The sequence below is a fragment of the Balearica regulorum genome, chromosome 2, assembly GCF_011004875.1.
Source record: "Balearica regulorum gibbericeps isolate bBalReg1 chromosome 2, bBalReg1.pri, whole genome shotgun sequence".
Classification (NCBI taxonomy): Eukaryota; Metazoa; Chordata; class Aves; order Gruiformes; family Gruidae; genus Balearica; species Balearica regulorum.
In genome coordinates this window covers 133,683,779-133,755,867 of record NC_046185.1, presented here as the reverse complement: position 1 = coordinate 133,755,867, position 72,089 = coordinate 133,683,779, and the positions used below count along the sequence as shown (strand labels likewise).

At 41.2% G+C, this 72,089-nt stretch overlaps 1 protein-coding gene across 2 annotated transcripts; it reads left to right on the top strand.

Moving 5' to 3' along the window:
* The first annotated feature begins 21,652 nt into the window (after positions 1-21,652).
* Positions 21,653-55,683, top strand: SP4 (Sp4 transcription factor). Of its 2 annotated transcripts, none has more exons than XM_075746034.1 (6): positions 21,653-22,286; positions 22,964-23,064; positions 23,544-25,101; positions 50,428-50,656; positions 50,886-51,085; positions 52,126-55,683. In XM_075746034.1, the coding sequence occupies exons 1-6, from the start codon at positions 22,280-22,282 to the stop codon at positions 52,371-52,373; spliced, it is 2,343 nt and encodes a 780-aa protein (XP_075602149.1). In that variant the 5' UTR covers positions 21,653-22,279; the 3' UTR covers positions 52,374-55,683. The 2 variants fall into 2 exon arrangements, with proteins under 2 accessions (XP_075602149.1, XP_075602150.1); XM_075746035.1 differs by lacking the exon at positions 21,653-22,286 and adding an exon at positions 22,714-22,860.
* Positions 55,684-72,089: the final 16,406 nt, after the last annotated feature.

Below are 72,089 nucleotides of genomic sequence, written 5' to 3'. Positions count from 1 at the left end.
AGAATAATTCAGATGACTCAACTGAAGCTAATACATATGGGCTGTTAATCAGTAACGTGACCTCTAAGACTATGAGGGACGGTTGTTGGAAGGAGCTGTCATTCTCTCCTGCTAGAACCTGAAGGAAGCCAGCTCCTTTATTTGCCTTCAGAGCTTGATAATGACTGGTAGGTAGCAGGAAAAGAAAAGAGTATGAGATTCAACAAAGAAACCAATGGCTTTTATTTGCTTCCTACAACCTGGAGCACTTAATTAAATATCCGTGTACTAAACATCCCAGTATTACCAGTCTTTCTGCATGCACAGTTGAACTGCTTCATGATCTCACCATGCTAATTCTGACCCAGAACTAGTTAGTTTGCTTAATGCAGTTTCAGAAAAGGCCAGTCTCCAAAATCTGAGAAAATAAATGGTTAAAAAGTGTTCATGTCGTCACCACAGATACAGCATAATCACTTCACATACTTGTAGCTCTCTCACTAGAATAGCAATTCAAACATCGAGAACCACAGAAAATGTAAATGTGTTTAATAGACAATTGGGGGATTTTACCCAAGATGGGTATGACATATCCTTCTTGGTATTTGCACTGGAATGGTGATCTGCTCTGCCTGCCTTCCGTAGGTGGGATGGCTGCTGGTGGGTACGTGTTCAGAGCAGGTACAAGCTATTTCCAGAGCCAAGGTCAGGAGGAAAGTCCAGAAGCCATAAGAGATGGTTACTGCTCATTCTCTTCTACTGAGTCACTGCTACAGATGTGCTAGAAAATGATTTCTAGAGACTAAAATGTCATCTTTTTGCAGAACTGCCTGCCTTTCTCCCTAACTTTCCCTCTCCAGACTGACTCACTCTCCGCACTTAGTGTCTGTACAGAGAAGATATTTTCACCCGAGCTTTAGGCTGCTCTCCATTTTTGCAATTTTTTGCCGAGATCTATTTTTGCCAGAAGACACATGTATGTGGGATTCTGCCACAAAACCAACCTATTTAAAACCACTAGTACCAATAATAAACTCTAAAATTAAAATGGGGAGGAGAACTGAATCTAAAAATGTGGTCTATTTTAGGTAATGGATCGATGTTTCTATTTTGAAGTAAATTATCTTCCAAATGTGATTCTGTTTGTCAGCAAAAGAGCATAATAGCCAATTGAGTAGGTTACTTTTCAGCCAAGGAAAGGATACGCACATGAGTTTTGGTGACTGCCTGTCCCAAATGTACACTCAGATGTAGAAATCTTGATCCAGGTTACTAGAAGATTGTAACTCTTTGAAGATGACATTAGAAATTTATAATGTGTCTCACAGATTTGGTCTCAAACAACAGATAACATTTATGCAGCAACTTTAAGACAAAAAATTCTTTAATTTCCTTACAAAATTCCTACAGAAATTAATTCCATTGCTATTAATTTTTTTGAAGTATGTTTGAATAGCTTTTGTAAGTTCAATCAATCACAGCTGTATAGTCAACCTCTTTGTGTATCAATCTTTTCACATGCTAGTCAGGATCTTATCCCAAATATTTTTCACATAGTAAATACTAGCTATAAAAGGCCCAAGTATCTAAATCTATTTGCTTTATATACAATTGGGCTGTGTAAAGATAGGTACAGACCTGAGGTTGATAGAAAACATAAGCTTTATATTTTTTTATCAGCCAAGTTTGCTCTCCTTGGACGAAAACAGTGATGGCAACTGTTCTACTTCTTAAAAAGAAAAAAAAAATCTTTCTCTTACCTGAATAAATTGAAAAATTATTTTGCATAGAGGGGTAAAAATAGCAAAAATCGAGATAAAATCTAGAGAAGTTTATTCAGAGGTACCTGTGGTGGACTGTCAAGCATAAGACAGCATGCAAACCGAGATGCTTAATAACAATAATTCTACTAACTTCAGAACAAAACACTTGCGATGTTTATGCTGCTGACATACATGAAAAATATAGAAAATGACAAGATGGCTTCTGCAGAGGCAACAAATGTTTGCAGTAGCATTATCCATCATCTGTGATACATACATCATCTGTTTGTGACATACAGTTTTCCAGGGTGCACCCATGCTAAAGTGATATATTTATGTAGACCAAATGATTCCTGTTTTGCCATCAGCTTATTAGCTCCTTTTTCAGCTGAGACAACGTTGCTGCAAAATTTGGTTGGACAGGAGTTATTTTCATCTGTGGCCACGTGGTGCCTGTGACCATGGAAATTCCAAATAGTTTCTGGTATTTCTATGCTACCACACAGTTAAAGGAGAATAATCCATTGTTTACCTGTCTTCAATCTCTTTTCCTCATCTGCCTGGAAGTTCCTGCAGGAAATACCTGGGTTTGCTCTGAAATAGATGGAAATGTTAGGGTACATCCTCCCAAGGGTGTGTCTGTCCTGGTTCTGGGTACTTAAAGTGGTAGTTTTAGGTTTCCTTTCCTTACAGCAGTAACAAACACAGAGCTGTGGCTAAGGAAACACTGGAGAGCCCACCTTGCCGAGGGAAAGCTGGAGAGCCCAAGGGCAGAATGTGGTTACCGAGAGTCCTCTGGTGAGTTTGCAACAGTGAGTCTCCCAGGGCCATATCACCGCAGCACTTCTGAGCCTCATTCTCTCCTCATCACATCCTCGTCCTTCAGCTTCTGCCACCTCCACGTCCCCACTGAAGCCTCCCGTTGACTATGACTTCCGTTGCTGCTTTGCATTTGGCCTGACTGGTACAGACAGGTTACAAGAGGAAGCCACAAGAAAGCTGTACGCTCCTACTGACTCTGAACAGATTTTTACTTATGTGGCAAACCAGAGCCTATCCCAATATCTGGGCTGTGATCAGAACTTAGGACTAGTCTAAACCTAGGCTCCTTTGGAGAGTATGTACTAGCTTGAGTAAAGCAGAGAAGCACTAACAAAATTACAACGGTAAGAATTACTTTAAATTAAGTAAAAATTTTTGTGTTTGCCTTACTCAAATAGCGCAGTCTGAGCTGCCAAGTCTGAATTCCTTGGCAGCTCAAGGAATTGGGGCTTGTGTTTTTTTAACATGGTTAGGTCAATCTGTCTATGATTAGATGTTGGGTTTATAGCCACCGAAGAAATAACTGGAAGTGTTTATGATACTCACTGGAAGCATCTGCCTCACAAAATGAAAATACAATGTTTCCAGAAAACATTCGTAAGTTGGCTTTGCTATGTGTCATTAGAAAATCATCTTTTGTTTTGTTTGCAATCTGATATACTTGCAACTTATCTCTTCATAATAATTGTTGTTCTTTTTTCCACCTCAATAAGCTAACAAAAGGATCTGGGTTCTGAGCTCATCATTCCCTCTTCATTCACTCTTCCTTTCAGCCAGGCACACAGAAAAATTACTCCCGTTAAATCCAAAGTACTGGATCCTATCTTTTGAGTGCTGACAAGAAAAGCCATTGGCTTTTTTAATTTAAGAAGTCACACTTGCTACTCTTCCCCTTCAAGCCTAATCACACATATTTAAGATGTCTGACAGCCACAAGTGACATTGCTTACTCTTGAAACTTGCACTTCTTGACAGTTTTAATATCCTTTAAAATAACTGTTACTTGTTACTTTCCTTTAAAAGAGAAAAGTGCCCTTTTTTTTAACAGTACTTCATTAGTGCAAAATTAATTTTTCTGGATCTGAAAAAGTTGTCAATCTATAAACCTAGCCTTTTCTTGCAGCTTCTCTGAAGTTGACAGAGGAGCTACACAGCCCGTTGTGCAAGAGTGTCCCCTGCGGGCCCGACCTGCCTTGGATGATCAGCCGCTCTAAACTAGCGTGTTGTTTTATTTATTTTCTATTTATTTGTTCATTTGGAAGGAACCTACAACAATCACCTAGTCCAACTGCCTGATCACTTCAAGGCTGACCAAAAGTTAAAGCAGGTTATTAAGGGCATTGTCCAAATGCCTCTTTAACACCGACAGGCTTGGGGCATCAACCATCGCTCTAGGAAGCCTTTGGCTCTGCTTTAACTTGTTTTCATGCCTTCACTGACATATGCCAGACCTTTATCACTGCCTGCAGTTACACAGGCCTTCACCCTGAGCAGTGATGACAGCCTAGTTTGGGAGGAGATGTAGGAGCTGCAGTTTCTAGCAGTCTTGGTGGAAGGAAAAAGCCATGTCAGTCTATGTGGAATAGAAGTTAGAGAAACTGAAAAATAGCTGTTCTTTCTTGTAGTTTCACTTTACCAACTGTGTAATTAACTCAGTAATATCCAGAGAGTAGATACAGCCTGGTAGGTGCTCACTGTGCTTTGAATTGTACCCTCAATAGGTAGTGAGATTGCTGGGAGAAGACTTGCTTAGTCCTCAAAACCTTATTCGGCTTCTGTGAAGAGCTGATGCTGCTAGTGTTCACAGTGACAGAATCTCAGAGAACTAAAAACCACCTGTGTCAGGAAATGTGTGAAAGCCTCATTAAAGATAAATAAATAAATAAATAAATTCAATAAAAAGGACATTGCTGCTTGTAAAAAGTCTTCTTTACAGTATTTCCAGCTAAGTCATTTCAGGACAAAACTTATCAAACAAGTTCTGTAACTTCTTATTGGTTAATTCAGTACCGTATTAAATGTCATATCAACACAATACATTCATGCTTGTCTAATCGTGGTCAGTATTATGCTGGGACTTACCCAGGCTACAGTCGCACCAGCAGCTCCCCAATCTGTCTTCACCCTAATTGACTTAGCGAAAAAAGCCCTTTGTTTTTTCACTAAACCTACTTGGAGGGTGAAGTTACTTTAAGCAGGGTTAGCTGATGAAACCACTCCTCACCACTGAAAAGGAAAAGGAAAACCACTCCTCGTCTTTCCCTTCCTCTGCGTTCCCCAGCACCTACCTGCTCCCACCACCTAGGTAGCACCGGGGGACCTCGCTGTGGCCTGTTCGGCTCAGTAACTCAGCACACAAGCCCAGAAAAAAGGAAAACAAAAAAAAAAACCAAAACAAAAAAGCCATATTCTGCTGGAATAGAGAGTTCAGTTGGCTCGGGGAGGGGACTGACAAGTGTTAGAGCAAGAAGAGAAAGAGAAAGGACCGTGTGGTTGCCAACAGTGCTTATAGAGGAGAGACTTGCAAGGAGGTCCTCTGAGCATGGGAGGAGCAAGACCTCCCCTTCTCGGGGGGCAGTGAGGTGTTAGAAAAGCCGAGAGGCTTATGGAAACACACCCTGGAAAAATTAATCTTCTGGTTTTTCCAAATGTGTCAGTGTTTACTCGCACAAGCATTGCCAGGAATAATACTGATGAGAGGGAAGAAAGACGAAATACAGTGAAAACAGATTGTCTTTGTAAAATCACTGGAATGGTATTAACCTGGACAAGGATAAGAACAAAAAAAACCCCACTGCATATGTTCAGCACATGTTTTTCTCTTTTTTTAATATACTGCTGCTTTCTGACAAGTTTCATGTATTTAATATTTTTTTGTTGTTTCAAGGCTACTAATACTATCTGTCTTAAATTCTGGCATTTAAATCTAGTTTTCACTTATTAAATCAAATACTCTGAACATCCTGAAAAGTATAATTTATTATTATAGCACCAAATAAACCCAAAATATTTTGAATAGGAAATACATTACCCATAGGATTGGTAAAAAAACAGCACTTAAATACTGATCTTCTATATGCTCTGCATTTCATAGAACCAGTTTTATTAATAAAAATTAATAAAAAATAAAACAAAATAAAAAACAATTATTGCATTATGAAAATGTAAGCAGATTTACTGAGCTAAAACTACATTCTGTAAAGTAAGACTAGTGTGTGTGTTCTCTATTTTGTCCAGTTTTAATAACCTTAATGCTTAGATAAAAATAGCAACAAATAATTACATGATTTTGAAGATCCACAGGGCAAAACCCCAATATACCAGTCTGAAAGTAGCTTCCCACAGGCCTTAACGGTGACATTCTTCATCTCTTTCTACCTTGCTCTGCATGAAGCTGGGTCACGCAAAGCATGATGACTTCTGTGGGCACCAATGGACAGAACTTCTGAGCATCCTGAGAGTGGACCCTGAGGTCAACCTTAGGACCATTCTCAAGAAGCAATGTCGACACATCCATGCATGTATCCACACACCACATATAGGCCTGGGGAAGATCATGCACAGATCCAAAGTCCCATTCTGTTACCAGTGATACTTGAAAGTCCCAGAAGGCAGCATGTCAAAATAAAGCATATTCTATCATCTACTATGTTTTTTGTATGTATGGATGTCACCTGTTCGTTAGAAATTCAACTTCTTTGTTCCTTTAGGTTGGTATTCTACAGCCAGCATAGGAAATTAGAAGTCCCATCAACAATTCCTTTCATGTCAGGGAAAATTCCTTTGGAAAATATTTGTTCCACTCTTTATGCACTTCCATTTTAAATTTCCTTTCTTAGCCATAAAAAAGGCACACAAACCCCCTCTAAATACCTCCACTAAATTGATTTCATATAAAATAAAGCTACAAAATTTATATCCATGATTATGTTAATAAATGATCTGAAACACTGAGAAGTATTTTAACATTAATAGAGCAAAGCAAGCCCATAACAAAAAGACAACAACATCCTATTTTTTCACAGTTTAGATTTAACTTTAAAACTGATTCATTTTGGTTGTGGGTTTTTGTTTTTGGGTTTTTTTTTACATGCTGTACATTCCAAATAGCTGCACAGGCTGTCACCACATCAGCTTTCTGAGTAACAACAACAACTTGTTTTAAAGCAATGCTAAATTAATCTATGGAGTCTCTTTTTTTTTTTTTTTTTTTTTTTTCCAGGGGCATACCTCCATTCTCCTGACTTCAGTCCCCCACGGCTTCAGCATAAACCAGTAGTCCTTAATTTAAGGCTGGTTTAGATGTCATGGATATTATTTTTTTCAAAACTTTACAGCTTTCATTTTCCTTAGCCATAAAATGCATCATACGCACCAGCAGCTATTTTACATCCTTTCTGCCCTCCCATGACCCATACCTAAAACTCCCTTTTCATGAAAATCTTTCTACACACTCAACAAAGTACGCTAAAACCAGCTTTAAATGAACTCCTTGTTGCAATCTTAATGAGACAACAAAGTCCAGTAGTAAGGAAGACCCTCTTAGATTTGGCAGGTTTAAGTTCAGCACCTGTTCTGCAAAGGCTTTTCTTACCACCTTAGGCAAGTCAGCTTAACTTAACTTAACAACTTAAGTATCTTTTTTAGAATACAGACTTTAATATCTCTGTGCTTTGATATCCCAGCTGTACTCAGGGTAATAAAACTCCCCAATTTTACCAGTGTTTTGAGCATAAAAATGTCAAAAATTAGAGGTGTCTCACACATCCTGGAATAAGCATTCAGGGATAAGATCCCCTTTATGAGTCTTGCGGGGTTCTGATTACAATGTGTAGAGCCTCAAGCAATTGTTCAGAATGTATGTATGTAGGTATGTATGTATTTTTTATGAACAACAGAAAGATCTTGATTAAATTCTGATGCAAAATGGGAATTATGAAAATAGGTGCTATACAAAAATAAGCTATTGCATTATTAATTAAGAAATAGAAGTAATAATTAAATAGGAAAATTAATACTACAATCAGTCCACTTTTTGCTATTAAATTATTTATTAAATACTATAAATAGTTTAAGATTTCCTCAGTGTTCCAATTATGTTTCAACTGCATATTACTCTATTATCAGTGGTGCATCTGCAGTGAATGAAGACTTGAATAATATTACTCACCATTTTTTGCCTACATTAGTAATTGTAGCAACACCTTTAACCACAGTTTATAGAACCTTACTGATCGGTGTTTTTATTGCCTTTGCTTGCAAGACAGACCGTGCAGCTTCAAGGGATGGTTTCACAGCTGCAGTAAGCTGAATTAACACCCCACCATGGTGATGTACCCACTGCTCCCTGCCCTTCCCACCCTTCCTTTCTGCCCCAGCGCTAACCACTCGTTCCCGCTGTTTATGGCATGCCAGCTCCAGCGCTAATGAGGCACTTCTGGGAGCCAGCTTCAGTCACTAAACCAGCAGAAATCAAACCCAGCAACCCAGCAGTGAGTTAGAGCAACTTCCAGCAAAGCCTGGCTACTGTCAGAGCTGGAAGAAAGAAGGAAGGAGGCTTGAGGGGACAGGAACTCATGGATGAAGAAGAGTGGGAGCAAGGGGCTGGGGAGTAAGGCTTTCTTGGCCACTGAGATCACTTTCACTCACTGCTGGCTCTTGACTTTCGTGTGTTCCTTCACTAATCGGAAATATAGACTAAAAAGATCAGAAGGCGGGGGGGGGGGGGGTGGTGTTCATGCTAAGTGATATTTTTGGTGGTTCTTTTCTGGAGTGTGCTCAGTATCTGCTGATGGGCCACATCCCAGACACACTGGGGTCTTCTGGTGAACTAGAAGACCAGACACTTGGCTAACAGCGACATTCACAGGTTCTCCCCAAACTGCAGGCACAACTAATGGCACAAATATTCCCTCCCCAGAAGCCAAATACCAGGATGTAGCAACAATGGTCCTTAACTTGTGTGTGTGGCTGGGAGGTACTGGGCTGATCAAGAACTGTTTTTTCTTGAAAACAAATAATAGTATCTGTAATTAAAAAAAAAAGCAAAAAAGAAAAAAAGAAAAAAAGAAAAAAAAAAAAAGCTGCCAGACTTTAGATCTACAGTTCTTAAATAATATGAAATGTCCAGCCAAGCAGCTTCTCCAAATTACAGAATACCTTGAGACTTGTAAAACCAGTGGAATAGCAGTGCCAGATCACTCAGTTCAGCTTCTGGCATACGAGAAACGGCTGGGAGCAAGGCCAACAAGCGTACTGGGCCAGATATTCTCACATGCCACAGTAGCTCTCCAGGGAACGTTACTGTGCTGTATTGGTTAAAGCAGCATTATTCTCTCCTTGTAAATATCCATATCAGCAACATCGTAGACAGGGGATCAACGTTCAAAAATGTTTTGAGAAGTAACGGTAATTTTTTCACCCCTGTTATTTATTTGTAGGTTCATCCACATATTGTATGAAATCCAAATTATATCCTTTAAGATCCCCAGGAGGCCATCACATGTCCTGGTATACCACGTCTCATGCAGATTCCTTGTGAGGCATCCCTCACTCTGGGCCCAATTCTTTATTATGTATAACTGAAGCTAACTCTGCCCCATGTGGCCTAGGAAGGTCAGACTAATTTCTCCTGTCTGACTTCCAACCTGAGTTTCTCCTCCTAGCACATCAGTCAACTTGTCCTTATATACAAGTTGAAGTGAAAACCAGCGTGGATAAATGTGCAGTTTGCGCTTGAAACTTTAGCTGAAGCAACAGCCCTGAGGTAGTTACGTGGGCCATGCTGCCAGCAAAGGCAGCTCAAGGGTCCAAACACACCGTGCATCTTTTCGGCTATGCTACAAGCACAGTCTCACAGCATGGCTGGGCCTGTTACAAAGGAGGGAGAGAAGAAAAGACCTCACAACAGCAAGGAAAATTGGTGCAGAGGTATTCTGCTAACCCCACAGTGAAGGAATGGTTTCGTGTCCCTTGTAGCCGATCTCCACTGCTGCTGAAAGGTGCGATTCCAGTCTCTGCCTGGCCACATCTTCTCACCTTCCCTTTGTGCTGGGGCAGTGCTGCTTTGTCAGCACAGGCAGCTGAAACAGCTTGCTGACCTAGCTGAAAAAATACCTTTTTTGTGATTGTTTTTTTCCAGCTGGGTTAAGTGAGCTTCTCTGAGTCACTGCATGGCCACACAAGCGCCGGTACTACCACAAGGAAGTCAACGCTGACGCACACTGGGGCGAGGAGAATCATTCTTTTTGGAAGAGCATCTTCTCAAATGGGCTGAAGATAGTTGTGAAACTGCACAGCTGAAGATAAACCTGGTGCAGGTAAGTATTTAGATGTGAATCAGCACATACAACTAAATGACAAACGCGGAAGACTTTAATTAAACTATTCTTAATGCAGCACTGCAGTTGCTAATGACTAGCGCTGCAATGACCAGTGAGATTGGTGCAGAGGGCTGGGATTTGCAATATCCTGGCTTTTCTGACTATAGGACGAGTATTGTCAAGAACAAGCAAACTGAGAGAAAGCATAAATGTTAAATGTTTCTGAAGTCTTTCTGTTACTAACAAAGGGAGATTATAAACTCTGGCAAAACAGAATAATTTTTAAATAAGAGTGCAAACTAAGGAATCCCAAATACGTCCTCTGATACAGGATCGAACTGGCATAAGCTCCCCTGTGCTGGTTTTCTGCTTCTAGAGATTCTTCCTACGTTGTTGTGTTCAAGTCTGGCCATCTCAACTTTACAGAGAGACTCTGCAGGAACTTTACACAAAGCATATGCTGGTCACATGAAACAGAAGGTGTCAGGTTTGACTTTGGTTATCCCCATCTTCTCACTCTCTGTTTGAAGCAGGAAAAATAGGTAGTGTCAGTGTAGGCATGAGGACCAGGGAATTCTACCTACGGTATAATTTGTTGCCAAACTGACACAACAGTTGAGCCACTCAGAGCCAAATCTTCCATCTGCACCATGGTGTGATTACAGCAGCCACTGGCCAGCTGTTTTCTGCCCTTACCTCTCCCTGGTAATTAAATGCATGCATTCCCACAGAGGGAGACGTAATGGCACCCAAAGAGTTTGGCTCTCCATGTGTGTCCTTTAGCCATCTCAGCTAGGCAGCAGAGCAGTGCTTACTCCAGAGCTGTGAGGTGCCTTGTGAAGTCTGGAGGCAGACTTTACCCCAGTGAGAACATCATCCATTTTTTAATATGTAAAAAATACATAGTAAAACAGAAAGCTTATATCTCTCTCAGTTATCTTTTAATTAGTATTTTTCAAGCAGGTAGAGAAACAATTTCCATATTATATTTCATGTTGAGGTTGGTCACCTGTTTGGCAAGCTAAATGTTTCATTGTAAAAAAAAATATCAAAATACGAAAGATATCTTTCACTATCTAGTAACTGAATTTTGCAGTGCTCATACATTTGTCATTGCAAATATGTATTTCAGCAGGAAACCACATGAGATGAATTAGATTTCCTGTTCAGCTTAGAGAGCAGCAGCAGGCTATTGATGCATCTAGCTAGTTCAGAGCTGTTATCTACCGTTACAGGAGATACAACTCCGACATTAAAACTCTTTAGCTGTTCTTCATCTGAGGACTAAGGCGAATGGGCTACATGGTGTCAAATTGGTTCTGTCCACTTCTGTGAGCTGCTTGTTGCAACGTGCAGCTACTGAGGCTGCAAAGTACAATAAATTTGCAGCCTAGGAAAGCTGCCTTTGATGTCAGGCAACTGTGCCTGGGCTTTAAAATAAAAATTTAAACATACAGCTATAAATTAAGGTGCTCTTCTAAGTCAGATGGAGAGCTGTTCATGGCCACATTCTTTTGCCAAGAAGAAAAGGTTGAAGTCTCCTATTTCTTAGCAACAGCATCTTATAGCATCACATAATTCCAAGGAGTATCCAAAAGCAATTTCCTTTTTTCTCTCACATAATAACTAAAACTTGATGAAAAGAGAAGACTTTTGTTATGATTTAGAATGCGACTTTTAACACTTTGGAGGTGAATCTTAGTGATCTGCATGGAGCTCTTTATAAAGCAGAAAACACTTTTTACATTTCCATCATAATTCAACTCAAAACAAGCTAAAAAATACGGAAACAAAATGACGAAGTACATAATTTTCTTCACTGGTTTGTTGACAATTTTTCCTTAAAACAGAAGACAGACCAGATTCAAGTAATCATCGGACCTTCCACAACACATAAGATGAAATGGAGATAGCTTGGCTTACAAGGCCAACAGTAAATGGGTGCTTTCCAGAGAGGTCTAAATTTCACTAACAAAAATCAGCTACATTTGAAAGGTTCCAAGTGTATTTTTAATTTTTTTTTTAGTATCTGGAGTCCCACCTGTTGCACAAGAGCTATTCTGTGCTCGGTTGCATGATAAATCTCGCCTGTGTGCAATAAAGCTCACCTGCACACCCATAGAGATGCTGAGGGAGACAATGGCAGGAAGGGGAACCCAAATAATACTCTGCCAGGCTATCTTCAGGCCCCTCACGGGGGCCATCAGCCTACTGAAGGCCCACCTCCACAAGCCCAGAGGAGCCCAGGCACACAGAGGGGCAGGCAGGAACCTGAACCAAGGACCACTGAGGAACGAACACTTCGTCCTGGCCCTGCCACGGGCTCTCCCAGCAGAGCCTCAGCCCCAGCGTCTCGGTGAAAAACCCATCACGATGAGGTACCGTCAGCGAGCAGCTCTCTGGATCACCTTTCGGACCAAAGTGGGGTTGCTGCCCAGGGGTGCAGGAGAAAAGCAGTTTGGGATTGTACAGGACTTACTAGAGGATGTTAAGGGGAGAAGCCAAAGGCAGTAAAAGGGAGAGGCTTAGGTGGTTTGGAAAGGAACAAGAGTGGGAAAATAGAGAAGTAAGGGCATAAAAAGGGCCGGTTGTGTGTAAATAGTATGTATTTTGATATTCTATGTCTCGCTATCTGTATTCTAACATTTTGTTCACCTTTTTAACTCTTTTTGCCCATTGACTTCTTGCCAGTCAACTTTCAAGTAAGCCATTTGGCAACCAGCACTTTATGATAATGTAGTTTTGGTAAAGAAAATAAGTATTTAAATAGCTTCTTACAATAACTTTTGGCAATATTTAGAAGAAAAAGTCTGTTACATTTACAAAGAACACTAATACACTCGTCATAAAATTTTCCTTCTGATAAGTTATTCTACTTTATTCTTTTCTGTCTTGTAAATTTTGTCTTTAACTATGTTTACCTAATTTACTTCTTACGCCAAGAGTCAAATATTCATTTTAAGGAGAGTTGTCATCTCTACATTCACTTGTTATCTAAATATTTACCTCAGAAATTATCTGTAGAGTGGTTCTAGAATTAAAACATTCATAACACCTCATCGCCATCACAGTCCTCAAGAATTCATGGAAGATGGGTGAGTCTGAATAGAGGAGAATATATTATCTTCAGAAAGATAGCAGGAATAAACAGTCAACATAATTTCAATATCAATACTCAAATTACTAAATAGCCACATTAAAAGCACCTGGAGGGTCAGTGAAAAAGAACCAGGCAGCAAAGATTTGTTGCAAACAAAAGTTTTTTAAATGGCTGTATTTTCCTTCTTTAATAGAGTACCTGGTCTGCAGTGAAAGAAGCAGCAGAAGTGATGTGTATCGACTTTAGGGAGTCTTTGGGCACCGTCTTACATGACATTCTGACAGACAGTGTACAGAAATATTTTGTTCTGGGCTAAGTTGCTACACAGCAGGTGCAAAATTGCTTGCAGAAAATACTCCAGGACTTACCAAAGGATATATATTATGGAATTCTGCTGGGGTCTAGCCAAGATCTGATACAAAGCAACATTTTCATTCATGACTTGGATGATGCAACGGAGAGCACACTTAGAAAATTTGCACATGATGCCAGAGTAGAAGGGACTGCAAGGGAGCTGAAGGATTAGAATTCAAAATGACTTTGATAAATGGGAGAAGTGGCCTGTAATCAATAAGATGAAACTCAATAAACACAAGTACCGAGTACTATATTGAGGCAAGAAAAATCAAATGCATAAATACAAAATGGACAATAGTAACAGCACCGTAGAAAGAGACCTGGGTGTTACAGTAAACCACATATTGAATATGAGTCAACAATATGTCGTGGATGCAAAAATAGAAAAACTCATCCTGGGACATTTTAATAGATGTGTCATATGCAAGACAGGGTTAGTAATAGTTTTTCTTAACTCGCCTCTCAGAAGTCTTAGTTTGCTGTAGTTTAATAGGATACTACAAAAAGGTGTTCAAAAAGAAGATTTAAAAGATGGAGAAGTATTGAAAAAGGGAAAGGATATATTTGGTCTAAAAAGTAAAGGCTGATGGTAGGTGTGGAGGTGATATGATAACAACCTTCCAATATGTCGAAGGTTCTCATAAGCAGGGATCCCATTGATCTTCATGACACTGAGGATAAAACCTAAGTGGCTTCAATTGCAGCAGGAAAGGTTTAGGCTAAGATAGGAAAAACTTCTAACTCTAAGGATAGCTACGGACAGAAATAGGTCACCTAAAGATGTAGCATAATCTCCACCATTCAGGTTTCTAAGAACAGGTTAGAAAAATACTCGTCAGAGATTCTCCGTTTCTTGGAGCAAGAGGCCAACAGCATAAGCGAGTTCCTGCGGGTTTTTTTTCATTCTAGCTACTGTTGTTACAGTATCAAAGAAACAGAAACTTGTAACTTAAATTAGCTTTTTTTATTTTAACACTAAATATTTTCATGCCAGTTTCTGACAGTGACTTGCCTTTCTCATCTGCAAAAAGAAATTCGTGCCTTGGTGGTCTGCTCCTTGTAAGTAGTAACATCTGCAGAGAGGTTAGATCTGCTGCTGACTCTGATCCCTTCTCTCAAGACAGCTTAATGTGTCTCTTGATGCCTGCTGGTCTTTGATTCCAAATATTTATCTTCTTTCAGATTTATTTCTGACCACTTGAATTTTACATTTCCCCGCAGAGCCCCTCTGATACACATATCAGCTACCGAATTCAGCTCCCACTGTTCATGACGCTTCCCCCTGACATCACTGGGGCTGCTGCTAGTTCTTGGTAGACTTATTTATTACTGGAATAAATTATGTAATGCAACATGTTTGCTGTTTTTATCATTCTACTGTGGTGTATTTAAATAGTTACCAAGTTCATTTTAAGGATTTTATTTTCTTAAATATTTTGCTTTTGGTTTCATGGTTTTATGCCTTTGGACGCTCTTTCTGCATTTAAGATCACTACACTAATCTTCACTATCTTGAAGCTACTGTGACAGAGGGAGTCAGCTGTAATTACTTCTTAAATCAGATCTCGTTTGTTACTTACAACTAAATCTCTTGTGCACCAGCAAAGCTACCTACTGCTTAAAGCAGTCATTTGTGGTAACAAGAATTTGCTACTCTTAGCTATATCCTTCAGTAGCCACTAATCCCGGGTACTTGAGATGATCTATTACTACTAGTTTATGTCCATTTGTACCCTTCTTTGTGCAATTCTTTTACAAGGGTCATTCTAGCACAAAATGCACCGAGACTTGGATCTAGATAAAAATGGAGTCTATGGCTCATATTCTCAGTTCTCTCACCTCAGAAACTTCATTAAAGTAAAACTGTATCATATTGAAGAGTTGAGATTAGAAAATACATTTGAGACTATGGAATGTGCTTCTCTTGTCATGAGTTTTTTGTTTTTTTGTTTTTGTTTTTTTTTTTCTATTAGAGTTCAGGGGTAAAAATTCTACCTCACATTCTCCCATACACCTCCTATACCTGTAGACTTGAATTTCTAGGTATACTCACTGATTTTCTCAAACAAGAACTGGCATTGTTATTGACACATCTCTCATGCAGCATTTTTTGTTACATTTATTAATACAAGATTTGTGCAGAACTGGGTCACTGGTAGTATGTACAAAATTTGGATCACAAATTGCAAATTACGCAGACCATAGTATATCCTGCTTATGCTTACATGTATTATAGGCACGTTAACTAGTATCCTAGATCGTACTGCATCCCACTTTCCCATCCTCTTGTACTTTGTAAGCTGCCAGCCCTGTTTCATTGCAGGGAATAAGGGAGAGGAAAGTATGCAACAGGTTAAAACCTCATACAAAATACCATGGACCTGTCACCACACCCACCATCAGAGCCTCTCCATTTTTGCAAGATGAACTGAGCAAGAAGCGCGTATCTGGGCATGGCAGCAGTGCTTTCAGTGGCAGCGCAGATGCTCGCAGACTTCCTGAGCCAGAAGTGGTGTTTCCTGCACATAATGGGCCACTTTTAAAACAAGACTGCAAAGTTGGAGTTACATCAGGCACAGCTTTCTGTGTAGTCAGATATTGTCACTGATGACAAAGACAGGATCCCTTTGAGCGTCGTGCCTGGCTCTGTGAGAAGAGTGCTGCAAACGCAGGTAGGGTGGCTCAGCAGTGAAATGAGATCTCTAGAATAAGAAGCACAATATTAACGGCAGATTTGTGACAAGTTCAGCCCTTATTTGGTGAGGTAATGACTAGTATAAGCATGTTGTTGAACAAGCAGAGGAGGATAACTAGTCATGCAGAGACCCAAAGCATACTTCCACTATCTTAGTGCTCTGGCAGCACGTTGGGACTGGAAAATCAACAGCAAGCAAGTTTATTTAGGAAATTAAAACAACCTTTTCGATAAGAAGTGGTAGCAGACTTTTCCTGGATACTTTCTCTGCTACATCAGGGTCACTGAAGGAGAAAAAGTACTCTCCGCATATTGAGGTCTCCATGCTCTAGATCAAAAGGAAGGAGTAATTGTGTTGTAAGCCGTTGTAGATAACCACGGAAGACAAAGCCAGTGTTGGCTGATTTAGCGAGATGCATGATGTCTGGGTGTCCCACAGCTCTCTCCTAGCCATGCTGACAGAAGCAGGCTATGATCCCCCAAGTTCCTAGCATGCTGAGATCAACAGACTGACCCATCAAGAGCCACAGGTGACTGTGCCTGCACCCTGACATCCAAGCTCACAAGCTCATCCATTGGCAATCTCCACTGAGACCTTTTCAATTACTGCTTAAGTTGTTGTCAAATGGTAGCTAGATGTGTGCTTGTCCAGCTCAAAGGAAAATCATTGATCTTCTGTCAGACTTGATTCTGCTGCCTTCCTACATATTTTTTTTTTGCATATTTAACAATATCTGTCTCCTAATCGTGATGATGTGCATCCCAAGGTTTTTCCTTCCCTACTTAATTTAGCACTGATAATGGTAGGTTATGACACATACTTGGCAACGGGGACTCTCTGGCTGGGGAGAAAGGAGAAGGCAAGATGTCTGCAGAGACTTATATCTGTCAGAAGTTAGAGACAGCAGAAGAGAAGTCAAAGACCCTCAATAATGACAGGTAGAGGCAAGTAGCTCCTTGAGTTCAAACAGACTTTGGGCAACGCTATTTTAGTTTTCAAACTTGCAATAGGTCAGGCATAGGAAAGTGTACAGAAGAGAATGATCACCCCTTTAAGGTACACACATCACTCATGCTGGATGACGTGATTCTGGGTGGTGAAAAAGGACATCTTTGACTAAGCCAGGGGAAGCCCATCAATGAATGTCCTGAAACTGATGTGCATGCTGTGTCCTTGCACATGCTGGAGTCCTGGATCGCAACTGTGACAAGGAATGAAGTCCGATGTCTTGAGTAACGTCAGGTGGATTCCACTTTTCTATCCTGGTCTAAAAGCTCACTTTTACAATGTCTGACGCAATGCCACGCAGGGTTGGTACAGTAAAGGGGTTGGGAGTGCATGGGCCCTGTCTAGACTCACATTATTGCATAACTTCCATTCAGAATAAATAAATGCTTGGTTCAGTGTCTGAGATGTACCCTTTTTCTCATAATTACCACCACATAGTTATGATGTGAGAAAATCCTAGGAGAGCATCAGGTGAGCGAGAGTCAGGTGCGATGGGTATAGATGTGGTAGAAGGGAACGGGAGCTTTGTGTTTCAGGCTTGGACAAGTTAGGGCCACGGCAGGCAGAACTAGAGCATTCACTTGGGTATTCCTGGAGGCAGAATTCTTAACCCAGTCCTGTGCTGTATGAGGTCCCCCAGGCTGATGATGTATTTGCAAAGAAACGACATTACAGAAGAATTCATTCTTTGAGTTCCCATGGTGTTTTTGATAGATGTTTTCCACAGAATCCAAGCAGGTCAAATACCTCTGACTCGGTCCACTTGGGATCATGTGGAACAACGCCTAGCGAGTGTGCTTGCCAAGTACACGATTTCCACTGTGGCTCTGGTCCAGGCACTGTCCGATCAGTAACGCTATGTCATCACCAAATTCTTCGAAGCCACAGTTGTTGGAGCCAAGACAGTTTACCACAAAACACAGGATTCCAGCAAGGACTCAAATAAAACAAGAAAAATATGCACACAAACCTGCATATACACAAGGAAAGTGATTCCCTGGAAATACTTGGGTACCACGACAAAGCAGCATCAAGAACAGAAAGGAAGGGTGAAGCAATTGGCAAAAGAGTCTTTGGGCTGGCAAAGAAGGTTCATTCAGAAATGTGGGTATCTGATACCTGATCTTGCGTAATCCTGCCAGACAAAAATTATTCCTTTATTTATTTATTTATACATTCTCACCCCACCCCCACCTTCAATCAGAGTGGTCTTACACTAATTCAGCACCTTGTGTCTAAGAGCTGCAGCATTTTTAATATAATACCAGCTACCCTACAAGCGGATTTACAGTTTTGTGAAGTCACCGTCTCATTCCTGTCTCTGCTGTTTACAGCTGCTGGCCTCTCAGCTCTCCCTGTCCAAATGCTACCCATGTAAGTGCTGGCAGATAGTAGAGAGGGTAACCAATGAAACTGGAGCACGCAGCCAGCTGTCTCTCCCTCCCCCTTCACGCCCCCTTCTTTTTTTTGTTTGGTTTTTTTTGTTGTTTGTAAAGATATTTAGGTGTTGCTCTGTTCAGAATTGCAAGCCTCACTGTGCTCTGTAGAGCAATGCCTAAATATGTTCAAAAATCTCAGTCAATGTGTTTTAGGTGAAAAAAATCAATGAACACTAAGGATAGTTTAGAGAGCAAGCCAGAAGTGACATAAAAGAAGATACAAGATAGTTTGGGAGCTTAAAAAAAAAAAAAAAAAAAAAAAAAAAAAAGAAGAAATGTAAAACACAGGTGGGGAATTTGGGTGAAAGTTTTTCTGAGGTGGAGAAAAGAGTGGGTGTTAGAATCAGGAAAGAAAGTAGCAAAAAATAATGGGAAAAGCAAGATCCATGGAAGTAACTTCACAGGGGAAAAAGGTGCAGAAAATAAAGAAAAGGAAATCACGGTACTAAGGAATGTCATCAAAAGATTAGAAAACCAGAAACAAAATGTAGAAGACTGATAAACAAGAGAGACAGAAAACTGCACATATGGATGATAACTGAAATATTAAAAACAAGGAGCTAAACTATTCATAATTAAACAAAATACATGTACACTATGAGAGACGCCAAGCAGTAGAGACTCAGCACTAAGTGTATTTTCCTAGTTGGGGCTGTTGTGCAAACCAGCCACCCTCATGTGATACTACGCCTGAGCTGCATCTTGCCAGGAACCTTGCATTTCAGTGGGTCTCTGCTCATCCACATGTTTCCATGCTGTGCTCTCTTTCTGGGTGTCAACACACTTTTAAAGTTCTGAGCCTGAAATTTTTGCTTGATTTTTCCCTATTTTTGATATTTTTCTTTCATCCATTCCAACAGCAGTTGAGACTGCTATGTCAACAAATATACATCCTCAGACCTAATCCTGCTTCTGTGTAACTCAACAGGTGAGTTCTGCTGACTTCTATGAGAGACTGCAGAAATCAACCAGTATCAGGGTGCAGAGGGTAGGTACTGGTCCATGTGGGAACAATGCTCAAAGAAAAGGCTCAGAAAGCTTAAGTTGGCAAAAAGAATTTGAACAAGAGTGACATTTGGAATTTGGGAAAGAGTAGGTGGTATAGGAGTTAACTGTGGATGGCAAAAATATATAAAAATCATGATGCCCCTATTGAAACCACCTACACCACCACCATCTTTTATATGTCGCTTCAATCGCTCCCTGAGTTGAGGAAGAGCTTTTAGTCTTTGCACCTTAGAGCCAAATTTTCAAAAGCACTATACCTACAGCCACAGATGGGAATCCAGGGAAAGTTTAAAAGCTTCCATAGGACTTAACACACCAGAGTCTGACAGAAAGAACGCCCTTGCTGATACATTTGCCCATTTTTCATGCACCCTCTCATTCCGGAGGTGCTTCGTACCGCACCTCTCAGTGCCCTGAGGCGCCCAGGACCCCCATCCACTGCCCCAGGGCCGCAGCTCCACCAGAGCTCAGCCTCAACCCCAGACCCAGCCCTGTGGTGGAGGTGGCCCTGTCTCCTGCCCTGCTCGGACGTGGGGGACGTGTCCCTGCCCACGAGGGCACTGCCATGCTGGGCTGGGCTCGCCTCGGCTGCCGGCTCCCTCCCAGCGGCAGCCCCGCTCTTTCTGCTCCCCAGCACCGCCTAGGAGAAGGCACTGAGATCGGGCTGAGCTGTAAGATATCACCATTTGCTTATCCAAATGCAATTTATTCGGCATTTGTAGTCATTTTCTGATGCATCTACTCGTGACTTCTGTGTTCTGACTGCATACAATGCCTGTACCATGTTTATTTCTGATCATTTTCTGCAATGGACAAGCTTGGTATTTCTACATTTCCTTCATTCCAGAGAGTATGCTGGAGGCCCGGGATGGAGACTGAGGGCATCCTCGTCCCTTTGAAGCATGAAACTATTGAACAGCTGGTAAAGAAATTCTTTGGCACTTGCGTCACTGATGTGTGGTTAGTAGGTGCTCTGTATTGCTTTGCAAAGAACTTGGGCACTCAGTATACAAAATTTGAACTGACAGATCAGTACACGTGTACCACTACAATCCAACTTCTTCCAAATTCAAATGGGGTTAACAGGCTTTGCCACGCTGCCAGTTTTTGCATATCCACCATTTCTCGCAGCACAGCCACACTTTTGGCTCAGCCAGCAGTCATTCCAAACCAGCCGAGGAGAGCGGACACCACCACCGGCCCACTCGCGCGCACACCAGGGCCTGCTCCCACAGGGAGCAGAACCGGAGGTACAAGAACCAGAGGAAACCAACAGCGCAGCCGTAATTATCCGGTTTTAATGCAGCAACGACCAGCCTGGCCCACCCCAGACTTCTGGGGGCTGATTCCCGCTCTGTGTGCCTGCAGCGAGACCAGGCAAAGCACTGAGCTGACCTGACCCGACCCGACGCCCCGCTCCCCGCGCCCGGCCTACTCGGCCGCGCCAGCGGCTGACGGCGCCGAACGGCACCTGCCCGGGAGAGCTGCCCCCGCCCCAACGCCCACCACCCTCTCTGCGCCTGCGCCGCCCGGAGCCCGCGCAGCTGCTCCTGCCCAGAACTACGTATCCCGGCGTGCCGCGCGCGCCCGCCGCGGCGGCTGAGCCAATGGGAAGGGAGAAGGCCAGCTCCCGCCCCCTCGACCCCGGCTGAGGGAAATATCCCCAGCAGGTGTGGAAGAAATCCCAGCGCCGCCCTTCCCCCGCCTCCCTCTGAGCGGGGCGCGCAGGCAGAGGGCTGGCTCGCGAGGCTGTTACAAAGGAGTAGCGGGGCGAAATACGCCCTGGCTTCAATATGGAAACCATGGGGGTCTGTCCTCCTCCTTCCCTACCCGGGCAGGCCAGGGAAGGAGCGGGGTGGTGGGGGCTCGCCAGCGGGGTACGGCGCGGAGGGAGGGGGCCGCGCCTCAGGGGAAAGCTGCGGAGCGGCTTCCCGCGCGCTGTCAGTTACGAGCGCGCGAGGCGGGCAAGTGCCACCGGGTTGGCCAATGTCACGCGCGGCCCCGCCCGCCCCTCGCCGGATTTGCTGGCGGCTGGCGCGCGCGCACTGTCAATTAGCGCCCGAGCCGCGGCGGGCGGCGGGCAATCCGAGGGCTACGGCTCGACCAGGCCCCGCCCCGCGGCGGCCGGGCCCCGCCCTTCGCCTGCCCTCCCCTCGCGCTGTCAAGAGCGGCACGAGCGCGGGAGCCGGGCCCGTCCGCCCGCACCGAGAGCAGCCGCCGCCCCCGCCCCGAAGCGCGCGCGCCTCGGCAGCCACGCCCCCTCTCGCCCGGCACGCGCGGCCAGAAGACGAAGAGGAGGAGGAGGAGGAGGAGGAGGAAGACGAGGACCCTTCGCCTGCCCCGCTGCCTGCCGGGGCCGGGCTCACGGGGCGCCGCGTCCCGCCCCCGACCCGCCTCCTCTGCCTCCGGCGTGGGGAGCCGGGCTGGGGCGGAGAGGGGCGGCCGAGAGGCTGGCGGCTGGGCTCGGTTTCCTGCTCAGTGGGCGTCAGTTGGGCCCCGGCGGGCCCCGCCCCCGCCGGCGCTCGCCCGCCCTCCCCCTCGCCGCCCGGCCGGCCCGTAGCTGTCACTCAAGGCGGCGGGCTGAGGCCGGCGGCGGCGGCGGGCGGAGAGACAGGCAGCTACGCCACAGCCCAGCGGCGGCCATTCGTGGAAAAATAGGCCGTCCCGCTCCTCCCAGCTCCGGCTGCGACCGGCCTTCTCCCCGCTACCCCCACCCCACCCTCCGCCTCCTCCTCCTCCTTCTCCTCCCCCCTAGAGCGGCGCCTCAGCGGGGCATTAATGCGGGATGAGCGGTATGTAACCCCCTCCCTCTCTCCCTCCTGTGCACACCCCTCCCTCCCTCCGCTCCTCCCTCCACCCTTCATCCCCCCTCTATCCCGCCCTCCCGGGTTCCCCCTTTTCTTCCCTGCTTCTCCCCCTTCTTACCCCGCTCTTCTCTTGCTGCCCATCCACCCATCCGTGCTGCTTCCTCTTATGCCCCCTTTCTTCTCTTCCTCCCCTGCCTGCCCCTCCGACTTGCCTCCTCCGTACCTCCCTCCTCCATTCCCCCTTTCTTCGCTAACCCTCCCTCCTGTGCACATCCCTCCCTCCTTCATTCCTCTTTTCCTCCCTCTTTCCCTCCCATGCACAACCCTCCTCCTGCCCCCTAAAGCATCGACGGCCACTCAGTGGCCGTCGATGCTTTAGGGGGCAGGAGGAGGAGGAGGGTTGTGGGTGGTTTTTTCCTGCTGTCTCTGGGAGAGGAAACCAAACCTCCCCTTTCTGGGTGTTAACTCTCCAGCCCCCATGGGTTGGGTTTCAAACCACGTTTCTTAGGACTCGTCCTTTTGTAATAATAATGATTTGCACTGTTGTTTTTATGAAGAGGTAAAGGCGACAAGCTGGGAACCGAAAAGGATATGCTTGTAGGTTTTGTTATTGTATAAATGAAGGTGAATAATTAACCTGTTACACTTGATATTTTTTGCAGATCAAAAGAAGGAAGAAACTATGCCCACAGAGGGAGAGAAATCTCCCGAGGCAGAGAATAACAACAATAATAATAAAAAAGGGAAAACTGGAGGCTCACAGGTAAAGAACACACCCCCGAATAGGGAAGTGCCCAAACTATTAGCATTTTAAATGAAATGTTCAGCTAACAGCATTTCCTGCTCAGGGCATCTTTCTTTGGGTTGGATGAAACATAGTTGGTTGGGTGCAATATTTTTACTGCCTGGACATGTTTTTTTGATTGCATTTTGCAGTGATCAGCTGCTTTCTGTGTAGTAGAAGTACTTTTAAATTTTTTCTTTATTTTAGAGGTAAAAGAGACTTGATTGAGGATGCAATTGAGGTCCTGGCTGTCACATATTCATTGATAATTGGGAGCTTTATGTTTAAAGATTATTTACAGAAATACATACTTCCTTATTCAGAGCTGTATCATTGGTCTCTATGCAGAAGCACTCTCATTTTTTTCTGCTTCCTGTGTAAACCTTAATACTTACTTCTGATGGTTCATACTTGTGCTCTTCTCCTGAATCTGTTCTGTTTTCTCTCTTTATGGATAGGATTCTCAGCCTTCACCTCTTGCTTTGCTAGCAGCCACTTGCAGCAAAATAGGAACTCCTGGTGAGAATCAAGGAACTGGACAGCAGCAGATTATTATAGACCCAAATCAAGGTTTGGTGCAGCTTCAGAATCAGCCACAGCAGTTAGAACTGGTAACAACTCAGCTTGCTGGAAACGCTTGGCAGCTTGTTGCTGCTGCTCCTTCTGCTTCAAAAGAAAATAATGTTGCTCAACAAGGATCTTCTGTTGCCTCGAGTGCAGCAAGTCCCTCCAGCAGTAACAATGGAAGTACATCTCCTTCAAAAACCAAATCGGGCAACTCTTCTGCAACAACGCCTGGACAATTCCAAGTCATTCAAGTACAAAATCCAAGTGGTAGTGTCCAATACCAAGTGATCCCACAGATTCAGACAACAGAAGGTCAACAACTTCAAATCAATCCATCTAATACTGCTGGTCTACAAGACATACAGGGTCAAATTCAGCTTATTCCTGCAGGGAATAATCAAGCTATCCTCACAACTGCAAATAGGACAGCTTCGGGGAATGTTATTGCTCAAAACCTAGCAAATCAGACAGTTCCAGTCCAAATCAGGCCTGGTGTTTCCATACCACTGCAACTGCAAACTATTCCTGGTACTCAGGCACAAGTTGTAACAACGTTACCTATAAACATTGGTGGGGTAACCCTGGCATTACCTGTGATAAACAACGTGGCAGCTGGAGGAGGTTCGGGTCAAGTTGGCCAGTCTACTGAGAGTGGAGTTTCCAACGGAAATCAGCTAGCATCTACGCCTGTCACTTCTGCCTCTGTTAGTACAATGCCAGAGTCTCCTTCCTCGTCTTCCACCTCTACGACCACTGCCTCAACATCTCTAACTAGCAGTGACACGCTAGTAAGCTCTGCAGAAACAGGCCAGTACACAAGCACAGCAGGCAGCAGTTCAGAGCAGACAACTGAAGAACCTCAAACGACTGCCACGGACTCTGAAGCCCAGAGCTCCAGTCAGCTTCAGTCCAATGGACTACAGAATGTCCAGGATCAGTCGGGTTCCCTTCAGCAGGTCCAAATCGTAGGTCAGCCTATTCTGCAGCAGATACAGATCCAGCAGCCTCAGCAGCAGATTATTCAGGCCATTCCTCCTCAGTCCTTTCAGCTCCAGTCAGGGCAGACTATACAGACCATCCAGCAGCAGCCTTTGCAGAACGTCCAGCTGCAGGCAGTGAGTCCAACTCAGGTGCTCATCAGGGCTCCAACTTTAACACCATCAGGGCAGATCAGCTGGCAAACTGTACAGGTTCAGAATCTGCAGAGCCTTTCAAATCTTCAAGTTCAAAATGCTGGGTTACCCCAACAACTAACCATTACCCCTGTGTCTTCAAGTGGTGGCACAACCATTGCCCAGATTGCGCCAGTGGCCGTTGCTGGTACCCCCATCACTCTGAACGCCGCCCAGCTTGCTTCAGTACCTAATCTTCAAACAGTAAGTGTTGCCAACCTGGGTGCTGCAGGTGTTCAAGTTCAAGGAGTTCCTGTTACCATTACCAGTGTTGCGGGTGAGTAGTCTGACAAAGTTTTGAGTTTCTTTTGTTTTGATGGGGGGTTTTTTTTGTTTTTTTTGTTGGATTTTTTCCCCACTATTGCAAGAATACCAGACAGTTTTTTAAATTAGTACTTTTTTTAAGGATTTTCTGTAATAAATGTTAAAGAGGAAACACCTTATACTTACCACTAAAATTCAGATTTTTAAAGTAGCTGACTCTTCTCCTAAATATTGAGCTAATATTACCAGTTGCATCAGTTGAAATGGAACTGTTTGATGAACTATCCTTAAATAATCCTGTTCTCCATCTTATTAAAGACTTGTAGGTTTCTGGGTTGAACGTGAGACTTGATTGTAGGGCTTTGATATGTTTAAAAAAAAAACAACAACAACAAACAACAAAAACCCAAACCAAAACAAAAAAAAAACCAACAAAAAGTTTTTTCTAAGCAGGCAGTATTCCTAATCTTTGCATGGGGATTGTAGGATGAGAAAAGTGACAGTACGTGAACCGAGATATCTTGTGTCATGGCCTGCATTTGTATGGAACTATTTCTTGTATTCTGTACTAGCTCCTAACGTTGTTCCCTTAAAAGTTTGAGTTCTGCAAAGAGATTGGAATAAGGTATGCTTGAGCACAGGATAGCTCCTGTGACTTGCCTTTTTAGAAGAATAAAAACAACTGGTAACTGTACCTCGGTACTTGCTGATGAACTCTGTGCTAGTCTAATAGTTGGGAAAGGAGCTATTAAAAGGCTTTAGGCTGGATAACAGAGCTTAGTTCTAAAGTAAATTCTGTGCAAGGTCTCTGCAGTGTCCCACAAGGGCAACTCTATATGCAAAATTTGCAAACTTTTAATGTTTCAGATAAAACTTGATTTAGGGGTTCTCTCTGCCAGTTTAGTAACTGCTTACATGAGCTTAGTTTTATTGCATACAAGTAAAAGTTTTTCTATTGTAGTAGGTAGAATAAACTCTTGTCTTGACAGCAACCTGGCTATAGACATGAGGTTTTTTTCTTACAGTTTTATACTAAAAAACTATGTTTACTACTGTCTGGTCCACATAAACAAATGCTAGTATCATATTGACTCTTGATCTGTTTCATTTTGTTTGGTTTTGTTTTTGTTTTATAATCATGGTAAGATGAGAAATGTTTAACTGGGCAAAGGATTTTTCCCTTTGAGATGTTTTTGAGGAGACTAAACATAGTTTGATAATAGGAAATTTGCTGTTGGGAAAATTTTATCTGCTATGGTACTCTTCAGCACAGGATGGCACGTTGAAATACTAAGAGCTGGGTTGGATACACTAAACCTGGCTTACTTAAGGAGTGTTACAGAAATGTTAATCTGGGTAGTCAGAATTAAAATCTTGACCTTGTGTTTAGCTGTAATAGTTCAAAAAGAAGTTTCAGTTAGCTGGAGCTGACCAGCTGCTACAATATCTTGCATTCCAATGCCTTGGAAAACTTTTCTCTTGATGGGAAGGTGCTGGTTGACTGCTGTTGTTAGACAGAAGTTCCTACTTTGGTAGGTGACCCTTCATAGGAAGCCTGCTTTGGGAACAGCCTAGATTTGGGGATGCAAGAAGAATCTTGCTGCATGCAGGTTTTTTTCCTGCTTACTAATGGTGTACAGCTGTTTAATACACACTAATAGCTATTAGAACAAGACATTCTGAACATCATCTTGCTCAGTTATCTTGACTGCACCTCTGCTCACATGTGATGTCCTTTGGAAAACAAAGGGATTGAGATTTGGAACTGAGGGTGAAAGAAGGGGAATGAGTCACACACATGGTTCTGGAGAAGTCAAGCCTTAGTCATACAGGGTTCATATGTTAACTAATGTAAGCTTTGTGACCATTGAATTCCCCTCCACTGCTTTTTTGGTTTGTGTGGTTGTTTTGGGGTTTTTTTTGGTTGATTGTTTTTTTCCCCAGGTAGGCCTTATGGCTGTTTCCGTAGCACTTTTATGCTAGCAGCAGTGAATCCTCTGACCTTTTCTCCATTCCTTCATATATAAGGTACTAGTTCCCTTTCTCAAGGCTTGAGGTTATGGAGAAAGAACAAACTTTGAGAATGCAAGAGCTTAGTTACAATTTCTTTCTTTTATTTATTTCGGCTTTTCTGCTGTGAAACTTCCTGATGCTACACTCTGGGAATGGGAGACTTGGAAATATAGAAAGGAAAGTGAAAAGCATGATGTGCAGTCCTTAATGCTATATTAAGTATTCAAGGAAAGAATGGTTGTGAAATAGCAAATTGCAAACATGCTAAAATCTAAACTTTGCTTGCCTCTTACAAGGAGTAAGCTGTCTTGATCAGGGCTATTAACTTGCTCAGATTTGCTGGGTTTTATTTGAAATGTTTTTTGCGAATATTGTTACAGGAAGCCTGTAAAAAAATAATAAACTACTTGGTTACCTCAACATCTGTAGACTGGTATTTCCATTCTCTTTCTGCAGTACTTGAGCTTGTTGGTGTGAATTCTTTTGTACCCTAATTGAACTCTCCAGAAGTAGATTATTTGCTGCAAATGAGTAGTAAGAAGTAAGTGTTAGAAATGAGCTGTATGGAGGATGTCCAGAAAGTGTCAGGGAAAAGAGTGAAGGATTAATCCCATGCACTGATTCAGGTGGTCTAACTTTGTTAGGGGGAAAAAAAAAATGTCACTCTGTCCTTCAAGCAAACCCAACTGATCAAGCCAGCTGAGTTTCAGGAAAAAAAATAAATCACAATAAGTATTAGACATAACTGTTGTTTTATTTGTGTCGTATTTCTGTTCCATGAAAATTGGTTTTCCTAGTTATTTCTACAATGGGGTAATTTAGATACCTTTGTCTTAGTTTTTCAGTAGTAAGTGAAATAGAACTCTAAATAATTAACTGCAAATATAGAAATTTGTAGCTTAAAATTTTTATGGAAATGTTTAGCTGTAGAGGTTTTTTTTGTCAAATGGATTCTAAATTCTAGAAGTGACAAATTTGACCTTGGGAAGAAAAATATTAAAATCTTCAACTAAACATTATATTTTGGTCTGGTTTTTATAACCTCTGTTACTGAAGTCTTTGGTCCCAAGGTGTATAGGCTCTACTGTAAACCAAGCAAGATGAGTAAGTGTCTTTGGGTTTGTTGTGTTTTTTAGATAAAAATTCAAACATTACTCTTGATAAGTGCCACCATTTAGGTTGTATGTTGCCTGTGGTCAGTAAGCAGGGCAAAGTGGAGAAGTTCTCATATCTTTTCACTTTCTGGCCTGAGGGAAAACTCATTCAATATCAATGATGTAGAGGAAAATGAGAGTGACTGAGCACTGACACAGGTTGCCCAGAGAGGTTGTGGACTTTCCATCTTTGGAGATACTCACATGGTTCTGGACAACCTGCTCTAAGTGGCCCTGGTTGAGCAGAGGTTTGGACCAGATGAGCTCCAGAGGTCCCTTCCAGTACTCTGTGATTCTGTACAGTTTTGCTGAGATAATGTACAGAGTGTCAGTCAAAGGAGTAATTAAATGTACAGAAGAAAGCTGGATGAGAAGATAGAAACTATTTAAGCCTTAAAAACAGATCTTTAAGCAATTATTTAATTGCTTTTAAGAGCTAATCAAACAATGGACTACATAAAAGCAACCATATTTACTTGAACATGCAGGGATCTACAAATACCTGCTTTGCTATGAGATCAGTACCTGTCGTGGCCTTTAAGCAAGCTAGTTCTGTACAAAGTAAACTGCATTTCTTCTGTGCTATGTGAATTGTTGTTTTTATACATGATTCCCTGTGGAACGGGATAGCCTTTAATGTTCATAGGTGGTGACTTCCTGAATTTAGCCCCTATGAGCTTGGGGACCAGCAGGTACTACACAGTTCCCTTGCCTTTTTTCAAGGCTTCTGCTGTGATAGCTGTAGATGCAAGTTCAAAGGATTTCTGTCACCCCTGCTCCTTGTCCCTTTCTTAAAATAAGGTATCCTTTACCTTTTAAAAGCTTATTTTTAGGCCTTCTTATTTGTCTGGGTGTGTTAATTGACAACATAAGTGACTATGTGGAAGGAACTTGTTTTAGTACTAGATAGCTCGAAGAAAAATACATAGTTCATAAAACCATTTCCTTTTGGTGGGCTAAGTTTCTTTGCCCCCTAACACATTGGACTTGGAGGTGTATTTGTTTTAGGAATAGCACGGAATGTGAACATTTGTGGATGCTGAAAAATATGTGGTGAGATAAAACAGACCAGTTAAATTGTAATGAAGTGCAGAGTATTAATGGATTCCCTGTAAAAGTTGTGTGTTCTGCCTGTAGGATTTCTTTCAGTGGACCCTTCAGAAGAGGTCGCAAGCTTTTTTTTGAACTTGTTCATTGTTTTTGCTGACAGTGGGGAATCTAGTGGTGGTTGTGGAGATGATGTCTTTTCAGAATAATTCCCTGTTTCTTATGAAAAAAAATTAATAGATCAGACTTGTATCTACCTTAATTATTCATCCTGAAGTAATTTTGTTAGATGATGATGAAGGTGTTTGTCCCATGCAAAAGTGTATGAGATGCTTTTGTTTTTAAAATTGTAAAAAAATTACTTGTATTTTATGTACACTTAGTCCAAGCTTTGTTAGTTGCTTTAGGCAAAGGTCACCAAATTCCATCACCTTGCAACTCCAGTTCAAGCCATTTTGTTTAAGGTAAGTGAATTATGGGGAATTTGGAGTTCATCCACCAAAATAACGTGGAGGGATGACTTCTGTTCAGTGGAACAGTCTGTTGCCTGGCAATACTGGAACTGGAGAGTTTTAAGTCTTTTACAGGGATGTGCTGTGGACTCTAAAACAGTTATTAATGACAATTAAGTCCAATACCAAGTGTTCTTATTGGGGCACTTTGAAAACATAATGAACATTGCCCTTCTGTTAAATACTCTGTAGTAATGTGAGTTACTAAAGCATTTTTCTCTTTGACCAGCTACTTTCATCGCGCTACTATTAGTAGTTATGCAGTTTGTCATTACCTCCAGGTCTGCTCCTGTGTTCTCATGCCTTTTCTCATTTGTCTGCATCCACCTTCAGCCTGTCTTCAAGGCTTTCTCTTCACTTTCCTTCTTTATTATCTCCTCTTGTGTGATAGTCACTAGTTTTATGACTTGCTCTTCAAAGACTGAAGACATTTAGATGTTATCATTCTTGCTCAAACTTTGCAGAGGAGTTTGAAAGATTCTACCAAATTCTTTAAACAGGAATAAAATGATACATAAGATTAAATGCGTGTAATTCAGGAATAGTGACTGGAAAGAGGGGAACATCACACCCATTTTGTAAAAAGGGTAAAAAGGAGGACCCCGGAAATTACCAACCAGTCAGCCTCTCCTCAGTGCCTGGTAAGATCATGGAATGGATCCTCCTGGAAGCTATGTCAAAGCATATGGGTGACAGAGATGTTATTAGAGACAGCCAGTGTGACTTCACAAAGGGCAAATCGTGCATGACTAGTCTAGCGGCCTTCTATGATGGAGTGACTGGTGTAGGTAAGAGAAGAGCAGCTGATATTATCTACCATGACTTATGTACACAGTCCTGCACAATAGCCTTGGAGAGATATGGGGTTTATGGATGAATTATTTGATGGATAAGGAATTGGCTCTATGGCCACATTCAAAGAGTTCCTGTCAGTGGCTCAATCTCTAAATGGATAGTGGTGTCCCTTAGAGGTCTTTACTGGGACCAGTACTGTTCACTATCTTTATTAATGACGTGGTGGGATTGAGCACACCCTCAGCAAGTTTACAGATGACACCAAACTGAGTGATGCAGCTGATATGCTTGAGGGAAGGGATGCCATCCAGAAGGACCTTCACAAGCTTGAGAAGTGGGCCAATGCAAACCTCATGAAGTTCAGCAAAGCCAAGTGCAAGGTCCTGCATCTGTGTCAGGACAATCTCATATATGAATATAGAATGGGTGATGAATAGATTGAGAGCTCTGAGGAGAAAGACTTGGTGATACTGGTAGATGGAAAAAATGGGCATAAGCTGACAATGTGTGCTTGCAGCACAGAAAGTCAATTGTATACTGGCCTGCATAAAAAGAAGCAAGGCCAGCAGGTTGAGGAATGTGATTCTCTTTCTTCTCTGTTCTTGTGAGACCCTGTCTATAGTACTGTGTTCAGTTCTGGGGTCCCCAGTAGAAGGCAGATATGGACCCATTAGAGTGGGCCCAGAGGAAGGCTGTGAAAATAATCAGAGGGTTAGAACATGTCTCCTGTGAGGGCTGAGAGTTGGGGTTGTTCAGACTGGTGAAGAGAAGGCTCTGAGGAGACCTTATAGCAGCCTTTCAATATACAAAGGGAGCTTTCCCAAGAAAGACCGAGAGACTTTACCAAGACATGCCTGTAGTCACAGGACAAGGGGCAGTGGATTTAAACTGAAAAAGGGTAGGTTTAGACTGAACACAAGGAAGGAATCCTTTACTGTGAGGTGGTGAAATGCTAGAACAGGTTGCCCAGAGAAGCTGTGGATGCCCCCTTCCTGGAAGTGTTCCAGGCCAGGTTGGATGGGGCTTTGGGTAACCAGATCTAGTGGAGGATGTCCCTGCCCATGGCAGGGGGGTTGGAACTAGATGATCTTTAAGGTCCCTTCCAATCCAGACCATTCTATGATTGTATGAATATGAGACAAAGGTGTTTCTGATCCTGTCTGATGCTGACTGCAGGTGATGCATACGAGAATAATATGCTCAGATACTCTTCCCACCAGTCAGTGATCCATAGATCAAGTCTTCCTGAGCCAGAAGTAGGATTTTTTTTTTCTTTATTTAATAATCCTTGATGGATTTATTTTCTTCCCTGAATTTGTCTTTATTGAGTCTGTGTAAATTTTTTACATGTTCAATATGTGCCTGCAATAAATTGTCTTAATTGTTGTATAAGACACTTTTATTTAATGTTCTCAAACTCCTGGACACTTTTATTTAATGTTCTTCAACTCCTGTATTATGAAAAACTAAATTATCTGCTTCACCTTTATAGAACTCATGGTCTTCTATTATCTCTATCACATGTACTAGTTATTGAGGGAGGGGAAGGTATTTAGTCTGAAGTCCTAGAATATTACACTTATGTTGTTGAATGAAAGAAAATGCATTTTCATGATAACGTGTAACCTGTGGGTCTCCTTGCTTGTGTTAATTTGATAGTGAGTATGTGTAGAAGCAGAAGTTGGTGAGTTGTGTAACTAAGCAAGCAGGGATGCCTGTAGGTGGTAACAAGGTGAAAAGGGTTTAAAATAGCCACAGTATATACAAGCAAACTGGCAAATATAAATACCATGGGCGGAAGTCAAAGGAACTGAAGGATGGTGGCTACATGATTTTTTTTTTTTTTAAAATAACATCCAGTGTTTCCCTGGATGTTCATTTGCAGCAAACACCTTGAAAGAAACAAGCTGCAAGCTATGGAATCTGCAGTAAAAAGATAAGTACAAAGAACTGAGCTATTTTCCATAAAACTAGAAAAAATGCAGGAGGTTTTCTTAGTTTTTTTTTTTTTTTCTTCATAATGTATTACTTGGCATTCTGAGGGTGTAGTTGGGAGGAGTATAGAAATTTAACGCACTTTTTCCGAAGTCATGGAAGGTCACTTACAACTGTTCTCAGGTTGCCTTGAGCTGAGAATTGTTGCAGAACCACAATGTTCTAAATATTATAGCACTGGCATCCTTTTCAATGCTTCAGAGTAATTATAGGAGAAGCATTTAGTCTTCTAATGACAAAATTGCTTTGGTTGTGGGATTTTCTTAAACTGAAATTCAAAATAGTGGCAGAAACAGTTTAACAGCAAACTATACTGGTGAAAACAAATGTTTGCCTGGGTGATGATAGCTTAAAACTTAAGTATCAATATACTATCCCTCAACTCTATCCATAAGGAATGCGCAATCTACCTGTTCAGCTAAATTGCCTGTGGAGACTAACCTTTTAAAAATGCTTTGGTAAAACAAGCCTTTTCTGCCTGACGTGTGAGTAGCAAGGCATGACTTCATCGTTACTTCTAGATAAAGTGGGAAGGGGAAGCATTTCAAGTACCAACTTTGCTCATAATTGTGAGGTGAAACAGGTTTCTGCTGAGCTGTTTCTGTGCTATTAACTTCAAGAATTAAATGTAAATTCTTAAGTCTTCAGAGAAGGTTAGTAAAACTGTATTTCCCTGTTAGAATATGTGGTCTTAAAAAAATGTTTCTTAAACACAGGTGCACTCTCTGACAATATCAGGTTTTGCTATCCCCTCTCTCATTCCCTATTGTCAGAAATCAGAGCATATAGAACAGGAAGTTAATTGGCTGAACTTTCTTGTTCAGAAAATGTCAAGCAAGCAAACTGAGTGATACTGCACATCTTCATCAGACTGTTTTATATATATATATATATATTTTTTTTTTTTTTAAGAGTGCTTAGATCCACACTAAGCCAACCTTCTTGTTCTTCCATTACTGGCCAGGGGGGTGGCAAGAGCCATATTCAAAATCTGTTTTCAGCAGCTTCCTTAGTGCAACTTAAATTATGGAGTACTTACCTACTGGTACCAAAATCATGTGAAGCTGAGATACATAAATTCTTACTGTTTTAATATATTAAAAATGTTTAATGACAGTGGTGATTATTGAAAAATCAAACTATATGTGGAATGGGATGTCATGTTTTAAGGGGAATGTTAATTTCACATATAAACAATGTTATTGAAAAACAACTACATTTTTCAGTGGTCAGTGATTTTAATGGATAATTTAGTTAATAAAAGTAGTTTGTTTACTACTACATTTGTTTACAGTATAGTAGCTTTGGAAGTAGTCAGGACTGCATAACAAAATGTAATTTTTATAATGAATATTTTACTCTTGTCATGATGTTTTCACCAAAACAGTAGCTCTGGACATCTGCAATGTCTTGAAATGTAGCATTTCAGCACATGCTTAGGTTACTTTGGGGTGTAATTATACAGTTATATGGATTTCTGTATGCATCCATTCTTAAGAATGGAGTTTCCAGTGATGTTTAATGCTACTGATAGTGGATAACGTTATATACCTTGATCTGCTGGTCATTGGTAAACCATGTTGTCCCAACGTGCATACTTAGTCTTAATAGATTGGCAGACTAGTATCATTTTGTTGTAGAGTAAATGGCCTGTTAATATCCTCCTTCCAAAAAAAACCTTTGGATACATGTTAGGTACAAGTCTGACTTTCCTTAGTTATAGTATCAAGTGATGATGTGACCACTTTTCCCTTGAGCAAAATCCTGAAGCTTAAGAAATAAGGGCCTTGTTTGTCTTGTTTCTTTGGTTATCAGGAGGTAACTGCTCTTCAGTTTGTTCTGAACCAAAAAGGAAGATTAAGCATATAGTTTTATAGGGATAACAATGTTACAGAAGAAGCAGCCGGAAGTTCTAAGGGTTTGAATCTTGGAGATTTTCGTGGCCCTTCTTTTTGTGATTCTATAATATGTAGCTTCGTTGGTCTGTGCCTGGTGAAGGCTGTAAAAAAGCTACAGTTTTTACACCTTTAATAAACAAATTAGTCTTTGTATTGGTTAGTTTTTCTACCTGTAGGCTGTTATAAAATTAAGGCTTGTGTCTCATGTTTAGTTTTACTGTAAAAGGTTTTTAAAAATGTTTTATGAATCTTGTTTTTCCTGATAATAACTTTTAATTACTTTGCCAGTGTTTCTTTTTATTCTTAATAAATTATCAACTGCTATACAACTTATAGTTTGTAAGTCAGCTATCTTCCTTTCTGTTGAAAGGATTTTCCATATATGTACCTGTTAACTAATCCCTCCTGTGCATGGAGGCATATTTGTCTTGATCAATATAAAGATAACATTTCATATAGCCAAACTGTTTATTTCAAGGACATTCATGAACCTTCTAGTCAAGTGTAAAATATGTAAGCTAGCTACAATGTAGTCAAAATCCCCACAAAACCCCAAAGTACTGGAAATTTTTTCATGTCAGCCTACTCCTGTCCTTTCAAGATTAGGCTATTACTATTTCCGTGGTAATATACAGAAATTGAACAGAGATGCTAAAAAAAACACACTTCTTGAGACCAGTATTTTAGTTTCCATATGGTAGAAGTGTGTAAGATTTGATTGTGTGTGTGCTACAGTTTGTGAGGTATTGAACTTCTGTAGTCAACCTGTAGCAACTAACAGTCAACAAGTTTCTTTCTAGTCCTATCCCTAGATCAGAGTTAAGAGGAAGAAGTGGAAAAAAGAACTGGGACACATTCTGTTGTGGCTATAAGCTGTAGAATAACCTGAGAGTTGGGGCGGGGTGATAGGGTAAAGGGAGATGTTCCATAAAAGTAAACTTAAACTTCCATTTCTTAGATCTACTACTAGTTTCCATGCAGTGTGTCTGACATTCTGCAGCACAGTTGGAACTTGGCTTTTCAGTCATCTATTTGCTCTAAGGCTCAGTACTCCCGGAACTACTTGTGTTCATCTGCAGAGAAGTGTTCTTGAACACTCATCCTAAATACACTTTTTTTTTTGACTATTTTTTCAATGATGATGAAAATCAGGTGGTTTTTTTGGAAGGGTGTCTTGTCTTAGCAGTAGTATAACAAGTTATTTTCTTGTTTTCAAACAAGTTGATTTCCAACTCCTTCTTTAGAATACCTAATAAATTGACCATATTTTTCTTTCCATTTGAAGCCACAGCATCAAGAACAACCAGAGGCATTGCCTTGCTTTGACTGAAACCTCTACTTGGTTGCACAAGACTCTGTGAAACTGTAGCTCTGTGGTTGATTTTTATGTTGTTTCTGTATAGGTCTTCGTGTTGTATTTGTGGTAGCTCTTTCCCGTGTTTAACAAAGCAATAAAAAGAAAACTGATTTTCAGTTTAATGAAAGATACTACCAGCTGGGAAGACTTCTTTTCTGTTTCAAAGTGTGAAGTGACTTCAGGTTGTCCTAAAGCACTTGGGTAAAACCTTATGTTTTTGAAAAGTCATTATTGTACCTTCATGAAACTTCTTGGGCATTGTTTTGTCCTTATGTTGCCAGTAAGATCCTTGCACAAAAGGAAAAAGACTTCAGGTTAAAACCTTCAAACTTACTTTTTACTGCCTTAAAGCTCATGCTTTTTTTCTACAGAAGCTAAGCTTAATTGTGATGCTGTTCAGTAATTTTTGAACACTCTGAGCCGATTGAAAAGATTTGTAAGAACTTGTTATCCTCTCCTCCAAAAGCTTTCTCTATCAAAGTGTAGTAACAGGCAAAAGATCAAAAGATAGAAACTTGCTGCAATGCCCTGGTAGGAGGTAGAAAAGAGAGATGTCCAGTTGATGCTGCAGTTTGCACTGGAAACTTTCTGCTTCTACTAGCATCTGGACACAATGCTGTGGTAACCCAAATTTGTTGTAGTAGTTGGGTGGATCCTATTCCTCTCTCTACTCCAAACTGACCTTCTCTACAGAGTGTGTGGGTCCCTTGCATCAGCTCTTGTACAGTTTCTGTTCTGGGGAATTCTTCCTCTGTCATGTATCGTTTCTTCATAAATCTTTATAAACCACTGCTTCGGGGTAGAAGAGAGGGCAGAATTGTCTGTGTACTGTTTAAGTAGCACTGAATTGCATTGTCTTCTGTGTAAATACTGATACTCAGTGTTGTCTTCACATATATTTAATTTTAAGATACGATTTACATTTCATTCTTCAGCATGAAACCTCCTTCCTAGTACACTTTGTTTGGAAGAAAATTGTCTCTGACTATAAACTATTGCCACAGACTTTTTTAAATTTTAAAATCCTGACTATATCTTAATCATAGTATTATATATAAAGATATTATAAATATATTGTGTTGTAAATATATGTATAGAAAATTTTATCTTATGATAAATTATCTGTATGTCATTGTGGAAAAAGAATGTTAGAGTAAAGGATGTTTGCAAGCTAACTGTACTTTGCATATGCAGGGGAAGGGGAGATGAGAAACCTGTTCCCTCATTGCTTTGTATCAGTAAGTTGTTGAATGGTGAGTTGCTGCATCAGTTCTGATGTTTGTCGAGCTTTGGAACTCTGCAGGCTGTTATTAACTTTACTTAGCTGTCCTATAGTAATATGCATTGAATTATGAATGTCAGTTGCAACCTTCTCTTTTATTTTTAGAATATGCAGTTGAAAAATTTTGGTTTTGTCCCCACAACATTAGCCACTCTGGTTCTAGGTACACTTTGCAAAGTGGTCCTCAAATTTTGCAGTAAGGTACATGCTACAGAGATAACTCTCTATCGTTAATGGTGTCATCTTTTTGACTGCTAAATGCTGGTTGCACAACAGCAACAGGAAATCTATACAAATTGTTCTGGGGAACTAAGTACCAGAAACTAGAAGTGTCCTTTTCTTAGTCTTAAATTTCTTTTCCTTCCAAGGTCTGTTTTTGTAAAGCTTGACTCCCATGATTTCTGTGGATCATTAAAGTTGAGTCCTTTTCTTCCCTTTTCTGCCCTATTTGTGTGCCCTGGTTTTCAGCTAGGATGGAGTTAATTTTCACAAGAAGTTGGGAGGGGAGACAGCCAGGACAGTTGACCCAAACTAGCCAAAGGGATATTTCATACCATATGACATCATGTTCAGTATAGAAGGGGCATTGGCTGGGGAGGAGGGGTCGCTGCTCAGGGGCTGGCTGGGCATCAGGTCAGCGGTGAGCAAACTGCATTGTGTATCACCCACCTTGTATGTTTTTTTGTTAGTATTGTTATTTTCCTCTTCCCTTGCTGTCATAGTAAACTGTCCTTATCCCAACCCATGAGTTTTACTTTTTTTTCTTCTGATTCTCCTCCCCATCCCACTGTGAGGGAGAAGACTCAGCGAGGGGCCCCATGGTGCTTAGCTGCTGGCTGGGGCTAAACCACAACAGCCCTTTCTGGTGCCCAACATGGGGCCTGAAGGTTGATATGAGGACAGATCTGACCAGAGCATGCTAAAACAAATGTGTTGTATGCATTTATTGTATTAGTTAAATAGTTGCTGATCACAATGGTGTTTTGTTTGTTCCCATAGCTGTGTTATGTAAACCCTTACTTATTGTGTGTATTCCCTGTGGTGCTGTTTATCACCTCTGGGAGAGGGATCAGGATTCTCATTTTGCTGTACTGTGTAATATCAACTTATGATATAATAACATCAGTGGTCATGAGGTGGCCTTGCTGTCATGCCTGTACCTTGGACAACATCTCTTGGAATTCCTTAATAATTGCACCCAATCTATGGGGAAGATGGGGTGGGGAGGGGGAGGAATACTTTCTCCTACTCTTTCACCTCCCCTTTTTCCTTCAGGCTAGTAACAACAGCTTTTGAGAATTTTGAATACCCTTGGGATGTTCGAGCCAGCATGCTCTTATTACAGTGTCTCCTGAATGTGTTTCAGGTCTTGTTTAGGTTTACAAAAAATTGTTTTAAGAATACCACCCAGAGATCTGTCCCGAGGCTGAATAGTCATGAGTGGCACGACACATGGGAGAATATGGGCAGGTATCTAGAGAACTTCGTACCTCCAATGGTTTGGAACTTCACTCCCGAACAACTACAGAACCCTGATTAAAGTGATAGAATACTTGAAAGAAAAATGCTGTGGCTATTCCAAAGACAGTATCTACCAAACACTGCTTGGAATTATGCAGCACCCTCAGGGAGAAGAGAGGGGAAACAAACCAACAGGCATTGTGGCTACTCCAACCCCAGTGGCAGGCATTGTGGCTATTCAAACCTTGGTGCGGCTGAACCAAAAAGCCAACTGATGCCAGTATCAGTCACCCCTAGGCAGAAGAAATACACAAAAAAAAATCAGTTTGCTTAGTAAGGGATGACGATGAACCAGGACCATCATGCGAACAGGAGGAAGAGGCAGAACCAGAGGTGATCACCTGATCTCTGCCTCTGAGTGAGCTGTGAGATATGTGAAAGGATTTCAGCTGTCATTCAGCTGAGCACATCATTACCTGACTGTTCCAGTGCTGGGATAATGGGGCCAGTAGCCTGGAATTAGAGGATAGGGAAGCCAAGCAGCTGGGATCCCTGTCTAGGGAAGGGAGTATTGACAAAGCGATTGAGAAGAAGACACAAGCCCTCAGCCTCTGGAGGTGACTTCTGTCAGGCATGAACATTCAGTGAAGATTGGGTATGTCATCCAGGCAAGTGGACCGCTATGGAGAGAATATGTTCTATTCCCCACCTGTATGGACCAGTATCTCAGCTATTAGGAGTAAGCGTTCCTCTAATTAAGAAAGAGGATATAGAGGGTACACACCACAAAGCACCCTGTGTTTTTACCTACATGACCACAGAGAGGACACAAGGAAGTGGGTTTGAAAACCTACCTTGACGCTAGAGGCGTGAGTATGTGAGTTTCAAGGCAAAACAATCACATAAGGGGATTCTTCCAGGAAAAATGCCACTCCAGTTTCCAGCAGGCAGTCCCCTGGAGTGAGTGGAAGGCATGATCGTACTTATGATCTTCTTGAAGGGACCTCTAAGTCATTTTTGCAAGAAGTAAGTAATGAACATGATGAGCAGGACTAGAGGGGCCCTGCCTCCAGCCAGGTGGAGGAAAGGGACAACTGGGTTTATTGAACTCTGTGGATCTGATGGCCTGGCATGTCAGACCCACAAGACTGTAAGGCTCTAGTGGATGCTGGTGCACTGTGTACCCAAATTCCATGAAGCTATAACAGGACAGAACCTATCTGTATTTCTGTGTGACAGGGGGATCCTAACAGCCAACTGTGCTGGAGGCTGAAGTGAGCCTGGCTGGGAATGAGTGGCAAAAGCACCTTGTTGTGACTGGCCCAGAGGCTCTGTGCATCCTGGGCATAGACTACCTCTGGAGAAGGTATTTCAAGGACCCGAAAGGGTACTGGTGGAGTTTTGGCATAGCTGCCTTGGAGTTGGAGAAAATAAAAGTTGTCTACCTTACCTGTTGTGGGTTTGCTCAGGGTTGAACAACAACAGGTGCCAATTGCTACCACAACAGTGCACCAACAACACTATCCCACCAACTGACACCACCCATCCATAAGCTGATTCATCAACTGGAGAGCCAGGGAGTGATCGGCAGAACCCACTCATCCTTTAACAGTCCCATATGGCCAGTGCGAAAGTCTAATGGAGAGTGGAGGCTGACAGTAGACTATTGTGGCCTGAATGACATCATGCTGCCGCTGAGTGCTGCCGTGCCAGACATGCTAGAACTTCGGTATGAGCTGGAGTCAAAGGCATTCAAGCAGTATGCCACAATTGATACCGCAAATGCGTTTTTCTCAATCCCTTTGGCAGCAGAGAGCAGGCCACAGTTTGCTTTCACTTGGAGGGGCGTCCGGTACCTGTGGAATAGACTGCTCCAGGGGTGGAAACACAGCCCCACCATTTGCCATGGACTGATCCAGACTGCACAGGAACAGAGTGAAGCTCCAGAGCACCTGCAATACATTGGCAACATCATTGTGTGGGGCAACACAGCAGAAGTTGTTTTTCAGAGAGGGAAGAAAATAGTCCAAATGGTTCTGAAAGCCAGTTTTGCCATAAAAAGGTCAAGGGACTTGTGCAGGAGATTCAGCTTTTAGGAATAAAATGGCAAGATGGGTGTTGTCAGATCCCAATGGATGTGATCACCAAAATAGTAGCTATTTCTCTATCAACTAGCAAAAAGGAAACACAAGCTTTCTTAGGCATTGTGAGGTTTTGGAGGATGCATGTTCCAAATTACAGTCTGATCATAAGCCTTCTCTATCAGATGACCTGGAAGAAAAACAGTTTCAAATGAGGCCCTGACCAATGGACAAGTTTTTGAACAAATTAAATAAGAAATTGCTCATGCAGTAGCCCTTGGGCCAGTCCAGGCAGGACCAGATGTAAAAAATGTGCTCTACACCACAGCTGGGGAGAATGAGCCTACCTGGAGTCTACGGCAGAAAGCACCAGGGGGAACTCGAGGTCGACTCCTGGGGTTTTGCAGTTGGGGATCCAGAGGATCCGAGGCCCGCCACACTCCAACTGAAAAAGAGGTATTGGCAGCATATGAAGGGGTTCAAGCTGCTTCAGAGGTGGTTGGTACTGAAGCACAGCTCCTCCTGGCACCCCGACTGCCGGTGCTGGGCTGGGTGTTCAAAGGTAGGGTCCCCTCTACACACCATGCAACTGATGCTATGTGGAGTAAGTGGGTCGCATTGATCACACAGCAGGCTCAGATAAGAAACCACAGTCACCCAGGAATTCTGGAAGTGATCACAGACTGGCCAGAAAGGAAAGATTTTGGAATGTCACTAGAGGAGGAGGTGACATGTACTGAAGAGACCCTGCTGTATAACAAACTGCCAGAAAATGAGAAGCCGTACGCCCTGTTCGCTGATGAGTCCTGTCATGTTGTGGGAAAGCATTGGAGGTGGAAGGCTGCTGGATGGAGTCCTACACGATGAGTTGCAGAAGCTGCTGAAGAAGATGAATCAAGCCAGTTTGCAGAAGTGAAAGCCATCCAGCTGGCTTTAGATATTGCTGAATGAGAAAAGTGGCCAATGCTTTACCTCTGTACTGACTCATGGATGGTAACAAATGCCCTGTGGGGTGGTTACAGCAATGGGAGCAGAGCAGCTGGCAGTGCAGAGGCAACCCCATCTGGGCTGCCCCAGTGTGGCAAGACATTGCTGCCTGGCTAGAGGAGTTGGCTGTAAAAGTATGTCATGTAGATGCCCGCATACCCAAGAGTCAGGTCGCCAAGGAACATCAGAACAACCAGCAGGTGGATCAGACTACTAAGACTGAAGTGGCTCAGATAGATCTGGACTGGCAACATAAGGGTGAAGTATTTGTAGGTTAGTGGGCCCATGACACCTCAGGCCATCAAGAAAGAGATGCAAAATGTAGATGGACTTGTGATCAAGGGGTGGACTTGACCATGGACACTATCGCACAGGTTATCCATGAATGTGAAACATGCCCTGCAATCAAGCAAGCCAAGTGGTTAAAGCCCTTGTGGTATGGAGGACGATGGCTAAAATATAAATATGGGGGGGCCTGGCAGATCGATTACATCATACTCCCGTAAACCTGCCAGGGCAAGCGCCATGTGCTTACAATGGTGGAAGCAACTACAAGATGGCTGGAAACGTATCCCATGCTTCATGCCACTGCCTGGAATGCTATCCTGGGCCTTGAAAAGCAAGTCTTGTGGTGACACGGCACCCCCGAAAGAAATCAGTGAGGCAATGGGACTCATTTCTGAAACAACCTCATAGACACCTGGGCCAAAAACATGGCATTGAGCGTGTGTATCACATCCCCTGTCATGCACCAGCCTCTGGGAAAATCAAACGGTACAATGGACTGCTAAAGACTACACTGCGAACAGTGGGTGATGGGACCCTCAAACATTGGGATACATATTTAGCAAAGGCCACCTGGTTAGTCAACACTAGGGCCTCTACCAATCTAACTGGCCCTGCCCAATCAAAACTTTTATTTACTGTAGAAAGGGATAAAGTCCCTGTAGTGCACATGAAGAATATGTTAGGGAAGACAATCTGGGTTATCCCTACTTCAGGCAAAGGCAAACCCATCTGTGGGATTGCTTTTGTTCAAGGAACAGAGTGCACTTGGTGGGTGATGCAGAAGGATGGGGAAGTCCGATGTGTACCTCAAGGGGATTTAATTTTGGGTTAGAATAGCCAATAAATTAAATTGAAAAGGACTGTCGTGGTTTAGCCCTGGCCAGCAGCTAAGCACCACGCAGCCACTCCCTCCCTCCTCCCCCCCCACTCCTTGGAACAGGGAGGAGAATCGGAAGCAAAAAGTAAAACCTGTGGGTTGGGATAAGAACTATCACAGCAAAGGAAGAGGAAAATGATAACAATACTAACAAAAGAATATACAAAGTGAGTGGTACACAATGCAATTTGCTCACGGCTGACCCAATGGACAGCCCATCCCCAAGCAGTGACCCCTTCTCCCCAGCCAGCCCCCCTTCTATACTGAGCATGTTGTCATATGGTGTGGAATATCCCCTTGGCTAGTTTGGGTCAGCTGTCCTGGCTGTCTCCCCTCCCACCTTCTTGTGAAAATTAAATCTATCCTAGCTGAAAACCAAGACATTGCCTCAAAGAGTAGCTTTTAATGCTTGCTACTTAAGGTGGACAAGAATAGGAATGCAGGTGCAGTATGTAATAAAAGGAAACTTGTTTTGACTTATGATGGATGGCCAAGTCTAATGATCTTCAGTGGTCGATCACTCCTTAGGAAAATGCTTCCTAGGTACCATGCGTTAGCTTTCTTTAATCATCCAGGTGGTGTTATAGGGGTTACTATTTTGCAAATTAGCTTTAAAGCCTAAAATTGATTGAGATATATGTGTATATGTATTATTTGGCTTCATAGTAATTACTTAAAATTGTTGAGTTTTCTTGCATGAATGTGTTACAGACTCGTGTACGGGAAAGCGTGTGTGAGTTGTAACTGCTAAGATGCAGTTTTACTGCAGAATTGGAAAGCTGAGTAAGTGATGCTGAAAAACAAAGGGTGTGCAATCCTTTATCTTGATAATCCTGTATCCTGTGACAATAAGTAATGCATTTACTTAACTGCTTAAATGGGAAAGATTAGTTACTATATTCATGCAGGTTCTTCTATTTGAAAAGCTTAAAAAAATTCTATAATATTCTTAATTACATTCAGTCCTAATCATATATGCAATATTGCAATGAGTGAGAGTCTAATTGCACTTGATTTGCAAAATAAATATCATATCAAGTTGCCTTGTTGTGTGCATATTGTCTTGTGGTCAGATAAATGGTTATTATACAAAAGAAACAGAGACCTTAGACCTTAGAGAGAAAATGAAATGCAGTGGAGTAGTTGTTATCAGTGTTATTTTGTGCACTAACATTTTTTTGTAAGTTAACATAGTAACCTGACAGCATGTACAATAAAGTTCAGTCATACACAAGTTCGGTGGTGATTTTGTTAATCTTGAATGTTTCACAATTTCAAGAAATCATTATTAAAGAAATCACGGGAACTTGAGAAAAACGTTTTATCTTCTAAAAGCAGGTGTAAATGTGCAGTGACTGTTTTGACAACTCATATAGAATAACAGATGAACTGAAGTGTGACTTTATTTCCTCACGTAATGATTTGTTTTGACCTCTTTCTGAAATCTGTGTTGAAACATGAGAGCTCTTGTTACTGAAAGGTCTGATTACGAATGGTGAAGTATAGTGATATCAGGTCTTGTGGTTTGGAGTATGGCAGGAAGAAGCAATGTCAAGTGATCTCATGATTGTAGCAGAATTCTTGGAAGGCTTTAAATGGTATTTTAATGCCCTTAGTAAAAAGTCGTATGGATTATTTTTAACAGGTCTTTTTTGTCCACCTAGAAAGTGTCAGGAGATCATTCTGTCCCTGTATGGAAAACATTATCTCAGCCACCTGTTTTTAGAATAAAATATTGGGAAATAATGAAATTCCTTTATCTTCCCTTAAAATTACACATAATGTAAATGTTAAAGCCCTTAGTGATCCATAGTGGATTCTAGTATATAGTTTAAAAAAATCAAAATCCCGTACAACTCAAGACTATAGCAAGCTCACTTGAGATTTAGACCAAGGTGTGTTCTGTCAGTTATTTTGTGAAAATTTTCTGATTTTTCTTCAAGAGAAAAGATTTTTCAACTGGTCTAAAATATGTTCATTTTACTCTCAAAGAATAAGAATAAATAATTATATATTTAACAATTTTAAAATGAGAATAGATTAATTTCTTTCTATCTTGTATGCTATTAGTGTGCTAGCTTGTTGGGATGCTCTTTCAGGAGTTCAAAACAAAAATTAAGTCCAGGAATTACATTATTTAACTTCCCAGTGTTTTCTGATAACTTTGTAAATCTCTGGCAAAGATTATTTATCAGATATGTGTGCTTCCTTCAGTTACTTTTTTACTTCAAAAAGTAGAGATTTTCTTACTGAATATTGTGGCCTGGATCTTTTAAATAAGGCTATTTCTACGATATTTTGAGAGTTTCAGAACGTCCTGTTCTGAATTTAGTAAGTGGAATCCAAGGGAAGGCAGTTTAAAATAGCAACTTGGTGAGATTAATTTAAAGATGAAAATCAACATTCACATTAGAAAATGTAGTAACTTTGTTAATGCCATCTAAAGAGCAGTCATTTAATTACTGTTTGACTGAAACCATATGGATAATGTAATTGTTTGTCTGAGCAACCTTACTTTTGGCATTTTCTCTTTTGTATTTTTATTGTCACCTTCAGAGTTATCGTGAAGAATTTCTACTCAGATGTATCACCATATTATGTTTCATAAATACATTAAGGTTGTAGCTCAGTAGTGTGTATCCTATACTCCAAGATACGTGTGGTCCTCATATGGGGTAGGGTAAGTTTGGAGCAGATAAAAGTATGTGTCAGCAGTGGTACTTGGTATTCTGAAGAAGTATCAGAAGACCCTTGTGTGGTTGATCATCTCATGACTTAGAGACTGAAAGCTGGTTCGTATTGAATCAGCACAATATATTTGATTTTTAGAAATGCTGAACAGGCTTCCCCATAAATGTGGATTGGTCAGGTCCAGGAAGAGTTATGTGCTGGACATTGATCACTGTAGCACTAGTCATGGAGTGAAAAAAGGAGTCTTCCTTCTCCGGGTTCGAGTGCCTCAATTAACATCTTACTTGGAAAGTCTTGGTCTGGCAGCCTGGGGGTAGGTTGCATTGAAACTTTAGTATCAGTTCAAGAAAGTGAGAGAGGGGGAAAATTGAGAGAAAATGATGCTCTTCAGCTGTGTTCTGACCCCAGACTGGTTAGATCCCAGGACCTTTTTTTCTCAAATAGGACTTTGTGACATGGATGGAGTCATCCCTCTAACAGACTGTAACCACAGAGGATAATTGTTATTAATGTTCTTGAAAACGTGACTGATAGTGAAAATAGCATAAAAAGCTGCAGTAGCTGTGGCCATAATATCTGTTACATCTTTAACTTTTGCAGTGACCATTCATAGACTCATCATTTATAGTGCTGCTTTATAAATTAGAGAAGTTTGCATCTTGGATATGGTTAACAGACAGAGAGTGGTTTGTGCTCCGTGAAAGACTACAAGTTGAGCAAGTTCATCGTGTTAATTTATTTCCTTTTGGCTAACCAAAACCTGCAGCTGGTTTTCAACACAAGCAATCACATTATCATGTTAAGATGAGCATTAGATATAACAAAAATGATCAGCCTTTTTTGACTCTGGTTATTCATAACACTCGGTCAGCACTTAGCAGCTTAACAGCCTGACAAGGAATTGCTCCTGGACTGGCACTTTCTTTGGAAGCTCTTGTGTCCTTTTCTGCCACTCTTAGACTCAAGTACCAGATATCACTATTTGCATTTATACCACAATGTTCTCCTTACTCCATCATATTCTCCCTCAAGGATTCTCATGAGTGCTTTTCTTTGCCATTAGAATATGCTAAATAAATTTATTTCCAGTACATTGCTATTCTGAAAAGAAAGACTTTGTTCTACCCTAGACATATGGAGACTCTGCTCTCAAGATGAAGCCTGTAATTCTTTTTCTATGGTTCCTCTGCTGCAAATACCAGACTACTTTTAGGGTTTTTTGTTTGTTTGTTTTGTTTTACTATCTGTCTGTCCAACAGCAAGTGGGATTCAAATGTTATCTCTTCTGGGTTCATCCTTGTTCTTTTCAGAGAACCAAAAGTACTCAGCATCTGTCAATATTTGTGGCCTGCTTAAGAAAACAAGGAATTCATGTTTATTCATATCTAGGCAGATCAGGTACAAGTTCCAGAGAGAAACCAAGAGAGATAACTCGGGGAAAATTTGGTCAGTGTTTCTAGTGGAAATAACCTGGTACTGATCTAGGCACAAGACAGATTTATTCTATTTCCTGTAGCCAACAGTGGTCTGTTAGAGGACAGTCAAGTCACTTTGGGAGGTTCTCTGTATATCATGTTCTTTAGTCCTAACCTATCTGCGTGTACGTGGTGGTGTTAGGTGGTGTGTGTTAGGTTTCATCTATGGCTGTTATCGTGGTGTAGAAGATAACCTGTTCAAGCATATATTGCTCTTCAGCAGTCATATGAATGAAGTAGTCATTATCCCATGCTGTGTTGTATATGAATTCACTCGGTAGCTTAGCAGTTTAGACTTCAGAGAGTGTTCTTCTCAGTCTTATCCCCATTGATGGTGTCTATTACGGATGCTTGAGAAGTTGGAGTACCCATTTGAATCTCTCTGAATCATGTTACCTCCAAGGGATTTCTAAGTTTTAAATTCATGCTTCAATACTGAGGACTTTCAAGTCTTAAAATATTATAGTCTATTTAAGGAATTCTGGTTGGTCATTACACTCTCTCAATAAGTAAGTAGTATTTGCTCTTATTTCCCATTCGTATGAAGGCATTTTTGAAAATGGCAGCATCTAATGATATTTTGTCCCATTCCTGTTACTGGCAGGACTGGCATTCAGTGTTGTCAGATTGTGGCTGGAAGTCATATCTCTGTGTCAGATTTAGGTTGTCACATTATTTTCTTAGGCCGTATAGTACTGACTTTTTAAGCAAACATCGTATTACCCTGTTGCTCAAGAAAGTACACTTCTTACCTATATTGGAATAGTCTTGATTTTACTTTAATACAAAGACAGTAATCCTGATTTCCTTTGATCAAGAAAGCAAATGAGATCAATGAATTTAAGCAATGAAACCAAATTCTTAATTCATTAAGTCAATCTTAGAATTCTGTTTGATACGGTCAAGCTGTTTTTCCAGTCGTCTTGAAAACATAGTCCCTTCTGCAAAACAAAATCACAGAATCATAGAATATCTCAAGTTGGAAGGAACCCATGAGGATCATTGAGTCCAACTCCCTGCTCCTTGCAACTACCTAAAACTAAACCATATGACTGAGAGCGTCATCCAAACGCTCCTTGAACTGTGACAGGCGTGGTGCCCTGACCACTTCCCTGAGGAGACTGTTCCAGTGGTTGACCACCCTCTCAGTGATGTCCTTTCCTGATGTCCAACTTGATCTTCCCCTGACGGAGCTTCGTTCCATTTCCTCATGTCCTGGCGCTGGTCACCAGAGAGGAGGTCAACACCTCCCCCTCTGCCGCTCCACTTGATGAAGTTGTAGACTTTGATGAGGTCACCCCTCAGCCTTCTCTTCTCCAAGCTGAACAAACCAAGTGAGCTCTCCTCACGTCTCTTGCCCTTGAGGCCTTTTACCATCTTGGTCGCCCTCCTCTGGACACACTCTAGTAGTTTGATGTCCTTCTTATAGCGAGAAGCCCAAAATTGCACACAGCACTTGAGGTGGGGCTGCACCAGTGCAGTGCAGAGTGGGACAATCACCTCCCTCGACTGGCCGGCTACGCTGTGCTGGATGCACCCCAGGACACGGTTGGCCCTTTTGTGTGCCGGGGCACCCTGCTGACTCGTATTCAACTTGCCATCAACCCAAACCCCCAGATCTCTTTCTGCAGGGCTGCTCCCCAGCCTCCAGTCCCTCAGTTTGTATGTATAACCAGGACTACCGTGTGCCAGATGGAGAATCCTGCAAAAAAACCAAAACCCTAACAAAGCTCTGGCATGCTAGCTTGTTCAAGTCTAGTCCTACAACATTTCTTTTTCTTTGTGAAAGTTCCATGTTGGTTCAGGACAGATGGTAGAAGTGACAATTCTGTACGTGCCCTAAAGAAACTTTTAGTATTAGCTAATTGTAGTTTTCTGAACGTAGATATGTTTTCAAAGGTTATTGGAGATACATTAATTGGCAATAGATTTAACAATATTTCTATGTAAGATTTTGTTTACTGTTTTCTAATTTATCTCAGCTTTTGAGAGAAGAAAACACTTGTTAAACTAGTTCACATTTCTTAGTATCAGTCAGTAAATTGCAGTCTTGTACTATTCTAATAACAAATTACATTAAATGGGGCTATCTAAGCTAACAGTAAGTACTGTGGTAGTGTGTGATGGGTTGACCCTGGCTGGAGGCCAGGTACCCACCAAAGCAGCTCTATTGCTCCCCTCCTCAGCTGAACAGGGGAGAGAAAATATAACGAAAGGCTTGTGGGTCGAGGTAAGAACAGGGAAAGATCACTCACCAGTTAGCCTTACAGGCAAAACAGACTTGACTTGGGGAAAAATTAATTTAATTTATTACCAATCAAATCTGAGTAGGATAAGGAGAAATAAAACCAAATCTTAAAAACATCCCCCCTACCCCTCCCTTCTTCCTGGGCTCAACTTCACTCCTAACTCTTCTGCCGCCTTACCCTGAGAGGTGCAGGGGGATGGGGAATGGAGGATGTGGTCAGTTGATAACATTTCATCTCAGCTGCTTCTTCCTCACACTCTTCCCCCACTCCATCATGGGGTCCCTCCCATGGGAGACAGTCCTCCACCAACTTCAACGTGAGTCCTTCCCATGGGCTGCAGTTCTTCATGAACTGCTCCAGCATGAGACCCTTCCACAGGGTGCAGTCCTTCAAGAACAGACAGCTCCAGCATGGGTCCCCCACGGGATCACAAGTCCTGCCAGCAAACCTGCTCTGGTGTGGGCTCCTCTCCTCACAGGTCTATAGGTCCTGCCAGGAGCGTGGGCTTCCCACGGGGTCACAGCCTCCTTCGGGTGCATCCACCTGCTCTGGCGTGGAGTCCTCCACGGGCTGCAGGTGGATATCTGTTCCACCGTGAACCTCCACAGGCTGCAGGGGAATTTCTGCTCTACCAGCAACCTCCACGGGCTGCAGAGGGACAGCCTGCCTTGCCATGGTCATCTTCACGGGCTGCAGGAGAATCTCTGCTCCAGTGCCTGGAGCACTTCGTCCCTTTCCTTCTTCACTGACCTAGGTGTCTGCAGAGTTGTTCCTCTCACATATTCTCACTCCTCTCTCCAGCTGCCGTTGCTGTTGCACAGCAGTTTTTTCTCCTTCTTAACTGTTACCCCAGAGGTGCTACCACCATTGTTCATGGGCTTGTCCTTGGCCAGCGGCGGGTCCATCTTGGAGCCAGCTGGCATTGGCTCTGTTGGACATGGGGGGAAGCTTCTAGCAGCTTCTCATAGAAGCCACCCCTGTAGCCCCTTACACAACCAAAACCTTGCCATGCAAACCCAATGCATAGTGCTTCAGGAAATGGCTGGATTTAATACTTGTTTTGTGGCTTCCCTTAACCTTAAGCGGATTTTTGTTCTATGAAATGTGTAAAGTTTATTTGTGCGTTTCACTCATTGAAATGACTAATAAAAGGTACAAACACTTTCTTATTTTACAGGTCAACAGCAAGGACAGGATGGAGTTAAAGTACAGCAAGCCACAATAGCTCCTGTTACTGTAGCAGTAGGTGGCATTGCTAATGCAGCAATTGGTGCTGTTAGTCCTGATCAGATAACGCAAGTGCAGCTGCAACAAGCTCAGCAAGCTTCTGACCAGGAGGTGCAACCTGGCAAGAGATTGAGAAGAGTTGCCTGCTCATGTCCTAATTGCAGAGAGGGAGAAGGAAGGTAAATGTAAATTTTATCAGTACTTATGCATCTTATCACAGCTTGCCTCATTTGGGCATGAGTTTTTCTTATGTTGCCTACATTTTTCATGTTTTCTATTAGAAAGGATGTTTAGATATTTTTAAGACAGGGGATTATAATTGTCTCTATTTGTATGAAATATTTTTCCTAATAGCTAAAAATATTTTAGAATATAATTATTTACCTGTTTAAATTTTATCTTTTTTAGAGGCAGCAATGAGCCAGGAAAAAAGAAACAACATATCTGCCATATTGAAGGATGTGGAAAAGTTTATGGCAAGACATCTCATCTTCGAGCACATCTGCGCTGGCATACCGGTGAAAGACCATTTATATGCAACTGGATTTTTTGTGGCAAGCGATTTACAAGGAGTGATGAGTTACAAAGACATAGAAGAACCCACACAGGTTGGTCAGCCCTCTCTGTATACATAGTACAGCAAGTATGAATCGTAGTGGCCATGGTTAAATAGTGATATCAAAGTTCTCACTTATTAGGATCTGTGAAAACTTCTTTTAAATGTAAATAAAGTAACTTTAAAACAGAGGAAGTGGTAGATTTCAGTCTTCATCAGTTCAAGCTGACTGAAATCAAATAAATAAAACAAGAGATCTGTTCAAACTGTTCTTTTGTACCTATGCTAGAAGATGACCATTTCGTCACAGATAGCTGATGTATATTAGGATTGGCCATGGGCCAGGGTCATCATTTCCTCACTTGGACTAGCTCAGTCCTTAAGAAATCTACTAACCTAGTCCATACATGAGATTTGGTCTTCTTGGGAAGTTTCTTGAAGTTTCAAGTGAGAACTGATAAAGCAAGTTCTCTTAAGAGTTCAGATTGGAAAGGTGGACCTTTTAGAAGCTGAAAGTTTTATCAGCCATCATATTTCTAGCCCCAAGAAGGTGTGTGTCCCTCTCCTTCCCCTCCCTGTCCCCCACCCCCAACTTACAGCATCAGAAGGTAGCACTTGAAGTTTAAGCACTAGTTATATTTGAACAGTGACAGGACTTTTTAGTATGTTGAATTTATCTCTCTTGATGTAGATTTCATGTTTCCAAATTCCCTTCTCATCACTGTAATCTAAATAACAAAAGTGTTCTTAAAAATTATTATCAGGTCGTTCTTTCAGGGCTTTTACCTCTCCTACTCTGTCAGGTTTATGGAAGTTTATGGAAGTTCTCTGGTGACCTGAAATTCAAACTTCTCACCAGGTAATCATAGCATAGCAAATATTTGTTGAGAACATTTTAGTAGTGAAGAGTAGATTGCCAAAAGCCTGTGACTGAACAGAACACACCTGGAAATCCGACATATAGAGAAGAAAACATTGTATCCTTTTAAAGACATTTCCAATGTTGAATAGGAAAGGGTCAGATTCAAATGATCAAGCAGTGTTCAATGCTCTCTTTCAGTAACATTTTGGTTTTCTTCTTCTTTTGAAAAGGTGAAAAGAGATTTGAGTGCCCAGAATGTTCTAAAAGGTTTATGCGAAGTGACCATCTCTCAAAACATGTCAAAACTCATCAGAACAAGAAGGGTGGTGGAACAGCCCTTGCTATTGTTACCTCAGGAGAACTGGACTCTTCAGTTACTGAGGTTCTTGGTTCTCCAAGAATTGTCACTGTTGCTGCCATTTCTCAAGATTCAAACCCAGCAACCCCTAACGTTTCAACAAACATGGAAGAATTCTGAAAGGATCATTTATATGGACGCCTAGTGCTGCACTTATCCTTTCAGGATATGGAAGTGGGCTGGTAAAGTGGATTACAGAGCAGGAAATCATGTTTTCAGTCATGACTTCTGTAAGTGTTCCAGGTTGGAGGGTCAGCATGGGAAGTGTACACTGGTGCAACAAGAAAAAATTTCAAAAATTTCAAAAATACAAACAACGCAAATTGACGTACTGGATAAACAGATGGGGGAATATTATTTCCATACTGTACTTTTTTAGTTATATGTCTGTATATCATGTAATGATTTTAAATGAACTTCCCCTCCCTATTTTAGCATTGTATATTAATGTGTTTATAAAATCAGATAATATCAATGTAAAACAGGGTGGACCTTGCCTAGGATTAATATAATTTGATGAAGGTACTTTGTTTTTAAAATAAATTTGTAGTATTTTCATGAGAACATCCTTTTCCCGTAAGACACAGCAAAACCGAATACAGATTGAACTATAGTGGAAATAGTTTAGGGTTTTGCTCAGTTCATAGAACACATCAGTTGATTTTGGCCGTCTTTTCTCAAGTTTTGGAATTACTCAAATAGCGGCTGGATGAGCATGCTGCGAAGTGGTTCTGAGGTGGACCTCAGATTAATTTTGACCACTACATTATAGTAGTGTGTATAAATGACAATCAGTGAGTTCTAATTCCTCTCTTTGTTTGGAGAGCTAAGGTTATGTAGAATTAGTGTATACGGTAGGAAAGATAAAACCATAGAAAGATATTAACGTAAGATTTTACAAAAGTAATGGTATCTTTATGTAGGATGAAACATGAATATGGCAACTTTTGTGTCAGTTTTGGTATTTCATTTCATTACATTTTAGAACATCCATGGTCCATTTGTAACTCGTAGGTAACATGAATCATAAAAACTCAATCTTAAGTATTTAAATGTTTTAATTTTGTTAGAATTCATGGAAATTAATCAGACAATTGAGTGTTGTAGCTCATTCTCCAGTATCTTTTCGCTGTAAATACTAGTTGTTATATTGTGGTTAATGTGCTGAGTTCTTTATGCTTTGACTTAATAGCCAAAGAAAAGAATTAATTATCACATTTTAACCAAAAAAAGGTATTGAAAGTAAACATTTTCTCTCTTTTCCCCTAAATATTACTGTCTTTATTTTCTCTTCAAGCATAATCTGTGGGCTGGTAATAAATACCTGTTACCTATCAAGTCTTACATTGAGCCTCCAACCACAAATTAAATTGGGGAAAGAGGAATATAGTTATCTTTTTACTACACAACTTTTGATTTCGGTTACATTTTCAGATGTGCCAGTTTAATAAGAGTATAGAGGAAATGAAAAACAACAACAACAAAAACAAACTGCATTTTGTATGTGAAAACTCCAGTATGTACAAGGAGGAAAGATGGCCAAATATTTCATACTCAGGATTTTTAATTACTTCCCATAGGCATAAATGTAACCTTTTACACATACAGTCATTTGGTAATAATTGTCATGACCATTTTTTAAAAAAAATTTATACACCAAAATATTTTTGATGTAACTAAAGGAAGTACAGTGCAACAAGGATAAGTCTGGGGTTTTTTTCCCTGCAAATTCCAAAAGGAAGAATGTGTTTGGTAGCTGTTGGTTTGAGAGACATGACAAATATCTTGCGCATTCCCTCACAAAACATATACTTCTCATCTGAATACTTTATCAATCTTGTGGTGTTTTCTGTATTTTTGAAGCAAGAGAAATACCAATCATTGTTTACACTGTGTACACTTTAGGCCAGCCCTTTGTAGCAAAATACTAAGCTGAAGGTATTTTATACTTTCAGTTTACATAAAAAGCTTTGAGATTAAAGAAAAACAATTTTACACTGTGGTTATAAATTTCAAGTTTCTTAAAGCTTTTGTAGACTTGTAAGAGAGTCTTTAAATTTTAGTTGGGTTTTGTACATTATTTTGTATATTTTATTTAAAGTACTCTTAACTGATGTATCTGGATTTAAAACATCAGAATCAATTAGATGTGACATTTAATACAGATGAACATTAGGTAGTATTAACTGTTAATTTTATTATATAGGAAATGAAACGTCAAATATATATTTTATCATTATGCTTCACAATCAGTGCTATAAATTTCTTTATGCAAAGAAAAACTTTCCTAATGTTAATACCATGTTTCCTAGAAGTTAACAATTTTTGTAAACTGAAGTTATGAGCATTCTGCACAACCATTTCATATATAATTTTTTCATGCATACTTATGTATGCAGATAGGAAACTGAAGTAATTTTTAATCTGCAATGAATCCCTATTATAGATGTATCAAAATCTAAATCTGGTTGGCTTCATAGCATCTCAAGTACATTAACTTGTGTTAGCAGGTGCACATTTTACCGCTGGAATTAGAAACATTTTGACAGTCTGTTCTGCATACCATTCTGAATCCACTTTTCTGTCTTAAAAGGATCGTAAATTTCAATGTCCTTTATTTGACTCAGTGGGATATAGCTGTTGTAAGTAATAGGGCACAGATGTGCAGTAGTATCTTGTTTAATGGCATTTCACTGTTCATTCCCTTTGCCACCATTAAAAATTTTGCTTTATTGTAATTATCAGTGCAAAGTGTATTTACCATGGTAGAACTCCAGTGTTAGAATAGTTTTTTTCTTACAATATACTTTCTTTGGTTAGGTTCGTGTATGTGTTGCCGATTACATTAGAAATTGGTGTTAAGTCATTATTTATCACATTCTTTCACGAGAGCAGTAATAAAAGTGTGTAATCTAGGAGAAAAAAGTTAATTTGTCAAAGTTAGGTAAGCATGATGATTAGGTCCTATTTTTCAATTTTATAACTGTTTTATTGCAACAATATTTGTATTTAAGTCTTCATTTTAATGCCTTGTGGTGTTTTTTTATGCATGTCACTGAATTGTCATCCCGCAAGAATTGATGTGCAGCATAGGGTATTAAATCTGCATAATGATTTTGAAACAGAAAAATAGTTGATGGTAAAAATGTAAATGTTTTGCAAAAAATTCCTTATAAAAAAGTTTTGTAGTAATATTTCACTTGTAAATTTTTCTAAAAAAATGGAAAAGGAAAAAAATGAGAGTAACATTTCCCCACATCTAGAATTTAGAAATTAATTCTGCCAGCAATGCCTGTTAGGCATTAATTTGACACTTTTACAATGCTGATTTGTATAATTTTTTGGTGGGTTTGGAACTAAAATCATGTACAAGTTGTTGCCTGCAATAACATTTTGCAAGTAACCTATTAAAATTCCCTTGAGTTTAAAAGGTTTCTTCATTTAATTACTTACAATATAAAGCAGCAATAAATTATGTTTGAGTGATAATCTTTTCATCAAGAAGAACACTAGAAAGCAAATGCTTCTCAATGGGGAAAGGTTGGCAGCAGCTTCTGGTTTTGTGTAATTAAGACCTGTACTTGCTGGTCAGCGTTTCCCAACTGGCAGACTCCCAGCAGGGAATTAAACCAGCAGATTCTAGCTCAGCATGAATTCTGTGGGGTTTGTTCAGCTCTTGGGAATGGAAGTTACGGTTATTCCTGAGCATACCAAAGGAAAAACTTTTCTAAGGTAAAGAGTATGAAAGCACACACAAAAATAAATATTTTTTTTTTTAAAAAAGATAATTCCATATGAGAGAGAAATAATAGAAGTGTCATGATTGTACGGCAGATGGAATGAATAGAACAAATTAATGGAAAGCTGAAAGTACTGACTTCAACTCATAGAAAATATACTGAGCTTTTCTTCGTGAAATGTAAACAGGCTCCTGGACTGTGTTATAGTAAAATAACTTTGATGGTATACTAAATTTCTGATTATAATGGTATACCATTTTTTTTAATACTAAAAGAATTTTGATGGTAAGCCTTGCAGTACTTTTGCAGTGAACCAGTAGTAGTATTTCACAAAGGAAGAAATAAATATAAAGACCACTTGCTTGTTCCATCTTCCAAAAGAAGACGGAACTTAAAATTTGTGGCTTGTAGCCTTGTACTGCAAGACAGAATCGTCTTTCCTCTTTCCTCACTGAGACCTAAAATCAATTATCTTTATTGTATGTTTGATGAAATACCTGTTTAAGTCTCATTAACCTCTATTTCAGTGCAATGATTCTAATGTCAGACAAACTTATTAACTGAAGTCAAACTAAGTCATAATTCAGAGTAACTGCGTCTGATCAACTAATATGTCTTTATTGCCCAATTCTTTAGTATTGTGGCACTGGCATTTTTATTGTGAATTGCAAGATACGTGGTGTTTTGAAGCAGTTTCTAGATTTTTGATAAGACAGTAGTCCTCTACTTACACAGCCACCATTGTGGTACAATATCAGAAAATGTAACAAAATTTCACATAAAGACATGAAGGATGAATATGCATATTCCATTTTACCCTTCTAGTTCTTTAAACATGATCATTCTACTCTGTGAAACATGAAGTTTAACACCAAATTGAGTCATTTCTTCTACAACTTTAGATTCAGTACTGTTGCTATTAATTTAATTACATTTTATATTTATTGCATGCGCAGCTAGGTAGCAAATACTAGGGTGTTGTTTTCTATATGTAAAATTCATATTTTATTCATATTGAACTTGCTGTCAACTTCACTTCTTTATGCTTTGCATGTTCTTTTCCCCAAAGCTACTAGCATGGTTTCCCAATATCCTGAGACTTGTCAATGCACATGGAAATACTGTGGGGACCAACAGCTCGCATACACTATCCTTGCTTGCTAGAATAACTTTTGCAGGGAGAGGACAGCAAGATACCTTTTCTAGCAGAACTGCTTCACTCTGAAAATGGCTGGAAGTGATTACCAGCAGGTAGATTGGTGATGTGATCAGTTGATGTGAATGTGACTAAAGGCACTTTTCTTCAACTAAGCTAGACATAAACCACCCTGAGTGTGGGATTTGGCTCAATGTGCCCGTTCTGTAATGCAAGTGATTTACCATTAACAGAAGTGGTGACAGTTCCCTTGTTTTGCCATGGATTTGTCTGTGTCTTCTCCAGAAGCGTTTGGGATAGAAGATCTATAGCTTGCAAAGGATTTTTTAAGAGGCTCTGAGATTTGGGAATTGTTCTCTTCAAATCATTCCGCTAGCACTGCTGAGGTTTTTTTTTCTGTCTGGTTTTATTTTAGTTTGTTGGGTGTTTGGGGTTTTTTTGTTGTTTGTTTGTTTGGGGTTTTTTTACCAAGGATCAAAAATTACCTGCTTTCTAAATTGCTAGATCAAGGAACATTGACATTTCATTGACTTACATGAGCAGCAGTGTGCAATGTAAGATTCATAATATGCAGATTCCAAGCTTTGCCTATCATTTATACTTTTATGTATGGAAAATGCCTAGCCTTGAACCATTTAATAATTTCTCATCATAATGTTTTTAGCATAACTTTACAAAAAAAAAAACCCTACAAAAATTATGTCAACCTTTAGAGTTTCCCCTAGGAAGAAACCCTTTCTGTTCTAAAATTAAGTGTATTTGAGAGCCTAAATATTCAGAGGTTTCTTTACCAGCAATACATTTTGCAGCCTTTCTAGAATTTTTCATTTTCTCTCTTGCATCTGTCCCTATGTTGTATCCTAGCCTAGGTTTCCATTAAGACCCCTCTTAATGCGTTCTCAAATGCTACAGCTTTTTATCTTAAAAATTTCCTACTTCTTGCTAAAACTACTGCAGAAACACATAGACTGGACAAAAGAAGTACTCTGTCTCAAATATTTATATTGGAAAACTCTTTTGGAAAGTATTTGACTTCAATGAGGTCTCTGTGAAATCCCCACATATTATGGAAGCATAGTCCAAGGTAGAGTTTAAAATTGAGTATATATTTGCAGGGCAAGAGGTATTTCTCAAAGAATGTTTATACTGCTGATCTGAAATTCTGTTAAGTGTTAATTTTTAAGTTGTTTTAAGTTCAGTGTGTAGTTTTTTGTCACTTGTATACATTTTAAAGGAAAGTCTCGGGACGAATTCCAGGAAGAACCCAATCTTAAAGTTGGCTGACCTTTTGGTGTTGACATATTTGTCAAAGTTTTGGAAAATTGTTAAAACAACAAAAAACAAGCATTAAGAGAAGCATGTTGTCTGTAGACCTAGGCATGTTCTGATTTTTTAAAAATGTAATTAAAATTTATGAAGTTTTGATTTACTTTCATATCTCAATTTACTAACTAACCATTGCTCATAGGTAAGGTGTGAGACAGGTGTGTCTGCTAAGTGAGACATACACATCTCTTGGGAGCTACTTGAGAGATTTTTTCAGTATATAAAAGTATAAACTATGGTTTGGAATTAGTGTGTGGAAGAAGTGTTTATTTAAAGGGGAAACAAAAGGTAGCTGGAGCATAAACAGGACTCTGGTTGGTGTACCTTTTCCCCCTAAAGTCTTAGTTTTTTATTGACAGCTGTCATTAAAGCTTACTGCTGCTTTCAGTTATTTCTAAGTGGTGTTTAATATAAGCTGGCAAAGTGAAGAGAAGTGAAAATAATTGAAGGAGGCAAGAATTAGTTGAGAGTGGGATGAGAGGAATGATAAAATATCTAATTAGCGGAAAAAAAGGTGATATAAAAGAGTACCTTACAAAACAGGAAACTCGAGAGCAGGGACAAACCTGAATGGGATCTAAAATGATAATAGAGCAGTAGGAAAAGTATTTTGATCTAGAAGGAGATGAGGAATAGGTAGGTTTATCCCTTTGTAAATACACTTTTTTTATGCTTTTGAATTTTGAAAGAACACTGTTTGTGCGCACAGCGCAGGCAGCTTCTTTCTGTTTTGATGAGCGGCAGGAGTCACTTGGTAGACTCAGTACTAGAAGTTCTTTAAAAGTGGACATCCTTGTTAGTATTTATTTTTCTAAACTGCTGGATTTACAGGCACAGTGGAATATGTTAAAAGTAGAGTCCCCTGGGAGCTGTGCACGGACCTAGTAAATGCCAAGTCATCCTGGATCTGTTACCATCTGTTTACATTAAGACAGGCAATCAATTTTTACACGCTGTCATAAAACAGAGAGATTTTTCTACTTACATAGAAAAAAAAATTCAATTTCCCTCAGCTTTCTTCCCCTCCTGTTTTATAGCAGCATGAAACTACACAGAAATCAAGTCAGTAACCTTGATGGAATAAAAATACCCCGGTTTAAATGGTAAGAGCTTAAGACGTGAAATAGCAATACTTTTGAACTCCTGCTTTTAAATATGGGCAGAGCTGATTTCACCGTCTTCCAACATCAACTTACTGAAAAAGTTCAAATGATGTAATTCAGATGTAATATGGTCATTATGGCTTTTGCATTAAACACAATCCCTGCCTCTACATTAACATTTATGAATTTCACTTCTGTTGAACCAAATTTATGAAACCTCTTCCGAAACTAATACTGAAACCTTTGGGTAGCCTGCTTCTTTTACACTTTAAGCTTTCAAAAACAGTTTGCCATTGTGGATCACCTAGAAACCGCTGTGATTGCTATAGATTATTGCTATATCCAGTAATAATGACTGATTGCACCTTTGTTCTGCCTTTAGTTATGACTGTTCAATAGCCTCTATCATCTGTTTGGTTTAGCACAGTAGTCTGTTACCACAGTGTTACAATAAAATTTCTTAGTCTTTTAAGAAGACTAGTCTGTATTAGATTGTTACGTAATTAATTGACAGTAGCCAACTGATCACCCAGTAGCATGATGTGAAAAGTAGAGAGCTGGAGAGCAATGGAGTATGTAACAAGCCAATATGTAGAGAGGCATTACCTGTAAAAATGCCAAATTTGATCCTGTCTCTATTTGATCTCTTCCATTCTTTCCAGTTCTGCCTGTGGCCTGCAAAAAAAAAAAAGGGAAAAAAAAAAAAAATCATTATCCTTGGTCTTGAGAAGATATCTAGCAAATACACAGGAACACATGCACTAAAAAAAGTTGGCTGAGACAAATATTTATTGCAACCAAGCCCTGCCAGTTGAACCACAATGATATATTGAGGAAAATCAAAAGTGAAATTTATTGGGGAAAATGATAACAGATTTCAAATGTGTCACAGGATCAGAGAAGGGATTTTGGGGGATTGCCTTTTTGTCATACTGAAGAAATGAAAATTCATGTATTACAATAATCTGTATGAATCCCTTTGTTTAAATGACTTCACAGAACGTCCTCTGTAATCTGTCAGCTGAACTGGCTAGCCAAAGCCTTCCACAAAGATTCTGTGAATAGCAGTTTGTAATAAGGATCAGCAAATGACTTTTTGAAGGTGTCAACCCTTTTATTTCAGAGAACAAAAGCTTCTGTTCAACTACTTCACTGAGATCTTAGGGATTGGTATCTATTTCATGTCCATCTAGTCAACTCTCACCTTATGTCCCTCAAGATTTAAGGTTACGATGTCAAATTACTGTTGAATTTGTCTATTAATTGTCTGTTAATTGTCCTTCTGACTGGCCAACTGAGAAAATCAAATATCCACCCTACATGGCTTCTTGAATGTGTCTATTCATTGTGCTACAGCTGCAGCAGCTAACTACACAATTTATGTTGAAGCTTTCAAGCAAACTCTTGCTGAATTGCACTGCTAGAAGACCTGCTTTGCTGAATATTTGGGACAAGATGTAAAGAAACAAAAGGATTATCAGCAAAGAAAAAGGCAAATAAAACTTGAGGACAATTTCTGTCAGTCACCAAGGTTACAGAAGAAGTCAGTAAGATACTTAGGGTCAATCTTCAATCTTTTTATCCCTTATTTGATGGTAGAATTATTTTCTTTAAAGAATCTTGCACTTGGTTTCCCCCCAAAGATATGGGAAAATTACTTGCCTTTGATAGACAGACAGATAGATAGATAAAAATTTTTCACCAATGCCCATTTACATCTGTAGGCTGCTCTGGACGTGACCTAAGAGGCAGCTTTGTTTGTCTGCAGGGGAAGCCTTCAAAAACCCTTGCATTTGTATCAGGAGAGCTATTTTCACTGCTGCTCTGTGATCCCAGAAAAGAGAAGTAGATCAAGCCTGGCACTGAGGACCTATATTGCACAGACTGATGGCTCCAAAGAGCAAGAGGAGTTGAAAGGAAAGAGTTCTCTTGCTGTTTCCTTGAGAGGGGTGGAAAGTGCTCTAAAAGTTGGTTACATGCTAAATGTCAACCAAATGAAGCATGAAAAGCAAACGGGCGGATGGCACTGGCGGGAGAGTCAAACTCCAAGCCCTAGCAACAGTGCTGAACTCCAGCTGGCCCCTGCAAAGGGGGAAGTAATCCCCTTTTCTAAGAATATGAGCACAAAGGTGCTCACAGAAAAAGAAACTAGGGGAAGAAATGTAACATCCCTGTTGCTGCAGAAGAACGAGAGAAAAATTCATCACGGTAGGAGTACTGCAGTTTCTTGCACAAAGTGAGAAGGCAAGCCAGCTCCAAAGGTCTGTCGGGCAGCAGCCTGGCACGCGGTGGATTGCTGTCACTGGGCATTACCTCATTATTTGGGCTCAACTTTCGGGAGAGCTTTAGATGCTGCAGAGCAGAACTCTGCGCAGTCAGAACTTTACTGACCTACAGTTAGTACTTTCTAGGGTATGTTGGTAGTAGAGCTCAACTCATTGTCAACATTTTGTTTTTCCTAGATGCAATCTGGGTTTGGGTTTTGTTTGGTTTGGTTTTTTTGGTTTGTGTTTTTTTGTTTGGTTTTTTTTTTTTTTGCAAAGACCTCCATGATTCCAGAGGTCTTCTAGATGCCCATGCCAGGAGTATGCACATATTTTATCAGGGTGTTGTTGCATTAGTCACAAGGGGGAAAACCACTTTTTCTGAGATGAGCAGCCGCCTACAGAGGTACTCTGCAGTTTGGCTGACCAGCAAGTTGGCTGGCCACTGTTAAGGGACAAAGAAATGAGCAGCCTATCAGCCCCAAACTGAAGAAGCATCAGAGAGAAACCTGTCACACACCAAATAAAACTGCGTTTCTTTGCAGCTGACAAATGGCTGTTTTTCTCAAACATCTACAGATTTTTTGCTTTCTCTGGGTTAAAAACATGTTCTGCAAATATCTGTATTTTGTTTGTGCTTAATCAGATACAATTAGCCAGCTCTAGCAGCTGTGAAGTTGGGAAAGCAAGCACTGGTCACCTGATTCTTCTTCTTTCTGCAAAAAGCAAACCAAGGAGCAGTTTTAAATCACAATAAGAAATATTTACTAAGCAGCAAGTGTAACTTCAGAAAGCAGCTGTTCTCACACAGCTGCGTAAGAGGCAGTCACTTTTCGCATGACCTGAAGTTTAACTAAGAACTGCCCAAATAAAGTCACAACAGCTACAAGGCTTCCTCCCGAGCCCCTGTCCCTGTGCGGCCCTGCGCTGGTGGGAGCAGGCGCGGCAGGACGTGTCCCATGGGACAGGGCGCTGGGACCCGAGTGGGAACCGGACATTTGTGGTCTGTTTTATTTTTAACAGCTTCCATCTGACGGGCTGTCCTGGCATCCCCAGGGCACGCTGGGGAGCAAGTATGGGCAGACAGCAAGCAGTTAATTTATGGCAGGTTTGTAAACACTTGCGAGGGGGGATGCTGAGATAGGGACCCGTATTTCATACATTCCCGGAGGCGGCGGCGGGGGATGATGATGATGATGATGATGATGATGATGATGATGATGATGATGATGATGATGATGATGATGATGATGATGATGATGATGTAGAAGTGTCGCTCCACAAGGACCCGATGCTGTAAACGATCACGAATTCCTTCAAATCCGGCCGCGCCGCCTGTGCCCTCCTCCTCCGCCGCCTGCCCCCGGGGCTGCCGCAGCCTCGGCCGCCGGGGAGGGAACAGCGCGGCCCCCCGAGCTCCGCGCCCACCCTCGGCGGCGCAGGTGGCGGCAGCGGGCCGGGGGCCGGAGACCGCCATCCCCGGGGGGCCGGGACGCGGTGAGCTGTAAGTACGGGGCGGGGTGTGCGCCGGGGCGCGGGGGATAAATCTGCGCGGCGGAGGAAGCGGAGCAGCGGTCGGTGCTCTCACTGCGGCTCCGCGTAGGCGGTCCCGGTGCACGGCAGGTGAGCGGGGCCCCGGCGAGAGCCCCCCGGTCCCGGCAGAACCCTCCCGGTCCCGTGGGAGGCAGAGCCCGGGCAGCGCCGACAGCCGCCGCGGCTGCCCATGGGGCTCGTGGTGGGCTTTTTCCAGGGATTTTTAGAAGGTTTTCGTTGGTTTACCGCCCAGTGTGAGTAATGGGAGAAAGCAGCGAGGTTGTGTTTCTCTTTTTTCAGTTCCGAGGGTTGTGTTATCTTGCAAGTCTGAAGAGCGTGGTGACCAGCAGCAAAGACAGCGAGAATGATGTTGTCTCTCAATGAAACTTAGTTTCAGCCTGAAACAAAAAAAGTTGTTGTTTTTATCTTTTTTTTTTTTTTGGGGGGGGGGGGGGGGGGGATGGACAAAACCTCAAGCTGATTCCAAATTCTTGGTTTGACCAGCAGGCTCAAAAATTAACTGTTCAAGCAACTCCGCGTTGCTGTGAGACTGTGCTTGTATCTCTTCTCAAATAAGCTGAATACATTTTAAGAACAGTTTAACTTTGTGATGCAAACCAAGGGGTAGAACTGCTGATGCTTTACAGTGGCAGTCTTCTCCCACCCTCTCCTTCCTTCTCCCTTGAATGTATGTGGTTTTGAAGATCATCCGTGTCATTTACTTTGACAAAGGTCTTTGATTTCTCCTGCGCTGTACTGGCTCTGTGGCATCTGTGTTGAGAACTGCGTAAAGCTTGGTCCTTGTTAAAATGCTTTGTGGCAAATGAGTTGTTTTCATCAATGTAGCGTCTGACTGGAAAATGTGTGAAAACTTTAGCTGTGCATAGCATAGCCCCCCTTCTCCCCCCCTCTCCTTCTACAAGTTATACTTGTGCTATGGTCAGGTCTCTGGCTGTTTCTCACTTCTAGCTGCTGATCTATGCCAGGAGCATGCTGACCTTCTCTGAGAGGACTATTCCTCTGCTGAGGAGCTGCCTCAGTCCCTCTTAGTTCTCTGATGGCATTCAGTGGGCTCCAATCTAACCATCAGCGTCACTTAATACTGTATGTCCTTGTTGGTGTAGCGAAGTGAACTGGTCTCTTGTCAACATGGTCCCAGGCTGCACCTAGTTCAGCCTAAATTCAGTTACGGCTTTTAACTTTTTCAGATAGGTTAAAAATCTTTTGCTTCAATGAAAATTCAAATTCTGTATTTCTGAGCTAGCAGTGAAATTCACAGTCACTTGCACAGCTGCCAAGTCACAAAATACAGAGCCCTGGCAAACAAGATTTTGAAGAGTTAGTTTATTTTTGGATGCGTATACGTAACTTATGGTGAGATTATGCTGTTGGAAATATTCTTTTTGTTCCCACTAACTTAAGGAGGAGTCATGTGTATAGAGTTGAACAGAGTTAGATCTGTGTCAGTCTCATCTCATGTCCTAAAATGCAACCTCACTGGTATCTGGAAGTGTGACCCTGATTCTGTATCTGTTAGCTCCAAAGCAGCTTTTGCTTGATTCCAGGGGGGAGGATGAGAGTATACAGCTTTTTGGCAGAGCAGAGGGCAGACAGATGACTAAATGCAATTAGGTATAATGAAATAAGGCACGGATGAAAGGTGGTATGGAGCATCCAGAGATGGTTTTCAAAAGATGATAAGCATGGTCATATTTCCAAGCTCGGAGACTTGGAAAAGGTCAGTGCACATCCATAGGGAACCTGGAAAAGCAGGTTTAGGAGGAAGACCAAGGTATATATGTATGTTTGTATAGTATAGGTGTTTTGGAAAACATTCTTTGGGTTTGCAGCTTACCTATTTGTAAATCATGCTTTCTCTAATCAGTCCAAACAAAATGTGCTGAGATTTTGACTTTTATGATGCATCACTTGTTAGAGAGCTCTGATGGGCAGCAGAGGCTCTTCTCATCTTCTTTATTCTGTCTAAACAGTAGTGCGACGGTGACATTGTCAAACGAATAACCTGCATCTTACTTGCTTCAAGTGCCATGTGAGGTGATGCAGAAAGCTGTCGGTGCTATGAGGAAGACCACAGAATGCCTTGGAATGGAGAACAGCAGAGAGGACGTCCAGTTTGGGGAGCTGTCTCAAACACCGCTCGAGCACACAGTAACCTTCACAGAAGAGGTATTTATAGCCAAATACTTGTAATAAAGCAGCAAAAACAAGGATGAGATTTTTAACTGGCACCAGAGAAAACTGATGCCAAATAACTCCTTATGAAAGGAAAAAAAGTGACTCTCTGAAAAAAGTAGCTATTCTGCTCTCTATAGACTCATCAGAGTAGGTTTGCTGCTGGAGGCTTAGTTCTGTGTAGCGTGTTGCTCTTGTTTTCTTTTTGTATAATGGATGTGACTGCTGTCAACTGAATTGTTTACAGCATGAAATATATATTCTTACCTGTGCTCAGGTCTCTGGACCCATCCTCGATGCAGTGATAGGTGATGTACTTCTTGTCCAGTATATGTCATTGTGAAAGATGAGGGATGAGTCACTTCCCTTGTGGGCAGTGCTGACTAACCGCCTCTGCTTCGGGACCCATGACATGGTGAAGCTGCCACACCAGCAGTTAGGCACATGGGGAATCGTCACCTCAAACTGGCTCTCTCCTAACTATGTGATGTAAAAACAGTTTATTAAGTCATCTGATTAACGGCTTTTAGAACTCATAAAGGAGGAAAACTACAGAAGAAGTACTTAGTCTTCTACTTGTTTTCCCAAAACTGTGTTACTTCTGAAATGTAAATCATAAGAGATTCATATACAAGGCTTCAAAACTTCTTGTATAAGAGTTATTAGGATTGAGCTATAAAAACAAGTACTTACATGAGATATTCTTAAAGAATAAAGCATAAGTAATTAAATCCATATATTTGCAATTTCTTTTAGCACACATGTCTTAAAGTTGCATAGAAACCTCTTGCTTTATTAACAACACTGTGTAGCAGACACTCAGAATTAGGGCTGGATATAAAAATATCTGGGTTGTTTTTTGGGTTTTTTTTGTCTTGTAAAAGTTCTGGGAATAACATGAAATGTTGGCTGAATCTAATCTACATCAATATCTTAAAGAAAAAGTACAGAAAAACTGTAATCCAGATTGGACTCCTACCTTTGCAATAAAAATTACCCTAAAATTGCATTTGAAGCTCTGCTTTAAACTGATGGTGGATCTATGATTGGTACAAAAACGCATCATCATGGATGTGAAAGTGTTGTACTGTTCTTTCCAGTTCCTGAGTCATGCCTGTGGTCCTGACTCTGATTATCTGTGACCCTTTCCCAAAATTTTGAGACGCATTGGCTATCAAAATAACATCTTTTAAAATGGAAATACTCTAGTTCTGAGTAAATTTTTGTAATTATAGATCCAGAATCAAATTTTGGATTGAGGAAGAGACCAATATAGTGGTTCATGTCCATAGCTGGGATTCAGGAAGCCTGAATTTAAGACCAGGACAACCAAACAGGTTTCACAGAGCAGTTTTAGTTGTTACTCCTGCATTTCTATGAAAAATTGATGTTTCAGGAAGGGAATAAATGAGTGCCGTTCATGCCACAGTATTACAGATACTGTGTATAAATACTGATGGCAATGACAAAAAGAATAGTTTTCATCTTCCTGTCTTTTAGTACTTTGTTAGCAGCATTCGGATTTCAGGCTGGTCATTATCTCGGCAGTTTGATCCTGAGAGACAGCGGTTATGAATAGGGGCAGGGATAGAGCCGCAACTCTCCTGCCGAGAAGGAAATCTCTTCCTGCTTGAAGCCCATGACAAAACTCCCATCAACTTCAAAGGAGAAGGATTTCAAGCACAGCAACCTGAATGCATCTGAAATCCACTATTGGGCAGTTTGGAAAGGTCAAGGTTTTTTGTTTTTTTTTTTTTTTTTAAAGATTAGTAAGGAAGAGAAAAAGGAGAGCAATTCGTGACTAGCATAAAGAAAAGAGAAGAGGAAGTTGACAACTAAGTTCACAGTTCGTTGCTAAATCTGTGTTTATTAAGGAAGCTGATTTTTGTGAAAGCTAATGCAGGCATTCAGCTGGTGTAAGTATTTCTGATTAAAATGACAATGGGATTATTTCTCCTTTGGTTTGATGTTATGGAAACAAATATCTAAGATTTGGTTGTCACAAACAGCACCATTGTGGCTATTTACTTAACTAGCATATTCTGCAGGGCGAAGCCAAAATTTCCCAGCAGTAGCACCTGATAAAGTTTTTAACTTAAATATCTCATAACTTCCAGTCTCTCTGTGTGTTATACTAAAAAAAAAAAAGAAGCCTTCAGCAAAAAGTGCTTAAAAATTTATTTTAAAATATTTTAAAACCTTTTGCGAAGGAGAGACTAAATGAGAAATGAAAGTTTATAGATTTTGACATGAGTCAAGTGCTTGCTCAGTATATACATAAGGAGTTTCATTTATAGTCTTGATGTTTAAATCTAGTCTCTAAACTCCATTGACATCTCATTCCTGACTTCAGTGTTCAACAACAGAAAAATAACCCCCCAAAATGTCAGTTTTGCTCCTCTTTTTTCCATAGCGGAGCAAATGCAAACCCCATCAGGTTTATGAAGTTCGGGAAGTTTAAGGGGTTTGTTATGTTAAGGGGGCTTAACTTCCTTCATAAAGCCACGAATGAACTCATTAAATTAATGCCTGCCTTACGAGTCTCGAGGGAGCATACAAGCAGAGTAAGGCATGCCCTCTTCATGGATGATAAGGGACCAGGCCCGAGTGAGACATCTCAGGAAGGGAAGAAAGGCTGCCATGGGAGCAGGGCTCTGCGGCTCCGAAGCAGCTGGTGGTGCTCAGGTGCAGGCTTGGACGGAGCGTGAGCTTCAAAGTGCTGAAGAAACTGCTCGTTACTCTATCAAGGGCCTAATAAATTAGATCTCAGGAGAGGGATGATGGTTAAAACAGATAAACAGAAGCACTGTGCTGTTCATACTAGCTTCTCTAGCTCGTATTTTGCCCGCTTGCTTACACATCACAGTTGAGTAATCATTGCAAAGCAACAGGTATGCTGAGGCTGCTCTTGTGCTTTTCACATCTTCACTGTCAAAACAAGCAAAACTGAACCCTTAAAGCGAACCTCAAGTTTGTGCAATGGCAGACTTGCATCACTATTTTCCTTATTGCTTCTCTTCCTTCTTATTTCTGTTATTTTCAGTCTTTTGTTTGTAAATCACTTTGGCACAGAGAGAAGTAAATGAGGCACAGCATGGATGCAGCAGCACATCTTGGACTGCACGAGGCCCTAAAACTGAGTTCATAGCAAGGAATCCATCTTCTTGAATTCTGTAACTCAAAGGTTACTCATTGATTTTTGATGTTTGGCAGTAAAATAGAATCATAGAACCATAGAATGGTTTGGGTTGGAAGGGACCTCAAAGATGATCTAGTTCCAGCGCCCCTGCCCTGGGCGCAGACACCCTCCACTAGTTCAGGTTGCCCAACTACTTTGAGCCTTATGAGGGCCTGAAGGCACTGAAGTCCATGCGCTGATGAAGACATTCCTCCAAGAAGCTCACTTGGGATGCTGGTGTGAAGGTTTAATTAATCTGTCTATGGCTCGGACTTGATTCAGCAAAGTACTTTGATTTGAGCATGTGCTTAATTTTAGGTGTCATGACAAATAGTAATATACTTCAGGTTCCTACATGCTGTCCTGAGCAGAACTCTGTGCTGACGTGGTTTAAGAAACAATGTCGAGAGAAGTTAGGAAATGTTTATGTAATTAAAGAAGATGAAGGATTTAAAATAAATGTGTAAACTGGAGCAAAATTCAAAACCACTGTTATGCATTTGCATTACAGAAAAAATATCTTTCCAAAGGATATCACAGGTGCCTATTTCTAGGAAATAATTTTAAATATGATCTTATAGCCTGCAAATAAACTGAATTTAAATGGTGTATATATCAGTGGCTATTAAACCATGGAAAGGAGGGTTTGTGCTGCTACTAGGATTTGTTTCTCCTGTTAGGAAAATACTGGGTATAGGGGATATAGAAATATGCTTGATCCCTTCTCCCCCTCCTTGCAATCTGTCTCTATTTTCTGAGGGAAGGAGGAGAGAGATAATAACAGTGGTGTAAACTACTTCTGAAGTGTGTTGGTTTTGCATGGCAAGGTTTTGGTAGTGGGGGGGCTACAGGGGTGGCTTCTGTGAGAAGCTGCTAGAAGCTTCCCCTGTGTCTGATAGAGCCAATGCCAGCCGGCTCCAAGACGGACCCGCCGCTGGCCAAGGCCAAGCCAATCAGCACCTCTGTGATAACATATTTAAGAAGGAAAAAAACAGTCAGAGAGAGCTTTTGCAGCCAGAGAGAGGAGTGAGAAGATGTAAGAAACTCTGCAGACACCAAGGTCAGTGCAGAAGGAGGGGGAGGAGGTGCTCCAGGCGCCGGAGCAAGATTCCCCTGCAGCCCGTGGTGAAGACCATGGTGAAGCAGGCTGTCCCCCTGCAGCCCATGGAGGGAGGATGAGGGGGTGTAGAGATTCCACCTGCAGCCCGTGGAGGACCCCACATTGGAGCAGGTGGAGGCACCTGAAGGAGGCTGTGACCCCGTGGGAAGCCCGTGCTGGAGCAAGCTCCTGGCAGGACCTGTGGATCCGTGGAGAGAGGAGCCCATGCCAGAGCAGGTTTGCTGACAGGACTTGTGACCCCGTGGGGGACCCACGCTGGAGCAGTTTGCTCCTGAAGGTCTGCACCCCGTGGGGGAGACTCATGTTGGAGCAGTTCGTGAAGGACTGTAGCCCGTGGGAAGGACCCCACGCTGGAGCAGGGGAACGATGAGAGGAGTCCTCCCCCTGAGGATGAAGAAGCGGCAGAAACACCGCGTGATGAACTGACCGTAACCCCCACTCCCCATCCCCCTGTGCCCCTGAGGGGGGCGGAGGTTGAAGCCGGGAGTGAAGTTGAGCCCGGGAAGATGGGAGGGGTGGGGGGAGGTGTTTTAAGATTTGGTTTTATTTCTCATTCCTCTACTCTGTTTTGCTTAGTAATAAATAAGATGAATTCCCTCTCTAAGTTCAGTCTGTTTTGCTCGTGACGATAATTGGTGAATGATCTCTCCCTGTCCTTATCTCGATCCATAAGCTTTTCATTGTACCTTTTCTCCCCTGTCTAGTGAAGGAGGGGAGTGATAGAGCAGCTCTGGTGGGCACCTGGCCCTCAGCCAGGGTCAACCCACCACATGAAGCTGCCCAGGATTCCTTTTCAGCTGACTGAGAAGTAAAACTGCCCCAAAACGTAATTTCCATCTACAGTACTTTTTGACTAAGAGTTGACTAATGTTGATAGAAAAAGAACATATAAAGCTGATTTTGATTCAAATAGTCATGAATTTGAGAAGCGTGGCTTGGGTTAGCTTGTTCTTCTCAGATTTAAAGCAGCAGTTTGCAGTATGTCACTAATAGCCAAGTTACCGTTATTACTGATTTCTAATGTTACTTCTCCCACTTCACCTCCAGGTGTTAGTGCCTACTCCAAGCAATAAAGAAAACCATATGTCCTGGCCAGGTTGTGATTCCCAAGATACAGAGCATCATGTGAACATCATAAAAAAATAAAAGACAAATTATGAAAGGACTGATGGCAGGAAGAACTCTTCTTCCTGTTCCCACAGTTGCAGCGAAGACTCACTTGCATCAAATGTACGCTGAAAGTAAGTAAGGAAAGACCGTTGTGTGACCTGTGCAACACAGGAGGAAAAAATAAAGGGGGGGGGGGGGAAGGAAAAAAGAAGCTCCTTTTGGTGGTTTTTAGTCTCAAATGTAAACCGGTAGTAAATTGCATTAACAAGAAAGTAATTAAATACTTAGTGTTCCAAAAATAATATTTTTATTACTCCATTTTCCTAAGCAGTAAAATGTGTTTTAAACTATTTTCTGTGCAATAAATATATATTAAACACTGTAATTGCTCTGTCATATGAAACCGTGAATTTCCAGGAACTTATGTTGTGGGTTAATTAATTTGAAAGGCAAGACTTAAGCTGTCTGTAGAGTTACCAGAATTTTGAATCACGTGAAGTTATGCTTCTAGAGCACAAAATAAGGTTATTCTGCTGAATTACCTTTTCAGCGTGTTTCCAACAATTCTCTGTTGCCTTGACTGCTTAATATGAACTGAACTCTTATCCTAAAAGGCATCTCATTGTTTTCAATTAGATTAGTACTACTCTGAAAGGATGGCATCAAAAAGGAATGTGGCACTAATAATCGGGATGTACATCTATTACCTATAGAAACAGCAATAATATGAGCTAAGTCCCAGAGAACTCACAGCTTAAGTAAACCAAGGGTTCATTTTAGTTTAGGACTGACTGTGTACAGAAGTGATTGATAACCAGGTTTTGGATAAGGGAAGATTTATAAGCCTGTCAATAATAAATAACTTTGAAGGTCCTGGTCAGGGTCAGCTCCTTGCTGTTTGTCATGGCAGTGAAGCAGGTATGCCAGGCAGAATAGTGTAAGTAAGTGTGGAGATAAAATAGAGGCAGAACAGATGAATTAGCTTAAATGAAAGGACTGAAAGGGAAAAAATAGAGTGTGAAAGGGAGAATGTAAACTTTAATGTTCCCTTAATATTTGATTAAAATGCCTTGCTGTGTATTGTTAGTTTTGTAAACACTGGCAAAGTGTAAT

Bases quoted from the DNA above. Each gene is read 5' to 3' on its own strand.
- SP4 (XM_075746034.1), top strand. The intron at 25,102-50,427 runs GTGAGTAGTCTG...CTTATTTTACAG, and splicing joins TACCATTACCAGTGTTGCGG to GTCAACAGCAAGGACAGGAT. The intron at 51,086-52,125 runs GTTGGTCAGCCC...TCTTTTGAAAAG, and splicing joins ACATAGAAGAACCCACACAG to GTGAAAAGAGATTTGAGTGC.